The 72,089-nt window shown below is 37.6% G+C and overlaps 3 long non-coding RNA genes across 5 annotated transcripts in view; 2 read left to right on the top strand and 1 right to left on the bottom strand.

Annotated features, from left to right (window-relative positions):
* Positions 1-8,525: 8,525 nt before the first annotated feature.
* LOC103098751 (uncharacterized) lies at positions 8,526-9,981 on the bottom strand. Of its 2 annotated transcripts, XR_001623694.2 has the most exons (3): positions 9,857-9,981; positions 9,606-9,704; positions 8,526-8,966 (listed from the first exon to the last, which is right to left on the bottom strand). It is a non-coding gene; the product is annotated as an uncharacterized LOC103098751 (long non-coding RNA). The 2 variants fall into 2 exon arrangements; XR_470503.3 differs by having other exon boundaries at positions 8,526-9,704.
* A 7,782-nt stretch (positions 9,982-17,763) lies between these two features.
* Positions 17,764-54,471, top strand: LOC130455494 (uncharacterized). 2 transcript variants are annotated; one of them, XR_008913501.1, is made up of 3 exons: positions 17,764-18,232; positions 34,165-34,247; positions 53,848-54,471. It is a non-coding gene; the product is annotated as an uncharacterized LOC130455494 (long non-coding RNA). The 2 variants fall into 2 exon arrangements; XR_008913502.1 differs by lacking the exon at positions 53,848-54,471 and adding an exon at positions 44,664-44,933.
* Positions 54,472-64,634: 10,163 nt separating this feature from the next.
* The window catches only part of LOC103098873 (uncharacterized), a 14,821-nt gene continuing 7,366 nt past the window's right edge, over positions 64,635-72,089 (top strand). The window contains exons 1-2 of the long non-coding RNA XR_470505.2: positions 64,635-64,849; positions 65,591-65,809. This is a non-coding gene — a long non-coding RNA (uncharacterized LOC103098873). The remainder of the gene's footprint in view (positions 64,850-65,590; positions 65,810-72,089) is intronic.

The raw sequence follows: 72,089 nt of genomic DNA, 5'->3' as shown, positions 1-72,089 counted from the left end.
TGTCATGGGTGCCCCTTCACATAAGTGTTATTGTTTTATTACATGGTTTGACAGGTTGAATTAAATTGTTATAATAATAGTGCTATCATTCTCATGTTTTTTTTTCCTCCAGGATCTTATTTCCATTTCTCTTGGTCATTTAAATTGTTCTATTCTGAAGAGGAGATTTTACTCTTTGAAAAAGCATTTAGCCTAACCATAACAGATTTCAAATTATACCTATAAAGAGATAATCATCAAAATGATTTAGCTAAAAAAAGACTTGTGGATCAAAGGAATAGGTTAGGAAATTAATACACAGTAGTTAATGACTATAGTAATTTAGTGTTGGATAAACCCAAAGATCCAAGATATTATAGGAAAAAACTTACAAAAACTTCTGGGTAAATTGAAAAATAATATGGTCTCACACCATACACCAAGATAAAGTCAAAATAGGTACTTGACCTAGAAATAAAGAGTGAAACCATAAAAAATTGGTGGAAAACAAAGAAAAGTTTACCTGTCAGACTCATGGATAAAGGATAGAATCTGTGACAAAGCAATACATAAAAAATGAAATAAATAATTTTAATTACATCAAATTCAAAAGGTTTTGCACAGACAAAAATAGTTAAACTAAAAGTAGAAGGGAAACAATAAATTGGGAAAAAACATTTTATAGCAAATATCTCTGACAAAGGCCTCATTTCTCAAATAAATATATAGAGAAATGAGTCAAATTTATAATTTATAAGAATATAAAGCATTTCAATGATCAAAGGATGTAAAGAGGCAGTTCTCAGAGGAAAAATTTTAAACTATCTATTGTCATATGAAAAAGTACTCCAAATCACTACTGATTAGAGAAATGTAAATTAAAACAACTCTGAGATATCATCTTACACCTATCAAATTGGTAATACTACCAAAAAGAAAAATTAAAATGTTGGAGGGGATGTGGGAAAACTGGGACACTAATAAGACTGTTTGTAGAACTGTAAATTGATATAATCATTATGGAGAACAATCTGGAACCATGCCCAAAGGGCCATAAAACCATATCTTTTAAAGCAACAATTGGGTCTATGTCCCAAAAAGATCAGAGCAGGGGGAAAGGACCGAGTTGTACAAAAATATTTTAGCAGCTCTGAAAATTGAGGGAGTGTCCATCAGTTGGGTAATGGATGAACAAGTTGTATATAGTTGTAATGGAAGAATACTATTGTACCATAAGAAATGATGAACAAAACATAATGACTTGGGGGCAGCTGGGTAGCTCAATGGATTGAGAACCAGGCCTAGAGACAGGAGGTCCTAGGTTCAAATCTGGCCTCAGACACTTCCTAGCTGTGTGACCCTGGGCAAGTCACTTGACCCCCATTGCCTAGCCCTTACCCCTCTTCTGCCTTGGAGCCAATACACAGTATTGACTCCAAGATGGAAGGTAAGAGTTAAAAAAAAACATAATGACTTCAGAAAAATTTGGAAAGAATATGAACTGATGCAAACTGAAGTGAGCAGAATTGGGATATATACAGAGTAATAGAAATATTGTTTGAAGATTAACTTTGAAGAATTAAACTATTATCAGCAAAACAAGGTCTCAAGATAACCCCAAGGGACACATTAATAAAATATAATATCCAAAAACAAAGAAGAAACTATTAGAATCTGTTTGCAGATCAAAGCATACCATCTTCCACTTTATTTCTTCATTAGTTTTTTATTATGTGTAATGTGACTTGTCAGAGCATGGAGAATATGGAAATATATATTGCATGAAAGCATTGGTATAACCTGTATTATAATAGGTCAAGTTTACCACCTCATAAGGAGGGGAAGGAAAGAGAGAATCTGAATCACAAAATGTCAGAAAATAAATGTAAAAAAAAAGTTTTATATATAATTGGCACTTCTCTTACCTTAAATACCTTAGTTGAGGAGCCTCTATTACAGAAGTTAAAATGGAGGGGGAATACACAGATGCTAATATAACTGTGAATGTGAATGGGATGAAGTCATAACCCATAAAGTGGAAGCAGATCTCAGAATGGATTAAAAACCAGAATCCTACCATATGTTGTTGTCTACAAAAAACACACTTGAGGCAGGTAGACACACACAGAGTCTAAAGGTAAGTTGGAGCAGAATCTATTGGGCTGCAACTGAGACAAAAAAGGCAGGAGTAGCAATCATGATCTCAGACAAAGCTAAAGTAAAAATAGATTTGAATAAGGAAGGTAATTATATCTGGATAAAAGGCAGTACACATAATAATGAATAAATATCAGTATTCAACATATATTCATCATCAAATGGTATAGCATCCAGATTTTTAAAGGAGAAACTAAAGGAGCTTAAAAAGAGAAATAGATAATAAAATAATACATGCAGGGACCTCAGCCTTTTCCTATTAGAACAAGATAAATTGAACCAAAAAACAAATAAGAATAAAGGAAATGAAAGAGATAATAGAAAAAATAGGTATCTGGAGAAAACTGAATATGGATAAAAAGGAATATACTTTTTGTTTTCAACAGGACGTGATACATATACAAAGTATGACCATGTATTAGAGCATAAAAACATTGCAAATAAATGTACAAAAGCAGAAATAATAAATGCAATTTTTTCAGATCATAAATGCAATAAAATCATAGATTAATAAGGGGCTCATGTAGAGGCAAATTTAAAATGAATTGACAACTAAATAATCTAATTCTTCCAAACTGATGCATCAAAGAACAAATCATAGGAACATTAACTGATTCCACTAAAGAGAAAATGACAATGAGGAGAGAAAATATATCCAAATATATGGGATACAGTCAAAGCAGTACTCAGTAGAAAATTTCTATCCCTGAGTGCCTATATAAACAAAATAGAGAGGGAGAAGATGTGAATTTTAAAAATACTCCACCCTATTCAGACTGTACTTTAGAAGATCTGATATAGCTATTTCCTGATTAGTAACAATGGAGATACTTGGTCTAACAGAATCAAATCTTGGGAACTACATTGCTCCACCCTACTTAGTTTAACAAGGTCAGGAATGTCTGCACCATACTCAAGGATTAAGTATCTGAGAAAATGGCCTTCAACAGACATGTGCAGAAATGTATTTCCATATTGTTGGTGTTTGCATTAGGATGTTCATTTAGAGTCTATATCCTCAACCATATCCCCTCAAGCCATGTAATCAAGCAGTGGTTTTTCTTCTGTGTTTCTACTCCCACAGTTCTTTCTCTGCATGTGGATAGTGTTCTTTCTCCTAAGTTCCTCAGAATTGTTCTGGATCACTGCATTGCTACTAGTAGAGAAGTCCATTACATTCTATTGGACCACAGTGTATCAATTTCTGTGTACAATGTTCTCCTGGTTCTGCTCCTTTCGCTCTGTATCAGTTCCTGGAGGTCATTCCAGTTCACATAGAATTTCTCCAGTTTATTATTTCTTTGAGCACAATAGTATTCCATCACCAACAGATACCACAATTTGTTTAGCCATTCCCCAATTGAAGGGCATCCCTTCATTTTCCAGTTTTTTGCCACCACAAAGAGTGCAGCTATGAATATTTTTGCACATATCTTTTCCCTTATTATCTCTTTGGGGTATAAACCCAGCAGTGCTATGGCTGGATCAAAGGGCAGACAGTCTTTTATCACCCATGACTTCAAGAATTTCCTCCCTTGCTTCTATAAATTCCTCATAAACTTGATTATCACTCATATTCACATTACAATTCTCTAGCCATGATACTAACTGAGGATCTGATCTTGTTTCCTCAATAAATTTGTTATGTTCCCTTTTAGTTAGAATATTTTTCATCAAAAGAGTGAAATCATTGTAATCTAGGTCAAAAAGGTCAATTGACCATCTCATTTCTTTTATAACTCGATTTTGGTTCATCAGTGAATGCTTGTGTTCATTTTTTGATAGATTCAAGGTCTTCAGGGGAAAATATTTTATAGGTCTTTACCTTATGTGTCCCATTTTGGTAACCACAGGTAGATCCCTAAAGTGGACAGAGGGTTGCCTTCCCTGTAGCTTCTTCTTGTTGTAATCTGCTTAATTGTTTCATGATCTGAGTGTTTGTATTATTCCCACAACCATGTTCCATATTTGTGGTGTTATTATATTTTATATATTGCTCCATCTGGTCCAGTTGGTATTTCATATGCACCACCATTAAGCTATTATTTACTTTTTTTAAAACTTTTACCTTCCATCTTGGAGTCAATACTGTGTATTGGCTCCAAGGCAGAAGAGTGGTAAGGGCTAGGCAATGGGGTGACTTGCCCAGGGTCACACAACTAGGAAGTGTCTGAGGCCAGATTTGAACCTAGGACCTCCCATCTCTAGGCCTGGTTCTCAATCCACTGAGATACCCAGCTTCCCCCCCTCATTAAGCTATTATTAAAAAAAAAGATAAAGTACTGGTTAATCTAATAAATAATCTAATAAAAAAGAAAGAAGAAAATCAAATTAACTGTATCAAAGGTGAAAAGGGAGATCATCATCACCTCTAATGAACAGAAAATTATGGCAATTAGTTTTGATCAAATATATGACAATAAATATGACAATCTGGTGAAATGAGTGAATATTTACAAAAATATAAATTGCCCCAATTAACAAAAGAGGAAATAGAATACTCAGAAAAAGAGATTGAGCCATCAAGGAACTCACTAAGAAAAAATCCCCAGTGTCAGATGGATTAACAAGTGAATTCTGTCAAAAATATTTAAAGAACTAATCCCAATACCATACACACTATTTGACAAAAAAGCAAAGAAGGAATCTTATCAAATTCCTTTCATGACACAAATATGGTACTTATTCCTAAGTCAGGAAGACTAAAAACAGAGAAAGAAAACTACATCTCCTTAATAAATTATATATCATAGATGCAAAACTCTTAAATAAAACACTAGCAAAAAAAACTACAACAAGTTATCACAAAGATTATTCACTATGACCAGGTGGGATTTATACAGAGAATGCAAGAATGGTTTAATATTAGGAAAACCAATCTGCATAATTGACCATATCAATAACCAAACCAATAGAAATCACATTATCTCAATAGATGCAGAAAAAGCCTTTCACAAAATACAATACCCATTCCTAATGAAAACACTAGAAAATATAGAAATTGCTAGTCCTTTCCTCAGGAATAAACAGTATATATTCATTAAAACCATCACAGCAAATATCATCTGAAATAGAAGCCTTCATAATGAGTGAAGCAAGAATGGTCATTTTTACCTTTATTATTTAATTAATATTGTACTAGAAATGCTAGTGGTAGCAATTAGAGAAGAAAAAAATTTAAAGGGTTAATATTGAGGAACTAAATTATCACTATTTGCAGATGATATATGATGCATATGATGGTATACTTAGAGCCAGTGGAAATAAATTAATAACTTTAGCAAAGTTGTAGGATATAACATAAACCCACATAAATCATCAGCTTTTCTATATAGTTCCAACAAAACTTGGCAGCAAGAATAAGAGAAACTCCATTTAAAATCACTCTAGACAATATAAAATATTTCAAAATATACTTGCCAAGACAAACACAGGAATTATATGAACACAACTACAAAACACTTTTCATACAATTAAAATGAATTTAAACAATCAGAAAAACATTAATTGTTCCTGGGTAGGAAAAACATTAATTGCTCCTGAGGTAGTATAATAAAAATGACAATTCTGCCTAAATTAATTCCTTGTTTCAGTGTCATGCCCTTTCAAACTACCAAGAAATTTTTTTTTCAAATTGGAAAAAAATTATAATAAAGTTCATCTGAAGGAACAACAAAAGATCAAGAATATCAGGGGAATTAGTGAAAAAAAAATGTGAAGGATGGTAGCCCTAGCAGTACTAGATCTTAAACTGTACTAAAAGCAGAGATCATCAAAACAATGTGGTCCTGGCTAAGAGACAGAAGGGCGGATCAATGGAAGAGACTAGAGATAAATGACCTCAAGCAAGCTTAATGTCTGATAAACCCCAAATCCCAGCTTTTAGGACAAAAATTCACTATTTGACAAAAACTGATGGGAAAATTGGAAAACATTATGGGAAAAATTAGGTTTAGATCAACATTATACCAAGCTAAATTCAAAATGGATAAATGACTTAAATATTAAGAAGGAAAGCATAAATAAATTAGGAGAACCTATAGTACCTGTCAGATGGAAAAGGAAGGAATTTAAGACCAAACAAAAAAATAGAGAACATTGTAATATGTAAAATAAATAATTTTGATATTAAGGTTTTTGTACAAACAAAACTAATACAACCCAAAATTGGAAGGGAAGCAACAAACAAGGGGAAAATTTTTATTACAAACTCTCTGACAAATTTCCCAAATATATAAGGAAACTTATAAGTCAAATTTACAAAAAATCAAGCTATTCCCCAATTGACAAATGGTCAAGGGATAAGGAATAGGCAATTGTCAGATGAAGAAATCAAAACTATCAATGACAGGAAAAGTATTCCAAATCTCTCCTGATTAGAAATGCAAGTCAAAACAACTACTCTGAGGTATCAACATCACACCTAGAAGACTGGCCAAAATGATATTAAAAGAAAATAATAAATGTTGGAGGGGTTTTGACAAAATAGAGACACTAATGTAGAATTGTTAACTGATCCAACCATTCTGGAAGGCAATTTGGAATTCTGCCCAAAGGGAATTCAGTTTTATCACTAATGGGTTTGTACCCCCAAAGAGATCATTAAAAACATTTATACAAAAATATAAAGCTGTGCTTTTGTGGTGGCAAAAAATTGGAAAATAAAGGGTATCTATCAATTGGTGCTGACTGAACAAATAGTATATGATGATGATGGAATAAAATTAGTGTTATAAAGGAATTCTGAACTGATTGATTTCCATATGAACTGAAAAGACCTCCCTATGGTCAGTGAAATGAGCAGAACCAGGAAAAAATTGTTCACAGTAACTGAAACATTGTGGGATGATCAAATGTAATAGACTTTGCTACTAGTAGCAATGCCGTTTATCTAGGACAGTTCTGAGGGACTTATGAGAAAGAATGCTATCCCACATCCAGAGAAAGAACTGTGGGAGTAGAAAATGCAGAAGAAAAACATATTTATCACATGGCTCTATGGGTATATTAATTGGGGGTTTTCACTTTATTACAAAAATGAATGTGGAAACTGTGGAAAGGAAAACTGAAGCAAGTTTTAGATTTTCTGCCATTCAGGTGGAACAAACAGCAGTTGGAATGTTAGATAAAAGATAAGAATGACAATTGGTAGGGGGGGGGAAACTTGGAGAGTGACAGTTGGTCTTGGGAACTCTCTTTCCTGGCCCTCAAACTAGAAGGAGCACTCTCCTGTCTCTGAATAGAAAAGTACCTCTATTCCTGATTTTCCCAACTGTGTGCTTACCTGAATTCCTGTGATTATGTCATCGAACAAAAGAATTTAAGGGGAGCAGTTTGAACTGTAAGGCCAGTCTTTAGGGGCATACCTGAAGAGACACAACACAGGCCCAACCAGCTCTGAAAGTCAGAACCTTTTTTTTTCCTGTTGCTCTGTCTATGCTAAATACTTTGAACTTAAGAATAGATATATAGCATAGACATAACCCTCGAGCCTTTGAGGCCTGGTCTCAGCTCAAAAGCTGAGAGAGACTCAAACCCAATCTAGGGAAATCCCGATTCCCTCTTCCCGGATACCTCCCAAATGCAAAGTGGTTATTAAAATTCATCTTTATTTAATAAACCCAATTGAGGACTATCATTTCAGTAGGAAATAGAGCAGAACCCAAGGTCAGCCATTTCAACCATAAATGGGTCCTTGGCCCAGGGGCCTTGTCCCTCAGGAGGGTCCATGCTTAATTACCTGCTCTATGGTATTCAAGATGGATTCCCCGCATAGGTGGTTCATATCTCAGGAACCCCAATTTTCAAAGACTCAGCAGGGGTATCTGATCTCCTTTTACCTCACCAGCATCCATATCCTTCTATCCCTTCAATTTACAAAACTCCTTATCCCCTGTACTTCTTCAATCCCTACAATTCCCTTTAATTATGGGTATTGATTGGGGGTTTTTACTTTATTACAAATATGAATATGGAAACACATGTTGAGCTATATAATAATACATTATATAACCCAGTGGAATTTCTTCTCAGCTCCAGTAGGGGGGAGGAAAATGGAGAGGTAGAGAAAATCATGAATCATGGATGTGTAACCATGGAAAAATATTCAAATATTTTTAAGAAATCATCTCAACAAGATCTGAATTAGTAATTTTTTTGTTAGTCGGAATTATAATTTTGTGTTCATTAAGAAAGGGAATGAATTTGGTTCATTAATAATCTTAACCAATATACAAGTCATGATGTGGAGGAAGAGTTGCCAAGAACCACCAAGTGTAACTTGCCAAGGGATCCCTCAGGCCAACATTGTCAAGGATCAGGACTTAATCAGGGCTTTTAGGATCAAAGACAAGTATAAAAAGTAATGCTAAAAAAAGGACAATGAGAACTTTGTGTGCCATTTTTCACATTTATAGAAATATACAAAAGTCAAGAATCATTTTGATGCTCAGTGGTGTCCAGAGGAGTGCCTTTTCATCATCTGGGGTAGCCAATTTCTTCTGGATTAGTCCTTGTCAAAAAGTAGTTCATATTGAAGAAATGTTCTGGCGTGGGATTGGGATGTGCCCCCTTTTCCTCATTGCAGACACCTTGTGTCCTTTTAAATGTTGTTTTACTAAAAAAAATTTCATTTTAGTGGTGCAGTCTATTCACTAGTTTAGTTGAAGTTAGAAGTAGTGTGAAAAAGCTTGGACAATCAGGAAAGGATGAAAATGAGAATGAGTATGGGGATAGGGCAGATTAGGAAAATACGGGGTCAACTCAAAAGTGTACTTGTTTTACAAATTCACTTTTCCTTCCTGTTTGTGGAGCACTAGAATTCAGTCATCCTGGAAAAGTAAAGACAATTAATATATATCCCCCTGCCCTCCCACCATGGAAAAGTGAATACCACACCACTAACTAAATATAAAGCACAAATTTCAAACCCATCCATTTCTAACAAAATCAGGCATTCATGGTCTCCACAACAACCAATCAAAAGGGAAGTTCTAATATCCCCATTTTAAATCTAGAATAATGGGGAGCACAGAGGACAAGTAAATATAAAGTCCCTTTGACAGCATACATGGTATTTTAACCCATTACAATATATCCCATTTGCTTTGACTTCTCTGGCTTTATATTAAAGCTTTTGATATGCCAAGCATTTTCCAATGCATAGTCAATTTTATATTAGCCATCATGATTGGCACAAAATAAGCAAATATTTGCTACTAAGACATGTTTTTAAATGACCATGAAAGTCAGTTGTATGGACATTAAAAGGTGCTGTCAACTGGGTGGAAAAAAGTTATTTTAAGTCCATGCCCAATTGACACATGCACCTAATTCCATTAGATTCTGATTACAGCAACTTCACACATCCCTGGGGTAATAAACGACCTTGAAGATCAGTTGTATAGACATTTAAAGTTGCTGTCACTGAATAAAAGTCATTTTGAACTCACTTCCCATTAGATACTCACTTGTGAATCAAATTAGATTCACTTGACTTCACATATCCCAATCCATGCTCAGTCACTCACTTTCTCAGGACCTGCATCACTAAGCCAAGCACACAAAAGCTGGAGAAAGAGAAGCAAGAGAGAGAGAGGAAAAGAGTCTCAATCACCATCATCCTCTAACGCGAGGAACCAATTGTATCAGTAAACCAACACACCCAGAAAAAATTGGGATCTGAAGTGTCACTATCAAAAAGGAAGAAAAAGTTTTGGACCTGTGTTTCCAACAATGTTTCCTTGACCACTCAGCTTTGAGGCTCTCATGGATAAGGCTCATTATTGCAGCTGCTCCTGCTGCTCTTACCTCTCCATCTATCTCAGCTGTGAGCTCTTGGCTATTTATACCCTCCCCCCAAAGCCCCACCCAGGCCTCATGAGGCAATTTCCTTTGTGACATTTCATTTTGGTCTCCATGGTGACACTTTCTACTAGTAGTCCTTACTCCTGCATCATAAAGGACAAATTCAAATTTGACCTTATTAGGGTCCAATGCAATTTCCTTATGCCATATTAGGCAGAAAACGGAGATGTCAGACTATAAACTAATGAAGTAGACTTCACCTCTCCAGCCAGCGAATTCACCAATTCCTAGTGAAATTCAAGATTTTTTATTCAAGGGATTTTTGACTTTCAATGTGTATATATAGGGGAAGGGAAAGGACAAGGCAGACCAAAGCTGAGACTGAGTTCAACAAAGAGAGACAAAAGGCAAATGAAAGAATTTTGTTGATCATTCAAAGCCAGCACAATTTCTTCGAGAATAATCTTGCCCAAATTAACCTCCTTTCCATTTTTGAGCACATAAATAGACTATAGATCAGAGAAATGCCATGGGCATACGAAGCATCTGGAATTTGATGAAAATATTTAATAATGTTTGATAAGGTGTCTCATATGACTCATCTTTCTGAGTAAGATATAAAAAATGGAAGAGTGGATTTGGAATGAATAGAGTGACTATAAATAATTGTTAGCAGGTCTATGTCAATGTGGAGCAGATAAAGTATCTTTAGTGAAGTGCCTCATTTGTCTCTTGTTACCTTGCACTTATTCAACATTTTAATTAAGTTTTGTGAAGAAGGTTTAATATGGCAGACATCAAAATTGCAGATTAAATACATGTGGAAGAGATTGCTATTTGTTAAGTGATAGAATTTTCAAGGATCTTGATAGGCTAAATGATTAACTAAATCAATTAAGGTAGAAATTATGATATAATATGTATAAATGAACTGTGCAAGTTCAACACAGGAGGAAACTGTAAATGGTTTTGTCAACGGAGTCTGGTCAACCAAAATAAATGTGGTTGGTCTTAGGTTTCAAAAGATTTATTCTATTTATAATGGGGAAAGGGATTTCTACTTATAACCCTGCCTTGGTCCTACCATCTCTAATGTATTAGACTGTCAGTGACACCTTGTTCAACAAGGATAGTGATTGGAATTAAATCTGGATGCAACTGGCATGACAGCTGTAGTGCAAGTCAAAAGAGGGCTGAACTTAGTTGGAGTTTATAGCACCTGAGTTCAAATTCTGTCTCTGCCACTTACTCTCTGTGTGATATTATGACAAATCACTTAAATGCTCCAGGACTAAATTTCCTCCTATATAGAATAAGGGGATAAGACTAAATTCTTCTACAATCCCTTCCCATCTCGGTATCAAAAATCCTATTAGCATTTCTACATCTTTTTGGAGGGGTTTTGGGTTAAATATACTTGTTCTGCCCTGGCTTCATGAAAGAAAAATCTAGGACAAGGGCAGAGTCAGATTTTAGGCTTGATGTAAACAAAAACTCTCCCAAAGTACTATGAACTTCTTGGGATATAATGGATTCCTGCTGGAGGTGTTCAACATGGAAGGGGGAAACATGTCAAAGATGCTGGGGAAGTGACTACTTGACTCAGGTTTGTGGCAGACAATATGACCTCTGAGTTCCTTTTATAATTGAAAGTGCTAGTATTCTAGAATTCTGTGATTGTGAGAACCTTCAAATTACTGGCTGGCACCAAGGTAGACTAGAAAGTCAAGCCTTGAAGCTAAAAAGAAATAAGGGCAGTGTGTCTAGAATATAAGTTCCTTGAGGACAGAAACTGTTTCATTTTGTCTTGGATTCTGTCCTTACTATTTGCCACATAAGTATTTAATGAATGTTTGTCAATTTATTTAAAGACTAAAATTCAACATCTCTCTGCTTTGATGTTTCAGGCAAGAGAGGAAACAGCCTTTGCAGTATATCAGTGATGGTTATAGGACTCTGTTCTTTCTTCTTTTTGAAAACCATGGATTCCAAAAGATGGAACCCTAGAGAACACATCCTAGGTAGGGAAAAAAATAGCAGTGCCAAGGCTTAAAAACAAGAGTTGGATGGAGGTGCTGCGTGACAAATAGCAAGTAGGTCAGTTTGGCTGGTTCTTTAAAGAAAGAAAGATATATGACAGAAAGCTCATGAGCAAGGGATTTTTTTCATCTTTCCAGAATGCTATGGCATCCATGTAGCATGGCAGAACCATGAATTCAAATCCAATAGGAAAGCTGTTGGGGGAGAGCATTCAGGGAAGAGGAGTCTACAGATTTGAACTCTGGAGATATGAGCAATTTTGGTTTACTAAAGTGCACAGTTTAGATCCTGAGAATTCTCATCCTTTAAGTTCTCTATATCAATCAATTGAACAAACGGGAGAATTGTTAAAAAGAGAAGTGCAAAACGTATTATGTGGCAGTGAATATTGCTAAAATTATCACAGGCTGCCTTCATGGGCAGCACTTAGCACAGTGTCTGTCATATAATGGTGCTTAATAAATGCTTGCAGACTAACAAAATTAATAAGGGAGGCATAGTGTCAAGGATTAGGAATAGTTTGGCTATACTCTTCTGGTTAGAAGATAATTTTAATGTTAAGTTCTGAATATTCAAGATGTTGACATTGATAAAAGTAGATGAATGTGCAAAGGACAAGATGGAGAAGGGCCTTATGAAGATCAATTAAAATAACTGAGGAGGTTTGATCTGAAGGGGAAAAAATAGAGTTAGGAGAGCAAGGAGCAAGAAGAGAATGACTTCAAATATTTGAAAGGCTACCAGGTAGAAGAATTAAGCTTATTCTGCTTAGCCCCAGAGAGTAGAATTAGGAGGAATGGGTGGGAATTACAAAGAGGCAGCTCTTTCTTCCATGAAAAGAAAAAAAAATTACTGACAATGGGAGGAACCAAAAGAACCTCTTCATTGGAAGATAGTGGAAGACCTATTTGCAGGTCTTCAAAAAAAGTTATCTTGTCATTTGTGTCATAGAGGAGACTCAGGAATAAACTGGATTAACTTGTCAAGTTCTCTTTCAATCCTGAAATTCTGTGATTATACTATACAAGGTTTATTGAGTGCCTATAATGGAAAGGGTCTTCTATGCTATGGACAAGAGAATGTAAAGATAAAAATGTTCCTGCCCTAAAGTTTTTACCATTGTAAAATAGGAAGAATTAAGCATGTGCACAATTATAGAACAATATAAGTGAGAGATTATGAGAGCATCTTAGAAAGTAAAACATACTATGGAACCTTGACCTGTGATCTGGAAATCTTCATAGAAGACATTTAAGGAGAAGGAAATCAATTTAAGGGTTGGGGAGATGGTTGAACAAATGCAGTCCTAAAGGATGGGTACCTCAAGTTCAAGAGATGAGGTAAGGTAAGGGCTAGGTTGGCTCTATAAACAAGACATCAAAATGTTTGACACCTGTGTTTAGAAATAATACCCTAGAATCATAAAACATTCTAGCATAATCCATATTGGAAAATTACTTTTGATCAGAATATTTTTAAACTTAACTAGTTTCATATCTAAAAGAAAAAAATCAATACATACCTAGAAAGATAATCTAAGAGGATCTTGATTAATGTTGAGTTCTGAAATAATTTTGCCTAACTACATTGGGCACCAGATAAGGGACCGACCTGCAGTTCCTATATAATTTATATGCGGGTGGTGACCTAAGAAGGAGAATGGAGGTGAGAGGAATATGGATGTGAGATAGATAAGGCAGTCAGAGGAAGAGACGCAGGAATAAAGACTTAGAGACCACAAGTTAAAACACCTGGGGAGTTGAGAGCTCCTCCATAGATACCTCTCTAGTGGAAGCTAACAGAGTGGAGAAATTATAAGTATGAGGAACAAGAGCACATGTGTGGAGCAGAGGACTCCGGGACATTCCCCATGGACCAGGTGGTCAAGAGATTAATGGGAGATGTGCAGGGCAGTTGCGCTTCGTACATCAGTCAGACATGAGGAACATAATAGGCTATAAGAGGCAAGAGGTAGAGCAAGCACTGTGAGAGCAAGAGGTGTAAGAGAAGAGAAGACTCGTACATGTTCCCCAGCCTTTATTGGGGACCTTAGGAATGTCAAGTGGGAAGTGATTAATGAATACGTGACATGATATAGGTTTTGACATCGGTAGAATTGAGAATGATGGAATCAAATAGGAAGAGATTAATCGAACCCCCAGGACACTGTGGCTGTCAACGCCCAGCCCAGGAAGTTGCTCGTCCTTTGTGCTAGTCTTTTGGACTGTCCCTTGTAACCTGACCATGAGTCTTGGTGTATGAATACATCAATCATACTTCCAAAATGCTAAGATGCCTGGTATGCTACATAGTACTAGATAAGGTAATTGATATCAAAGGAGACAATGTTGAGCAATTGCATTGATCTGAATAAAAATATTTGGCTAAAAATGAAACAGCTCATTTCCAGGGAAATATGCCCATAAAAGCTGAAATAATGTAAGCAAAAGCTGGGGATGGATTGCTAACATGGTAGCAAAGGAAAGTAATGAGTGCTGGAGGGGATGTGGCCAAGTCAGGACACAAATGAATTGCTGGTGGAGTTGTGAATTGATCCAACCATTCTGGAGGGCAATTTGGAACTATGCCCAAAGGGCAACAAAAGAATATCTGCCCTTTGATCCAGCCATAGCACTGCTGGGTTTGTACCCCAAAGAGATAATAAGGAAAAAGACCTGTACAAGAATATTCATAGCAGCGCTCTTTGTGGTGGCCAAAAATTGGAAAATGAGGGGATGCCCATCAATTGGGGAATGGCTGAGCAAATTGTGGTATATGTTGGTGATGGAATACTATTGTGCTCAAAAGAATAATAAAGTGGAGGAATTCCATGGAAACTGGAACAACCTACAGGAAGTGATGCAGAGTGAGAGGAGCAGAACCAGGAAAACATTGTACACAGAGACTGATACACTATGGCACAATCGAATGTAGTGGTCTTCTCTACTAGCAGCAATGCAATGATACAGAACAATCCAGAGGGACTTATGAGAAAGAACGCTATCCACATTCAGAGGGAAAACTGTGGGAGTAAAAACACCAAAGAAAAACAAACAACTGCTTGATTACATGGGTCGAGGGGGATATGATTGGGGATGTAAACTCTAAAGGATCATCCTAGTGCAAACACCAACAACATGGAAATAGGTTTTGATCAAGGACACAAGTAATACCCAGTAGAATTGTGTGCTAGCTATGGGATGGAGTGGGGGGAGGGGAGGGAAAGAACATGATTCATGTAACCAAGGAAAAATGGTCTAAATTGACTAATTAAATAACATTTTCAAAATGAAAAAAAAAAAGCTGGGGATCGAAGTGCTCTAACATTTATTGTGCTAGGTCAATAGTAACTAGGTTAACAACAGTAACAACAGGTATTACCTTGGGCCTTTGATCCTTACCTTTTTCAATCTATAGGTTAGCTTTTTCTGCCAAAACCAATTGACCTTTGGGAAAATCATCAATTAATGATCATAAATCTGAGTTGCATAATCAAGGAAATTATAGGATTGTTCTCTGAACTTCAGAATATTATGTAAAAACTAGGGTTTCTTCAAATGTCATTGTAGGAGACCATTGGGGCTTTGAGACCACATCTAATCAGCAGCTAAGAGCATAGTACCTGGCACAAAGGAAACTTTTAAAAAATGTTTTCATTAATTTTTTGGTTTTTGGCACATTAAAATTCCCAGGTATCTCATCTTTTCCGCTTACCACAGAAGGCATCACCAGACAAATATATATATACATATATGTAAATTGTCTTCATGGAGATGGACAGTCACAACCTATCTTTAGATAGTATTTCTGAAACTGTATACAATATTCTGATTCTATCCATTTTTCCCTTATAATTTCAAGTAGATCCTTCCAAATTTTTTTTTAAATTAATCTACTTGGGGACAGCTAAGTGGCTCAGTGGATTGAAAGTCAGGCCTAAATATAGGAGATCCTGGATTCAAATCTTGCCTCAGATGTTTCCTAGATGTGTGATCCTGGGCAAGTTTAGTGTCCATTGCCTAGCCTTTATACTCTTCTGCCTTGGAACAAATGCACAATATTAATCAGTATATGCCCAGGATCACACAGCTAGTAAATGTCTGAAGCCAGATTTGAACTCTGGAAAAGGAGTCTTCCTGACTTCTGGGCTCCTAGTATTCTATCCACTGTGCTACCCTGTTTTGTTTACTGAGGTTAAAAACCCAGAAAGATTTCTGACTTGTGTCAAATTGTGTTACTCAGAGATACTACCTTATATACCAGTGTGTAATTTTCAGAGTAGTATTTGGCTTGTAACCCCAATTTTCAAGACCTCTTAATATTACTACTCCTTGGAGTAATGCTGCCCCCTACCCTCACCATAAAACTTTTAGTTTTCCTGTCCTGTTTTCAAAAGCCTTGAGAAGAATTTGTGTCCTAGGAAGAAAGCCAAACTGTAAGATAAGCTCAAGGAGGTAAGGTACAGGGAGTTTCAAAGGCTGAGAATCCCATGGTAGGGGTTTTTCTTGATCATGGGGGTGTTTAGGGGTAATTGTGAAAATCACAAGCTCAAGACTGTGAACTTCACAGCCCTCTCCCCCTCTCTGTGGGACTGGACAGTGGGGAAGAAGAGAATATGGTCAGGATTATTATAAAAAACTGTGATTGCACCTAGAAGAGAGGACATTTTTGCCCCAAGCAAGCCACTTGTAGAATCTCTTTTCCTTCCCTTCGCATCCTCCTTTCACCCTCTCCCTCCCTGCTGTTCACTGTTTTCTCCAAATAAAGCAACTTTTCTCTGCCAGAATCTTATCAAGTCTCCTCTCTGCTCATTAGAGTGATTTCTGGGGGGTATGAGCCTCCTCAGAATTCCACTCCACACACCAACAAGTTCCAATCACTGGAGAATTTGCTTTAAAAATGTACAGAATTACCACTTGATAAAATTGCTTCCATCATGGTCCTTGTCCTAGCCATGGTTCACAGGGGAGCAGTTACAATATTCCTGAAAGTCTCCAGTGATCCTTAAAATATAGGATATATATATTATATATAGGAGATATAGATATATATAGGATAAATATATTCGAAGGCAGAGAGAAGGACATTGAGACACTTAGCTAATGTGTTTGAGGGACAATGCAAATATAGATGAACCTGGTGGCAGCAGCATACACACACACACACACACACACACACACACACACACACAACACCATTATAGATCCTGGAGTCCCTTCCATATCAGACAAGTGAATTGGCCTTTTGGACTTTATCCATTGGATGGTGAAAAAGAACCAATGTTTGGTTTCCTAAGCTGATAGACTGTAACATCATTGAGTGTAAGGCTGTTTATTTCTCCAGGACATTTCCTAGCACATAGTATACATAATATAATATAAAATTATGCTTAATATAGTAGCTATTGAACTTAATTGAATGGATGAGAATCCAGTTGTTTTCAGCAGATTGATCTTTCAATGCAATAAAACAGGGAGAGACTGGTAAAGCAAGTGGATAGCTGTGTAACCTGGGGTAAATTATTTAACCCTTCCTTGCCTTAATTTCTTCATCTATAAAATTGAAAGATAATAATAATACCTATCTCACAGAGTTATTGAGAGAACAAAATGGCATCACATATATAGAGCTTTGTAAACTTCACAGGGTTATGTAAAACTATGATGATGATAATGATGATGGTGGTGGTGATGATGATGATGATGGTGATGATGATGGTGATGATGACAATGACTATTACACTGACCCAGGCATGAGACAACAAAGGCTTTGACAAGGTTAATTAATGTTAGTGAGAATGTAAGTTTTGGTTGGAGGGTAAAATCATGAAGGCTTGGTAACTATATATGATGATATTGAGGAAGGAAAAGAATGACAAAATCTTGAAGTCACTGCAACCTCAGAAGCCTTGTAGAACAACATGATATGGACCCACAACTTGCTCTTCTTAAACTTTGAAGAATGAAAGAGAAGTCCCACTGCTTCTCAGGAAGCCCATCTCACTTTCACAGAGTTTTCATGGGAAGAAAAATTTTCCTTACATAGAACCGAATCTTTCTCTGCAACCTCCACCTCTAGTAGACATCCTGGTTTTCCCCCCAAGAGCCAAGAAAAAGTCATCTATATTCCTTTTATATCACAGTCCTTCACGATGACTGAAGTTCTGAGTGAGTTATCGGAAAAGTGGTGGGACCTTATTTTCCACCAAGGGAAAAAAAAAAAGAAATTAGGAGAGAGGAAGCTGTTTTAGGTAAGAAAAGCATGTTTCCAGTTGACATTGGATGTATGAATAGAAATGTTCAATGTTCAATTAGAATTTGGAAAATAAAAATTTGATACTAGTTATCTGAATATCAATCAACAAAAAATTATGCTAGGGACACTAATTCCAAAGTAAAAATGTCTGTGCCCTCGAAGAACTGATATTCTATTTAAAGGGTATTATATAGACTTATACCAAACACACACACACACACAAAGCATATAATGATTGGGGTGGGGGAGGCACTAACAACAGAGAATCAGTAAAGGCCTCTTAAAAGAGTTGCGCCTGAACTGAACCTGAACAAGAACTGAAGATTCCAATGAGCAGAAAATTTGGATATAGAATATTCAATGCAAAGCACAAGGGAAGGAGATGGAATGTTTTTGTGCTGAAATATGATATTTTCAGAGAGGAATAATGTATAATTCAGTCCAGAATGAGAAGCTGGAACCAGATTGTGAGCTTTAAATATGGAGAAGTTTACATTTTATCCTGAGGATACTGGGGAGACACTGAAATTTCTTGAGCATAGGAGTGACCTCAGTCACTTAGGGTATATCAATTTATCAATTCTATGGAGCATGAATAGAATTTCATACAAGTAATCACTATCAAAAATAGTGCTCTTTTCTTAAAAGTTCAAAATTTTAAATATGGATATCTAATAAATTACATTGCCTCAGTTCTGCTTTTAATGTGTCATCATAGAAGAAAAGGAAGTAAACAAAGACCTTTTTCCAAAGAAGTGTTAACTTTTGTTATTTTATCATAAAAAAAGTATTCATGAAGAGCCTTTAAAGAAATCTGTTGTTCTTTTCTGGCAGTAAATAATTATTTAGCATATAGTATTTGGTGCATTCCAAGTGAGGGAGCTGTTTCTTTTAAAGTAGCTGCCAAAAAAGCAATAACTAAAAGAGACAACAAAAAGCTTTCCAAAAGCTTTTATCTCAGCATCCTGTTGAAATGTCAAAATTATAAGATCCTGTTTGTGAATTCTTGAATTTGAAAAGTGCACAAAATAAACTTTCTGGACACCTCCAAAATGATGCACTATTACCTCTGCAGGAGTCTAGAACAGTAGAATTTAGATCATTTTCTAAGCATTTTCAATTGCTTTCAAGCCAGAAGAGTTGCCATTTTATCTTTAAAAGTTTCATTCTCTGAACCCCTTTTGCCCATCTATTTCCAAAGTAGTTGCAATTCTTACTCATTTTTCTCACTGTGGGTTATTTCATGCCCTGAAAAATTAGCTGCTAGACTCATAGTTCAGATTACCACTTAAAAATCTGTCTCAGTCATCCAGAAGAAGCACTACATGTTGAGTCACCATGTTCTCTGGCAGAGGATTTGGTCCCCATGACAATCAAATATGTTCTCAGTGTTTCCTTCAGGCTTGTAATTGAATGCAGGCATGGTATCCCCACTGTTCTCCATGGGGCTTAAATTATTCCCAACTGAAGATATATTCTTGGGGTTTTTATATGAAATTTGGGGTTTATGGTGCTTTGTTAGATGATCAGCAGTAGGGCAGTCTAAGACTGATATCTCCTTGTTTGAGGATACTACTGAGTTCCAAGATGCCATGGTGTTTATATTTGGATGCCTTCATTTTATACAAGATGCAGAAGAAATCTGTTTGAATATAGGCTCGATCTAGAACAGCATAATCAAGTTTAAATTCCCACTTCTAATTCTAATGGCTGTCCTTACCAGTGAACCCTGGATGTATGTGAATCAAGGACTCACATTGAGGACCAGCTAGACTTTGGTGCCCAGGAATACTCTGAACAATGGTTCATTGTTCTTATGGCAAAATTCAATTTCAATAAAAACCGATCACTTAATAACTGAATCTCAAAAACAGTAAGGACCTGTTCCCTTTACTCTCCAACTCTTCTCCTACCAGTACCCATACCCAATATGATTTGAGTTGAGAGTTCTCATATATATGGATATTTTCTACCTGTCAGGAGTAAGAAGATGTTGACTGAAACAGCTATGCTTTTGCTGTTGGAAGTCAGCCCATCAGGTGGGCAGCTCTCTTAAGAAACAGCTGAGAAACAAAATCTACTAAGCCTTTTCTCTTTCTCTGTGTATGTCTCTCTCTGTGTGTCTCTGTCTCTGATTCTGTCTGTCTATCTGTCTGTCTGCCTCTCTCCCTCCCTCCCTCCCTCTCTCTCTCTCGTCTCTCTCTCTCTCTCTCTCTCTCTCTCTCTCTCCTCTCTCTCTCTCTCTCTCTCTCTCTCTCTCTCCTCTCTCTCTCTCTCTCTCTCACCCTCCTTCTCTCTCTCTCTCTCCTCTCCCTCTCTCTCTCACTCCTCTCTCCTCCTCTCTCTTCTCTCTCTCTCTCTCTCTCTCTCTCTCTCTCTCTCTCTCTCTCTCTCTCTCTCTCTCCTCATCTCTCTCTCTCTCCTCTCTCTCTCTCTCTCTTTCTCTCTCTCTCTCACTCTCTCTCTGTCTCTCTTCTCTCTCTCTCTCTCTCTCTCTCTCTCTCTCTCTCTCTCTCTCTCTCTCTCTCTCTCTCTCTCTCTCTCTCTCTCTCTCTCATACACACACACACACACTCACACTCACCAATTACTACTATTCCTAGTTCCTTTCCTCTGAGATTACTTTCTATTTACACCACATTTCCTGTATAGACAATTTTTTCATCTACCTCCCTGCTATCTAAATATAGACTGTGAGCTCCTGGAAGGCAGGGACAGTATTTTTCCCTTTTTTATATCCCTAGCACTTAGTCCAGTTCCTGGTACAATGTAAACATTTCATAAATATTTGTCAACTGAGAGACCCAAAACAATCTAGAACTGTGATTTCATTAGTGTAAAAACCTCTGGGTGACTAATTCTCCCTATCAATGCATACTGTCATTTTTTTCTATAACTTATGATCTTAGGGAATTGTTTAGGGCCCTGAGCGATTGACTTGACCAGGGTCATGTTGCCTTTGTAGCAGGAGTGAGACTTGAACCCAAGACTTCTTGATTTGGAGACTAGCCAGAAACTTAGTAAAAATCTTTCCCAACAGCTCTCCCTCAATGTGAAAGGCCACATAATCTTGCTCTTCTTCTTCAGATTCAGCAATAGCATGGGGTAGTGTCAGAATCCTATGATCTGATTACCAGGGTCCATGGACTTCTTAAAATAAGAAAAGAAAGTTTGGGAAAGTGTTATCAAGCTATGCCATTGTTGTAGCTGCCACTGACCTTGTGACACATAGTCATCCCCAAATGGTCTTTTAGGGTTCTCTAAGCCCATGACATCAGGAAGCTTTCAATGTGAAGCAGCATACAAGTATTCCATTGATACATATACATTACAGGGGAATAGTGACAGCTCCATTGAAATGCCAGGCATCGTCCCTCTTAAAATACACACACACAGATAGATAGATAGATAGATAGATAGATAGATAGATAGATAGATAGATAGATAGATAGATAGATAGACAGACCAATAGATAGATAGATAGATAGATAGATAGATAGATAGATAGATAGATAGATAGATAGATAGATAGATAGATAGATCCTGGTCCAAAACTACAATCTCTCCTTCCATATAATATAGTGACCTCTGTAGACACAACGTAAAGACCAATTTAGGAACACCAGCCCAGAGATGTTGGATAGCCTTGGTGTTGTTTGCTAATCACCAGTAACTTCAGAGTCAGAGAGAGACTGATATCCTTTTTAGCTCTATTTGCTGGCTTCCTGTGCTGTATTTCAACCACCTTGCCTCCTCATTTTGCTAACAGATGGACATTAATTTCATGGATGTAAAACTTGCTCACAAATGGCATTGAAGGGATGCTACCAAAAACCCTGCTGGGATATAAAACTTTCAAGGAGGGTGTGCTATCCTGGATGAATAGCTTACTTCTAAATGTTTCCAAAAAGAGCAGAGCCCTTGCCCTGCCAATAAGGACCTCCTTAAATTTCAAGAAGACAGCTCTCAACCTTTGAGTCCATTACAAACCATTTTCTCAATAAGTGGAAACCAAAGTAAAGGGGATATTTAAAACTGGAATTAGGGTATGTGGATTTTAAAAAATGAAAACACTATAGATTGTGAATGTCTCCCTCTGGAAACATGACTGTCAAAACAAATATTATAATAAATTTGTATTGACTATGATGTCATTTTTTTAACCCTTTCCTTCCATCTTGAAATCAATACTGTGTATTGGTTACAAGGCAAAAGAGCAGTAAGTATTAGGCAATGGAGACTAAGTGATTTGCCCAAGGTTACATGGCTAGGAAGTGGCTGAGGTCAAATTTGAACCCAGGGCATCCCATCTGTAGACCTGGCTTTCAATTCACTGAGCCACCAAGCTGCCCCACCACCCATATTATCATTATCAATGCCAAATCCTTCCTTCTGGGTTCCCAAGATAGGATCAGTCCTAGAGCTGGGAAACCTTTCAGTAGCTTGGAATATATAGTGAACTACTGTTTGGAAGTTTGACATCATTTAAAACTGCTTGCATTCACATGCTAGACGAAGGGGAGGGGGAGAAGAGGAGAGTGACAGTCCTTGCTCACAAAGAACTTAATTCTAGTGAATGTAAATATACTGATTTAAAAAAGACCTTTTCCAAATTTTTTCATCCCTCCTCAAATTTCCCATGGCTCCCCCATCCCCACCCTCTAAGCCAAGAATCTTACCTCATGTTTTACTGAAAATATTGAGGCTCCCCACCAAGAGCTCCTTCTCATTTTTCTCCCCTCCTCCTCATCTCTTATCACTCAAGTGCCTTCCACCACTATTTCTTTCTTCATTCCTATCTCACATTAAGAAGTGGCCTTTTAAAATTTTTATTTTAATAACAAATATTCACATAATTTTTCCAAATTTATATGATTCATGTTCTTCCTCCCTTCTTCCCTCTCCCCTCCTGAAGTTAACAAGCAATTCAATCTGAGTTGTACATATATTATCACTCAAGACCTATTTCCATATTATACATTTTTGTAAGTGAATCATATTATAAAACCAAATCTCCAAATCATATGCCCAAATAAAGAAGTGATAAATCACATTTTTTCTTCTGCATTTCAGCTTCAACAGTTCTTTCTCAAGAGGTGAAGAGCATTCTTGTTCATAACTCCCTCAGAATTGTCCTGGATCATTGTACCACTGTTAGTAGCAAAGTATCACAATTTATTATTTCACAATATTTCAGTTGCTGTATATAATGTTCTCCTGGTTCTGCTTATTTTACTCTACATGAGTTCATGTAGGTCTTTCTAGTTCTTTCTGAAATCAGCCTGGTCATCATTCCTTATAGTACAATAGTATACCATCACCATCATAAATCATAATTTGTTCAGCCATTCCCCAATTGAGGGATATCCCTTTAATTTCTAATTCTTTGCCACCACAAAAAGGGCAGCTGTAAATATTTTTGTATTAATAAGTCCTTTCCCATATTTTTCTCTTTGTAATACAGACCTAGTGGTGGTATTGCTGGATCAAAATGTATGCATTCTTTTATAGCCCATTGGATATAATTCCTAATTGCTCTCCAGAGTGGTTGAATCAATTCAGAACCCCACCAGCAGTGTATTAGTATCCCAATTTTGCCACATCCCCTCCAACATTTATTTTTCCTTTACTGTCATATTGATCCAACCAAACCCTCTATCATCACAAGTGATCTCATTCTAACGGATTGCCCACTCTGTGTACCCACTCTCACTAATCTTCAATCTCTCATTGTCTACTGGCTGCTTTCCTATTGCCTAAAAACACATCTTTGTCTTCTCATCTTCAAAAAAATCCTTATTTGGTCCAGCCATCACAACTATGCATCTTTATCTCTCCTCCCTTTTGTGGATAAACCCTTTGAGAAGGCTGTCAGCTACTGATGCCTTCTCTTCCTCTCCTCTTACGGTCTTCTTAACTCCCCACAATATGGTTTACAATCTCATCATTCAAATTAAACTGCTCTCTCCAAAATTACCAATGATCTATTAATTACCAAACCTGATGACCTTTTTCTTCATCCTTTTTTGGCCTCTTTGCAGCCTTTGGCACTATACATCATTTTCTTCTTGGTATTCTCTTCTCTCAGGTTTCTTTGACACTGCTGTCTCCTGGCCCTCATCTTACCTGTCTGACTAACACTTCTCAATCTCCTTTGTTGGGTCTTCATCTGGGTCATGTTCACTAATGGTGGATATCTTCAAAAGCTTTGTCCTGGACCCTCTTCTCGCACCTGGCAATCTCATCAGCTTCAATGGATTCAGTGGTCATCTCTATGTTAATGATTTCCACATCTTATCTAGCCCTAATCTTTCCATGGAACATTTAAAATATGAGTCCCATGAACATCTTACACTCAATATGTCCCAAATTAAACTCATTGACTCCCTCATCCCACCCCACCCCACCCTTCCCTCTTCCTAATTTAAAAACTATATTGAAAAGGGATCCATAGACTTGACCACATTGCCAAAGAGGTCCATGACACTAAAATGTTAAGAAGCTCTGCTCTAGGGGCAGCTAAGTGGCTCAGTAGATTAAGAGCAAAACCTACATATGGGAAGTCCTAGGTTCAAATTTGTCCTCAGACAGTTTCCTATCTGTGTGACCCTGGGCAATCCACTTAACCTCCATTGCTTAGCCCTTACCACAGTTCTGCCTTGGAACCAATACCCAGTACTGATTCTAAGATGGAAAGTAAAGGTTTAAAAAAGAGAGAGAAAACAGTTCTATTCTAGTCCTCTCAGTGTACAGATAAGAAAATTGAAGGATGGAATAGTGAAGTTACTTGCCCATTGTTGCACAGAGAGTCTATATTGGTTCTGGGACATGAACCTAGATTCATTGATGTCAAGTCTAGGATGATTTCCTTCATGTTTGGGACTAGAATTTGAAACATATTGAAAGTATTCTGACCTGCTAAGCAGTACTAAACTGGCATTTATTGTGTATTTAACTATAATATTCTAAGACAGTTAAGTGGCACAGTGGAGAGAGGGTTGGACCCAGAGTCAGAAAGACTCATTTTTTTTTAGCTCAAATCTGGTCTCAGACATGTAATAATTGTGTGACCCTGGGCAAGTCATTTAACCCTGTTTATTGCTGTTTCCTCATATAAAAAATGATCTGGAGATGAAAATGGCAAATCACACCAGTATCTTTGTCAAGAAAACCTCAAATGGAGTCACCAAAGAGTCAGTTATGACTAAAAAAATGAACAACAACAAATACCATAGAAGAAACATGAAATAACCCAATAATACAATCAGAGCAGTATACCATTTTGTTCTGCATCCTATTTCTCTTACCTTCTTAGCTTTCACAAATCGCAGAATTTCACAGTTGGAACGTAGCTCCACTGGTTCACTATCAGGCTCAAACAGACCATTTGGCCTCTTCCTACCTTTCCGGTCTTCCAGATCTTTCCAAGATCCAGCAACACCCATCCTTTTGCTATCTCTCCCACACAATACTCAGTCCTGATACTGATCATTTTACTAGCTGTCCACATGTCTGAAGTGCTCATTCCCTCCAATTCTGCCTCTTAGCTCCCCTTGCTTTTATCAAGATGAAGCTTAAATTCCACCTTCTGAAAAAGATATTTCCCACTTTTGCCCTCTCTGCTGAGAATCTCTTGCCTACTATATAATACACATACACACACACACACACACACACACACACACACACACACACACATACACACACACACATCTCTGGAACATAGTAAGTGCATAATAGAGAGATATATGTTAATAAACTGCACCCACCATCTTCTCCAAGGATCTGTAACCCATGAGCCAATCTCACCCTTTTGGCCCCACCATTTCTAAATGACCCTTGAACTAAGAATATTTTTTAAGAATTTTAAATATACTCAAATATTAAAATATAAAAAATCATTCTTATTTTACTAGCCAACTCTAGTCTATCTCATACTTGGGGCAGGGGGGTAAAAAGGAATCTCCAGTGCTATCTACTTGACAATTGGTCATCCAATCTTTGCTTGAACCAGTGAGGGGGAACCCATCACTTCCTGAAGTAGATGATTCCACTTGTAGATAGCTAGCTTTAATTTTTAGGAAGTTTTTCCTGAAACTAATTCCACATATTGCTCCTAGTTATACCCTCTGGGATTAAACAGAACAAGTCTAATCTCTCCTCCATGTGACATCCCTTTAAATTCTGGAAGACAGCTATTCTGCCCACTCTCCACCCCCCAGTCTTCTCTTTAGGATAGCCATCTGTAGTGATTTATCCCCACATGGTATGAAGTCAGGATCCTTAACCACCCTGCCTGTCCTCCTCCAGACAGTCCTAGTTTGACAGTGTCCCTTCTAAAATGTGACATCCATATCTGAATAAGTTTCTCTAGATGTGTTCTGGTGGGGACAGAAAACAAATAGATGACTATTTCATAATTCCTAGAAGGTATGCTTTTCTTAATGCAGGTCAGTGTCACATATTTTTGCCTACCATAACATATTGCTTACTCAAATTGAGTTTGCAGTCCACTACAGCCCCCAGATCTTTTTCAGACATACTGCTACCCCACCAGCTTCTCCACCTTAGACTTGAGAAGCTGATATTTGAAAGCCAAATGGAACACTTTGCTTTTCTCTCTATTAAATGTCAGTTTCTTAGATTCATTCCAATATTCTAGCCTGTCAAGATTTTTTGCATCCTCTTTTTTTACACCTCTCATTCAATGTGCTAGTCATCATCCCCAGGTAGTTAGTTCTACTAGTTCCCTTTTGTCACTATTCTATTCCTTTACCAAAAATGTTATTTTAATTTTTCTCCTTCTGTTTTTCCACTTTCTCTATTCCCCAAACCCCATCAATATGAAAGTCATTGTTAAGAGATTAGAAGCTGATGAAATATGATGTTCTAATCAGAAAATACAATTGACTATTGAAAGTTACCAATTATTGAGGAGAAAGTAGAAGGTAAAAAAAAAGCCTAATGGTTTGGGAAATGATTAGATAACAAGCAGCCAGATGATAAAGGAATCAGTGATGGACTCAGGAAGACCCAAGATCCACCTGGGTCTCAGACTCTTAGTAGCTGTATAACCCTAAGCAAGTCACTTAACCTCTCTAATCCTCAATCTCCTCATTCGTAAAATGAGGATAATAGCACCTACTTCACAGGATTATTTTGAGAATTAAGTGAGATAACATGTAAAGTTGCTCTGCAAACTCAAAAATAGTTTTTTTAGTGGAAACCTTTCATAATTTATTACATCCCTAAAAATGTTCTCTGGTCAAACCCAATTCACATTTTGTCAATTTCTTGATTTTGATTTTGCAGGAGCACAGATTCTCCAACTCAGAGACTTCCTCAAATGTTATCTAGATCCATCTCCACCCCCAGAAACAATATCTCTGACAAGAGATATTAGCCTTCATGACATGACCACCCAAGTCAATCAATTCTCTTTTTCTGCAGCTCAAATTGGTAGACAATTTTCTCTTACATAGGATCTGTCTTCTTTTCCACTCGCTGCTCCTTGTTCTGCCTACTAAGGACCAAGCAAAACAAGTCTAATCACTGTTCCACACATGTTTAATATGTGTAACGTTAACTCTGATATGTACTCCTCCATAAGTCTCTTCTCCAGAGAGAAACATCCCTCATTCTTTCTAGTGACCACTGTGTAGCCTCTAGTCTCCTTACTATCTTCACATCTAGACCCTACCATGAAGGAGTTTCCTTCCTAGAAAGATTAAGAGCTTTCTAACTGGAATTCCTTTTCAGCCATATTCTATTTTATTTAATCTCTTTGAGGTCAGAAACCATCTTTGCTTTTCTTTATTTCTCTAGCATTTCAGCACAATGCCTGGTACATAGTGAGTACATAATAAATGCTTTCTGACTGATTTTAGACCCTGAAATGCTCTTCTATTCTCTCTTCCCTTCTTCACCATGTCTTAATAACACCTATAAAATCTGCAACTAGTCAATGCAAATGATAAGGGAAGATATTATTACCTAGTTGTAAAAAGGTAGGCTTAGCACAATGTTAAGCACTATAAATTCATACCCAATATCTCAATTCATAATATAATGGTTTAAAACCTTCTTATTTTCCACTTTGAAAACCTCTAAGAGTAGGATCACTGCTCCGACATCTATCCATTGTTTCATTTAAGCATGATCTACTAGAAGCCAATCACAAAGCAATCTTAACTAGACACATCCCCTGTGTCAGCTAAGACATATTGGTTAAACTCATGGGCATATGTGCCATTTTATTCTTATTCATATGCATTTCCCACGTCAACAGTGATTATTGGTTGTTGGTAGGCATTAGGCAAATAAATCATTTTAGCCACACCATATGCTTTCCTGGGCATACATGTTCTGATAATTTTTGTGTTTAGTCAGGGGGTAGGAGAGAACAAGGAAGGTCTGGTTAGGAGGCTCCAGAATCAGTGGTATGACCAAACAAAAAAGATCTGACAGATCCTAAAAGATAACATGAGTGATGAGACTCCAGAGGTCAGATTGAACTGAAATGTTTAGGTTTGTGCCATCCAGGCAGCTAAGATCCAAAGGGGCCATTGACCTAGGTAGTCAACATGTTGAGAGCTGGAAAGAGCATCACTGCAAAAGATACTGCAGTTTGGGGCAGCTAAGTAACATCATGAATGAAGCACCAGGCCTGGAGACAAGAGAATCTAGCTTCACATCTGGCCTCAGACACTTCTTAGCTTTGTGATCCTGGGCAAGCCCCTTAACCCCAAATGCCTGGCCCTTGCCACTCTTCTGTCTTTGAAATGACACCAAGACAGACAGTAAGGATTTAAAATTTAAAAAGGCATTGAAGGTCCGTTGGGATGTTGTAACAAGAGACTCCTTACTTCAGCTCTCTTTTATGCTATCTAGAGAGGCAAGTAGGTGGTACAGTGGGTAGAGTTGTGCCTGCACAACGTGGAGTCTGACCAACCTAAATATGAATTCTTTCTCAGATACTTAGCAGCTGTGTGACTTTGGACAAGTCATTTAACATCTCAACCTCAGTTTCCACATCAGTACATAGGACCCACCTTTCAGGATTATTATGAAAATCAAATGAAATAACACAAATGAAACAACAGCCTTCTGTAAACTTTAAAGTGCTATATCAATACTGGCTATGACTATATGAGTAGGGAAGGTGGAGTAACTATGTGCTTCAAGTAAAAGGGGGCAACAAAATCCTGCAGAGATGACTTAACTCCTGATTAAAGTAGGTACAGATGGTCTTCCAGGAGGCACCAATAATGTGCATATTTCTCCCCCACCCCAGTTTTGGGCTCCGAATTAATGTAATGAGTTTGCTGAGCTTGGTAGAAGTATAGACTTGCTGCACAGTCTCCAAGACTCAAACTCTCTTGATTCACAGTCCTTCCAACCAATAAGGAAGTCCAAAGACCCTTTCTTGGATCTTCTTTGAACTGAGTATTTTGTTAGATCTGGCATTATTCTTACTCCTGAACTATTATTTTGGGTGAGAAGGCAAGGAAGGATAGCAAAAAGATGTGGACTAGGGAGAACTATCCCTGTGTGCTTTGAGGATGAGATGATCATACAAGACAAATTTTAAGGAAATTTGAGAGGTCACTTCATTACATACAGTACAAGAAGATCTGCATGATGAAGAAAACCTGTAGATCTGACAAAGATTGACCAAGGGACAGGGACTATCCTTGTGCCAAAGAGACAGCCAGATCTTGTCCCACATAGAAAACACAAGTTGTACTATGCATACATATTTAATTCTGCAAGGGCCAATATTTCATTAATGTGAAAACTCCTTTCATCAACATAGACCCTTACTCTTCCATAATTCAGCAGAGTTCTAACTGAAATACTTGATCTTCTTTCTATGACCAGTCTTGTGTTTAATTTCGTAGACTTCAGCACCATGCTTCCCTCAGATGTAGTGTCACCCTGGAATATTCCACCACTATGCTGGTCTCCTCTTATTGGTCAATTTCCCCCATGCCTCCATTTTTGGAAAGGACTCAAAATGGCCATCTTCCAGAAGTTGGCTGTGCTTTTGACTTTCTGGAATTCAACACCATTCCCCTACTTTCAGCTTTCAGCTTTTTTATATGTTGTCGCCTTACATTAACATGTAAGCTACATGAAGGCAGAGTTTTTTAGTTATAATTATAGCCCCAGTGCTTAGTACAGTGACCAACATATACCAATAAATTAATATATTTGTTGCCTACCTGATTAACTATTTTCCTTGGGATGAATGGATGGATGACATGGACAATGTATACATGTGAGGAAAGACAAGTAACAAGTGAGAAAATAAGTATATAGGATGGACCTGAACAATTTAAAATGGTCAGTTTTTAAATTTTTGATACTGTAGTTCTGGCACATGCCCTTTATAAAGGAGGTCAATTCAAATCAACTCAATAAGTAATTAATGTGCACCTCCAAGGTGCTGTGCTAGACCCTGGAGATGCAAAACCAAAAACAAAACTATCTGATCTCAAAGAGCTCATCATGTACAGCATGTCCAAAATTCATAAAGAATAAATACAAAGTCATTTGGAGGAGGAGAGGGAAGAGGGTACTAACATCTGAAGGGATCAAAAGAGAGCTCCAAGGGGACATGGCTTTTGAGCTGTGTTTTCAAGAGAGCCAGGGACATTCCAATGCAGAGATGAGAGAGAGAATATTCTAGGCATGGTGGACAGACAAAAGCATGGTGGTGGAAGATAGAATATTACATACAGGAAACAGTAAGTAGGCCATTTTGGCTAGAATATAGTGTATGAGAGTTTAGGGTGGGGAGGCAATGTGCAAAAAGCATGAAACAAGAGTGGAATCCAATTATAAAGGTCTTTTAAATGCTAGACAGAAGAGATTGCATTTTATCCTAGAATGAATGGGGAGCCACTTAAGCTTTTTGAGCAAAGGATTGGCCTTGTCAAACCTGTATATTAGGAATACAAATGTGGCAGTTTCCTGCAGAATGGGATGTCATATTTGTGTTGCTTTGTAGCACAATTCAAAGAAAATTACTAAATGATAATATTATGTCATGGTTGTTTTCTAATGAGAACCTTTCATGTATTATGTGTGATTGAAAATATTCCAACAAATGTTATGGGTTTTGATAGAGTTGGGATGAACTGATAGCATTCTGAAGGCCTTAACCTATATGGAGAATAATAAATATTTGTTGGAGTAAGACTGTACACCACAAAGGGCAAGGGTAAAGGAAACAATGATAGAGAACTGCTTTCATTTTTATTGGCCTTGATTGTTTCCTTTGAGCTAGAAGACTAATACTCCCCCTAGACCTAAGAATGAATGACATTCAGGAATCATCAGCCACCCTGAAGCACATTACACCTCTTGTTGATCTGCTGATGGCGCCTTCACTTCCCCCTGGCCTTCTGACTAAGGGCACAGTAGGCATTTTAACACCCCAGTGCACACACATTGAAGAGCCCTGGCTTCTGTTCCGGGTCACCACACTGACAAGCCTGGCCTCTTGCTTTGCTTTCTGAATCCTGCTGGCGGGACTTGTGTCAGCTGGAGAGGACTGCAGGCTGACAGACAAAATGAATGTGTTTAAGGTGAGACTGCTAAATCAGTGTGGCAAGTACCATGGAGAGCGGAGACAATGAAAGCCATAAAAAGAAAGAGGAAAGTAACCCCCCAAAAGGTGCAAGTCACTGATGAAGTTGGAATCTGGGGAAATGTACTTGTCAGAATCATTTCCTTCCTCTTGTTGTTGTATATTTCATTAAAGAATTGGAATGAAACCCTCCAATTTCTGTTAATAAGTCATACATTTGTAATCCATGACAAAGATTTCCCCAGATAAGGAGAGAAGTTTGGAAAAAAAAAGAAAACAGCATCTGGAAACTAAGATTCAGTCTACTCTTAATAGCTCTTGTTCCCTGCCTTATTTTTGCAACTATGGGGACACACATTTGGAAGCATCTTTATTATTTGACACTAAATTTTAGCATCAGGTTTTAGAGTCAGAAGGGACTTCAGAGGTCCTTCCCTCCTTCTCTTCCTTCCTTCTCTTCCTTCCTTCTCTTCCTTCCTTCCCTCCATTCCTCCCTTCCTTCCTTCCTTCCTTCCTTCCTTCCTCCCTCATTTTATAAAATAGAAACTTGAAGCTTAAAATTATTTTCCTAAGGTCACCCAGCCTCTCATTTGAATATCTTTAATGGCTGGGAGCTTATTTCCTAAGGAGGCAGCCCATTTCATTTTTAGAAGAGGTCTAAAGTGAACCATATTACTTTCCTAACAATACTTAAAACAGCAGAGCATTTTGCAAAAGAATCTTTTCTAAGCATTCTCATAAAATTTAATTTTAAAACACCCACATACTGTACTAGAGAATACTTTCCTGGGTATTCTTATTTCATCTGTGGGTTTCAGTGCATATTTCTCTAGAATTCAATAGAAAATCCCAGCATTTTAAGAGCAAGAAGGGAACTTGAGCATTTCACCAAGTATTCTTTAAAAAAAATTCTTACCTTCTGTCTTAGAATTAATACTGTATTTTAATTCCAAGACAAAAAAAGCCAGGCAATGGGGATCAAGTGACCTGCCTAGAGTCACTCAGGTAGGAAGTATCTGAGGTCAGATTTGAAACCAGGACCTCCCATCTCTAGGTCTGGCTCTCAATCCTCTGAGCCACCTACCTGCCCCCACCAAGCATTCTTTAAATGCTATTCTATACAAGGCACTATACTAGGACCTGAGAATACAGACAGAAGGGAGGAAAATAAACATTTCTTGCCCCTGAGGATCTTAACTTCATCCTTCAGTATATAGCAATTTCCTATAGTAGAAAAGATAAATGGATTTGGAGTCACAGAATTTGAGTTCAAATTCCTGCCCTATCATTCTTATGAAAACAAATAAGTTAATGTCTCAGGGAGCTAAAGGTGAATCTTGTTTTCCTGACCTATAAAATGAGAAGCCTGGATGAGATGACCCCTATAGTCCCTCCTACTTCTGCACTCTATGATGCTAGGTTGTTGTGTACTTAATAAGTAGTTGTTATTGTCCGAGCAAAATCTCTATTTCTCAGAAATCTTTCATACCTTTTGAACAGTCTGCAAAATGCCTTCACCAATGAGGCATCTCACTTAAGTTCCAGTCATAGCTACAGGTTTTTTGGTGAGCAGCCTTGGTTTCTGCTTACACTCTAGAAATTTGTAAGCATATTTGCAAACTGTTAGCACATTCCCAAATTCTTCTTTTCTAAGCTTCTGCTGTTAATCATATTCAATTAAACCTTCTTTTTATTTGGGGATCAGAGTCATTTGTTATGCATATTTCTTAACAATGTCTGGGGCTAAAGATAAGTCCAATTTATAACTGAGATCTCCTCCGACTCCATTTAATAAAATCTGTAAGCAATTTATTTAATGAGAAAACAAAGTCACTTTAGCCAAGAGTCAAGCTCCTTGTTTAGATACTTCCCAGGTTTTAGCAAGCTTAGCTAGTGAAGCTATGAAAAACTGCCCCAACCTCCATATTGAAGTGAACAAAATGTATTACTGTGCTCTATAGCAAACCATCTAATGAGGTTCTGCGTCACAGAAATGGGGCTGCCTTTGATGGCATATAACCACTAGGCGGTGGCAAGTCAGAGGTGAAGGTCCAGCAGTTAAGCCAGCCTGGCCCCTGCTTGTGAACCACTCCTATCTGTCTCACAGCAGAAGGGACTGAGTCCCAGAATCTGAAGCAGAAATGGAGCCAAAGTTGGCAAATGCCAAAGCATGTTCAATACCAGGAGTTGGAGGGAAGGATGTCAAGCCAGAGGGAGCAAAAGTCAGAAACATCAAGCCTAGATCAAAACCAGAAAAGGGGGGAAAGGGGAGCATTGGTTAAAGGTCAGGAAATTACCAAGCTAGAATTAATTCTTAACTATTCCAATATTAGCAGGAAAGGACCAAGAGAATCCTTACAGCCAAGAGCAGCCCAGGATTGAAGGCATCAGAGGAATAATCTGGGTGTGAAGTCAGGTAGGTGAGAATACCTGTTTCCTGAAATACAAACCAATTTTTATATAGATGGAGCAGGATATTGTACATGTAGCATCCCCTCTGGATTGGGCTCCCTCAGAGTGATGGTTAATACCTTGTGCTTTGAAGGTAACCATTGTGGCTGCCTATAGTCCTAACATTATCATTCCCTAAGTTCCCACCATGGTACTTCTTCCCCAAAATGCCTTCTCTTTCTTTCCTCTTATACTTGCTTGAAATTCCATAAAAGGCAAAATCTTTCATAATTAGAAGTTATAAGTGTAACTACTGAAGGGAGAGGGAATACTTTGAATTAAATTTATACTATAGTGTTCATGACTATCTAGACTTTCAGTTTAGATGAAAGAGGGACACTGAGATCTTGAAAAGGGGGGAAGAAGGGACCACAGAATAGAGAAAAGGATAGAAAATGGTGAATGGGAAGAGAACCAAAATAAACTTCACAATATTGCCTTTAGATGGCCCAATGTAGACAGCTTAAACAAAAATGATTGCTTTTAGTAACCCAAGATTCTTGTAAATATAATGGAAGAAAACAAAATCAAGGTAAAGAAAGGATCCAAGTGGGCTTTCTGCTATCGAATTTACTGACAAAAAAAAAAGATTGACCTAGCCTAATGGGGGACACTTTGGGCAGAACAAAGAATGTCTGTGTCAGGTGAGAAATACAAATTCAGAGTGGTGCATTTCGAAAGGGGCCGTTCCAAGCTGTTGCAAAGTTGAGAGCAGACTTATGAGGCTCACACACAGTGTTTGAAGCCTGATGGTTGCCATGGTTACTTTTGCATGGGGAGGCTTATTTATAGCCATGCACTATCTTCAGTGAATTCCTCAACAGGCAGAGAAAAATCCAACTGTGGAGGAATCTGAGTACGTTGAAAGCATTCGGGAAGAGAAAAATCCAATTAAATAGACACCACAGAATCACCAAACACTGTGGAGAGCCGTTTTTTTTGACAACTGTTTTGTGAATATTGTTATCTTTTCCCTTCTGAATAGAATAAGATTTTTAAAGGGCCAGCACTTGCCAAAACACAATATTTTAAAACTCCCCCTGCTGGTTGATGCCCAACAGGTGCCAACTGTGGTTTCCAGAAGTGTTGGCAGATAGAAATGATGTTCCTCGCACAAGTGTTTGGGCTCTGGAAGGCACTAGGAAATGATGTCACTGCAACACCAAAGAGCCATATTTATGTCAAAACTGGGCAAAAGAGAAACAAAAATGAATGTTTGGCTGCATATAAAACTTATACTTCTAGTAAGAATGCATTTCAAGAAAATATAATATGCAACTATGAGAACTTGCCATAAAGTATAAATTAGGATGATTTATTCACATTCCAAAAGCCCCTGGAACTTTTGTATGGGAAAAAAAGAAAGGAAACCTCTGTTTCCTCCAACTATAAAATCATAGGGCTTACAGGACACCCCGCAGTCACACAGGACAGTCATGACTGAGACTACGCTAAAATTAAGTTCTCCTGGTTCTCATTCCAGCATTCTTTCCACACTGTCGATAAGTACTGGATGATTCAAGACTTTGGGGGTTGTTGTTGACTCATTCTCAATCCTATCTGACTCTTCATGATCCCATTTGGGATTTTTGCAAAGATGCTAGACTGGTTTGCCATTTCTTTCTCCAGCTCTTTTACAGTTAAAGAAATTGAGGCAAATAGGGTTAAGTGACTTGTTCAGGGTCACATAGCTAATAAGTGACTGAGGTCAGATTCGAATTCAGGAACTTGAGTCTTCCAAACTCCAAATCCAGCACTCTAACCACTATAAAGCAGGGAAATTATTTTTCCACACTCAGGCATAATATACATTTCACAGTCCAAGGGAAGTTACTGTGTCAACCCACAGTAGAGTAGGAAAAGGTTTAGATTTGGAGCCAAAGGACCTGGGTTTGAATCTGCTACTTATGACCAGTGTGATCTTGGGAAAGTTATGTAATCACTTTCCAACCCATAAAATTAGGAGAGGAGTATTTTCTCTCCAACATCCTTTTATTGGGAACTGGGGGTCTGTATTATCAATCTTTGGAACAAAAGTTGCTATTTCTCACTCTAAGTCCTTTTCATGGAAATGCTGAATATGTGGATGCAGAACACCTGTTGGAGATCACTAAAAGATCTTAAAGAATGAGGAAGGTGCTACAAAATTGGAGAAAAGCAACTGTGGTCTGGATTTTCTTTTTTTTTCAACCTTTACCTTCTCCCTTAGAATCAATACTGTGTATTGGAAGAGCAGTAAGGACTAGGCAATGGGGGTGGCATCACTTGCCAAGAGTCACACAGCTAAGTAGTGTCTGGGGCCATATTTGAACCCAGGATCTCTTATCCTGGCTCTCAATCCACTGAGCCACCTAGCTGCCCCTTGGGGTTCCAATTTTCAAAACAGAGAAAAGAATGGTGTGCCAGCAAGCCATAGGCTAGTGGGCTTGATTTTTATTCTGGGCAAAGTCTTATAACCTATTATTCAAATGATGATTTATGGACATTTAGAAAAGGAAGCACTAACCATCAAGCATTATCAAGTCCTACTATGTACCAGGTACTATGTGAAGTGCTAGAAATACAAATATAAAGAATAAAACAAACCCCTTTCAAAGAACTTATATTCAAATGGAGAAGACAGAGACACAAATAGGGATAAAACAAATAAATACATATAGATTAGTGTAAATAAATGCAATTAAATACAATATAATTTGGAAGGGAGAACACCAATAGATGGAGAAATCAAGAAATTTTTCATGTAGAAGATGATTGTTGAGCTGCACCATGTTGAAGAGAGTCTATGAAATAAAGATAAAGAGTGAAATGCATTTCAAGTATGGGAGATGATAATGATGATGTCTATTATAGCTAGCATTTACATAGTTATTCTAGGCTTGCAAAGCTCTTTACAAATATTATCTCATTTTATCCTCACAAAAATCTAGAAAGGGAGATGCTATTATTATCTTCATTTTGCAGATGGGGGAAATAAAGCATATAGAAGTTAAGTGACCTGCTCAGGACAAGGAGGGGTAGAGATGGATCAGGAAATGTCTCCTGGAGTAGATAGAGTTTGAGTTAAGTCATAACAGACAGAAGGGAAAGTAAGAGGCAGAGATGAGGGGATAGACCATTCCACAAGTGTGGGATAGCTAATGCAAAGGTATAATGATTGGAGATAGATTCTTTCTTGAGGTACTTTGAGTAGGACAATGTTGCTAGAATATAGTGCATGGAAAGGAATAAGGTGTAAGAAGGCTAGAAAGGTGAGGAGAACCAGGTTATGAAGATCTTATATACCAAGCTGGAGTTTATCATGGAGACAACAGGGAGTCACTAATGTTAATTGGAGAAATGAGAGGGAAGGAGCATTAAGAAGGAAGGTGATAGAGTTAAACCTATACTTTAAAAAATCATCTTGGCAATTGAGTAAAGGATGGATTAGAGTGGGGAGAAACTTGAGGCAGGGATACCAGTTATTACAACAAACCAGTAGGGTTGTGGTTGTATGAGCAAAGACAAGGGAACATTTGAGAGATGTTGTGAAGGTAAAGCAATATGACCTAGCAACTGATTAAATATAGAAGTTGAGTAAGAGTTATGAATCAAGAATGACAGTGAGGGTAGGACTCTAGGTGATTGGGAATATGTAGGACTAGGAACCATTTAGGAGCTGAGGGAGCAGTATAGTAACCAAATTAGGCTGGTTTGGTATGGGGAGAGGAGAGTTCTAGGTGGTTTCCTTACTGTCTTTGCATATTTATATGTAACAGGTCATCCAACTTCCTGGGAAAGGCCAAGAGAGTGGATAGCATCTGAATGCATCATATAATATCCAAATCTGTTATCATGCTACTTCACAAGTTTAGAACAAAGGTAGTATTATAAGTTGGTGATGATTTGTGTCTTAAGGCTAGCTCATCTTACCCAATATAAGTTGAGATCCATCCCCTTTGATAGGAAAAGAGCCTTGCTAGAGGAACAAAGGCATCATAATATACAATTTTAAAGGTAGGAATTACTAGATATATTTTATTACATTTAGATTGAGCTGAGTTTTCAAATGCAATAAATATCAAAATTATTGAAATCTAGGTAGCTACTGAGAACATAGTTGCAAGGCACAACACTGAATAACTAGACATTTGTATATATAATGCATTCAATAAATTAAAATAATCTGTCACAGAAAACAGAATGACTGATTAAAAAAAGCATTAATAAGTAGGAAAGCACAAATAATACTCTTGTGGAAAAAGCCAATTCTTCATTTATACACACTGTCATCAGTGTACCAATGAAAGGTGATTTAAAAACACTGGCAGTCTGTGAACAATAGCAGGTCATGACAAAGTGGTAAATGAAAAACAAGCTGTCATGATCTCACACATTTCTCAGCAGCGAGAAGGGGCATAATCATATAGAAACTTCTGCAATTAGCATCATTTTGGAAATTGCACTTAAGTAGTTTCTGTGATCTGAGTGTTTAGATTCATGTAGTTGGATTCCTCAGAGTCTGATTCAATAAAAACCACAGAATCTAATTTAAAGGGGAGGGTTAGAAGGAAGAAAAGGAGGAGGAGGAGGAGAAATCCCTCCCCCCCCAAAAAAAAGCCATAGAGCTATCTTCTCAAAGAAGTTATACATTCTTAATGTGCCACTAAAACTTACAGAAGTTCATTTCCCTTTATTTTGCAACTGGGAATCATGATATAATGTGCACAAAACAATCATATTGGTCACATAATGAAGGCATCAAGGGAAGCCAGGTCTCTTGAATGCTATTACATTATCCTGATTGCTATTGCTTACTCATGGATTCATAGAATGCTAGAGTTGAAGAAAATCTGAGGGATTTTCTTCCAGTCTTTGATTCTCTGGGGATCAAGTATGAGGCTTAGAGCAAAATGAGCATTTTCAACAATATAAGCCCCTGGAGGGCAAGAACTCTCTTTTGCCTCTTTTTATATATACCCCCAGCACTTAGTACAGTGCCTGGCACATTGTAGAAGTTTAATCATTGTTTCTTGATTGATTGAATATGACAAAATCACTGAATCTCAGTGTTTGAAATGCACTTCAGAAACCATCTTGTCCGATTTGTACTGTGCCTTCTATGATATACTTAATGAGTGATTATTAGACAAGATTTGAAAACCTCTAATTGGAAGGATTTTTTGGATAAAGATTTTTTTAATTTTTATTTTTTAAATATTTTTTCATATTTACATGATTTATTTTCTTTCTCTCTCTCTCCCCCTCCAGAGCCAACAAGCAATTCCACTGGGTTGTACAAATGTTATCACTTGATACCTATTTCCATATTATTTTTGCTATAGGACAATCATTTAAAGCCTAAATCCCAAATCACATTTCCATATATACATGTGATAAGTGATGCCATATGTTTTGCTTTTGCATTTCTACTCCCATAGTTCTTTCTCTCAATGTGTTTAGTATTCTTTCCCATAGGTCTCTCGGGAGTGTCCTGACTTGTTGCATTACTACTAGTAGCAAAGTCCATTACATTGGATTGTTCCACAATGTCTTACTTTCTGTGTACCTTGTTTTCCTGGTTCTGATCATTTCACTCTGCATCAAGTCATTGAGGTTCTCCCAGTTCATATAGAAATCCTCCAGATCATCATTCCTTACAGCACAATAGTATTCAATCACTATCATATACCACAATTTGTTCAGCCATTACCCAATCAAGGGACAACCCTAGAAGGAATATTTTTGATAGATTTAAGTGTTAGAAAATTTTTTCTTAAATTGAGCTGAAACCTGTTTCTCTACAATTTCCACCCATTATTTCCTAATTCTGGCCCCTAGGGTCAAATGTCTTTTTTTTCTTCTACATGATGACCCTTTGAATATATAAAGACAGCTGTCATGTTTCTCAAAGATTTCCCCTTGCTGAACTAAACAATCCCAAATCTTCCTTTTGATCCTCACATGGCATGATGTGAGGCCATTCTCCATTTGGGCCATCTTTCATAAGATACTCTCCAACTAATCAATGTCTAGATTAGGCACTCAGAAATTAACACAATACTCAAGATGCATGATATGACTACCTTCATTCCCCTTGTTCCAAGCACTATTCCTCTCTAACTATAGTTAAAGTTATATTACCTTTTGGGGCTGCCCTATCTCATTGTTGACTCATATTGATTTTGTAGTCTCCTTCTTCTCCCAACATTCAGATTTTTTCAGACAACCAGCCTATTCAGCCTTGCTAACCTCATCTTGTACTTGCAAAATCGATTTTTTTCTTATTAGACTTAAACCAGAGTTCTATAGTAAATAAATAAACCCTCTTGTAATGGGTCTACCATTCAACATATTAGCTATTAGCATTTGAAAAATTTAATAATCATGCCATTTACATATTTACAGGTCAAGGACAGATAGATCCCTGGTCTATTCTACTAGAGACCTTGCCTCAAGTTGACACAAACTCGTCAATGATGATTCTTTGAGTCTATAGGCTTTGAACTAGTTCATATAATTAGAAATCTATATAACCACATTATTGCCTAGCCGATAATTCTCTGTCTTTCCTTCAAGGGTATAATGTAAAAAATTCATTTATTATTTTTGCTAAAATATAGCATTCCCCTGATACTCTAATCTTATAACCCTACCAAAAAAAGAAATGATGTTATACTAGCATAACTTATTTTTGATGATGATATTTTGTATCTTTGTGATCATCACTACCTTTTCAATAATTATCCTTTTGAAAAGCTATTCTAGAAAAATACATCAGAAAAAAGTTCAAGTCACAAAGTTAACAGATCCTGGTCTCTTCTTTTTCTTGAAAGTTGAGATAATTGGTCTTCTCCAGTCCTACATTACTCTCCTAGTCAGCATCATCTTTCTTGTGGACCACAGCTCAGTAGTCTTCTCTGCCAGGTTATATATCTTGATATATAGTTTATTTCCATCTATTAACTTGATCTCATTAAGGACAGCTAATTCCTCTATTATTTGTCTTTCACTTCCAGATTAGTTATTTTTTATCCATCTTTTCAGTTCCAAAACATTCTTTTTTATAAAGAAGGCTGAAGCAATATAGAAGTTGTCATTCAGTCTTTTCTTCTTTAGTTATTATCATTATCACTCCTGCACGTTCTTTGACCTTTTTCTTTACCTCATATAAGCAAAAAACACAACATCAACAAAACAGAACATTTTTGTTGCCTTTGGCATTCCTTGCCAGCCTCAACTTATTGTGAGTTTATCAATTCTGACACTTTATAATCTTTTTCTTTCTAATTAAGATGTTAACAAATTTATTTCTTCATTCTCTTACCTGCTTCCCAGATGGAAAAAATGGAAAAGAAAAAGAAAACCTTTGTAAAAATATGCAAAGCCAACCAAAGCAAACTCCGATATTGGCTATATCCAAAAATGTGTATCACATTCTGCATATTATTCTTAAAGGATATCACAGCATGTTTATATTATTTTTTATTTGTCTGCCCTTGTTTTCATAATTTGTCTTTGTCTTTCAGAAATCTAAGTCAGTTGATGAGTCCCTTGTGCACTCACATCACTCATTTAGATGGCATGAAGCTCTCTTCCTTTTCTCTTTGTATCCTCCAAATTCCATTCTTAAGTGATTGCTGTCTCTTGGGCTGACTTCCCTTACAGAATTTTTAGATTATGAGATCCCACCTGTTGTTTCACAGAACTCTATGAATTTGTACTTTTCAAATCTAGATTGCATGTTAAAATATGCCTAATTGTCTTCCCCTTCTTGATCACAAAGTCTAAAATAAGATAATCATTTCCCTTGAGTTTCCTTTCATTTCATTCACTAATGTTTCATTCTAGACTTCTAATTTGTTTACTTTATGCCTTGTGTATTTCCTTTCTTCAATTTAGTGGGCTATAGTACACTCCCACAATAAGAACACTTCTATTTTACCCTCAATTACTCTTCACTCAAATCTATCCCACCATTTCCCCATTTCATTTCCTGGATTTCATCACATGAATATGTCTCTTTTAATATACAAGACCAGTCTTCCTTCCTTTGAGCTCTTTTATTCCTTTTGAATATTATGTATTCTTCCACAGCCATCTTTCAACCATTTGTGCCATCCTGCTAATGCCCAGTTTTGTGATAACTATGAAGTCAAATTTGCTTCCTTGCCTTATGACTTCTTATTTACTTTAATTGATGCACAGACTTCTGAGTCCATAGAATTGATTTCTGACTCCTTTCAGTGGTTTTGTCCCTTGTGAATTATCTTGCATCTAACTCTAATTCTATTTTTTTTCCTCTACTATCACTTCTCTCAGTGGTACCTGGCTGGATAGATATATGTAAGGTAATTTTCTCCCTTCCTTTTCCTTTTCAATTTAAAGACATTTTTTTAGATTTGTAAGATTCTAGAAAAATATATCATTACCAGCCCTTATTAGGTATATACACCATTCCTTTGGCCATCTTCCCATAATTTTAAGCTGTGGTCCAGAAATATGAGGCTTGTTTTCATCATCTTCTTAACTTGCTCTCTATATAGCAAATCTGTCTCATTCTTCCCAAAGACTTTCTTGATTTTTTGTTAAGGTGAAAACACCATCTGTGTTTCTAAGTTCTTCAGTTTCTTACCTAAAATCCTTAGGATGGCTTCTAAGTTCCCTCTAACACTACTCAAAGGTAATAAATGCCTGGCACATGATAGGTACTTAATAAACATTTAAAGAATTGAATTATTCTCTTTGACATATAGTGAAATGAAAGAATTCTGAAATTGGTATCAAAGGACTTGAGTTAAAATCTTGATTTTATTGCTTATTTTCTGTGTGACAACAGGCAAGTCATTTAACCTCATTTGAAAAAAGTAGGAGTTGGACTACATGATGTCTAAGGTCCCTTCTGGTTCTATATCTAAAAACCTACAAGGAAATTTTTGTCATATACTTCTTTTATGTCACCAAAAGACAGCAGATATTTCCACTGCTAATTTCAGGTCAAAAAATGGCCTCCCCATTAAGGAGTCACCCCTAATTGTAATTGACTTTTTTCCCTGATTATTACTCGATAATCTGATGACACTTTTGATTCTCTACATAATCATTCATTAGAGCACAAGCCCCTGCTTCATCCCCCCAGAATCTCATTCCATTCTCCCTTCTTCAGTGAGTGTCTTTTATTTGTTGTATAACACTAAATTAATGGTCTTTCTTTCCTTGCTCATCTGTTTCACATTCTCCCACCCACCAACCTATTGATTCAGGTCAAGATTCCCTTCTCCATCAAATCCTCTTCTTGGATTTCACATTGAAATTTTCCTTCCTACTTCTCAAGGACCACTTCATTCTCTCTGATAATCTGCAGAATGAAGAGGTATCCCTTGAGCTCTTTTATATTCTCTTCAAGGAGTAAAACCAGCCTGCACTTGGATCATGAATAGCAATTACTTAGTAATAGCAGGAAAAGAAGCATCACAGCCTCTGAGGATGTTACCACAAAATTCATACCATAATAGGGAGGAGGGTGGGGGAGTGTACCTATAATCTTTATTGGCAAGGAAGCTAAAGTTGATGGATTTCTTGAGCTCAAAAGTACTGAGCTACAATGACCTAATTGTTCCACTTTAAATCCAGAAGTAGTATGACAAATCCATGGGTGCAGGGGACTACCAAGGTGTCTAAGGATGAGTGAATCAGCCCAGGTCAGAAAGGGAGCAGGTCAAGACTCCCATCAGCTAATCATTAATGATATAAGATTCATAAATAGTCGCTGCACTTCCAGCTTAGCCAAGATATGGAGATTCAGTCTCAACAACTAAGCAACAACAAAAACTCATTACTTTCCATACTTACTTTACTAGAAATGAGTTCTCTAGTTGTCTATTTTTTGCATCTCTTGTGGACAATTTCAGTTGCAAGCAGCAGTTGTAGGCAACAGTAGTGGGAAGAAGTCTTTGATAGTGACCTGCCATCCTCAGCTTGTTCATTTCTCTAGGTTCCACAATTTAAAAGAATTTAAACTTTTTTTTGCTATGCTTCTTCAAACAATCTCTACCAAAATGGGCTTAATCATATTTTAATTGCCTCCTTCTTAGACTTTCTTGTCCTGGCTCTGCCCTTAATCCTTTGTGTGATTTTTAGTGAGTCATTTAACCTCTCTACCCTTCAGATTCTTCATCTACAAAAAAGGGATAATTATAACTCTTCCACCTACATCATAGGGGTGTTAGAGGCCTCAATTAAGAAAAGGCATGTAAAAGTATTGAGAAAACTATAAATTATTTTGCAAATATGAGTTGATGTTAGAGAGAGATTTTTTTTTCCTTCACTGTGTAATGTTTTTCTCTTTTTTGTACCTGAACCAGTAAGGAAAACTCTTCAGAGGGAATTTATTTCTTCCTAGGTATGGTGAATACATTTACATCTCTATCAATGAATGAAATGTCATGGGATAATAGATTTAGATCTGGAAGGCATTTCTAGAAGTTATCTAGAAGGTGAGTGGATTATTTGCCAAAGAAGACTGTGACTATAAATGACTAAGGTTGCATTTGAACCCACATCCCGTGATTCCAGATCAAGGTTTTTTCCACTGCACTCCACACAAAGTGCCTAATTTTGAATGCATACATTAGTAGATTGGGCTTTCTGCAAATGTGGATACTGGAGGTGACAGAGCACGTGATCCAGTCAGTTGCGTTTATTTATTTTATGTTATGCCCACTCCTACCCAGATAAGGTGGTAGAGGAACAGTCCTATGCTCCCTACTGAATGCATGGAAGATGGAACTCCTGACTGGCTAAGAGAATGATGAACATGACATTATGTACTAACATAATTGATTTCAGTTTGATTTCAGACACTTCAAAAGAGTACATGGGGGAGGGGGTGGAGAAAATGAAAGAGAAAGGGAAGAAGGAGGGATGAAAGGAAGAAAGAGGAGGAAAGGAGAGAAGAGAGACAGAGACAGAGAAAGGAGAGAAAGAGAGAGATACAACGATAGAGAGGAAAGAGAAAGAGAAGAGTGACAGACAGAGAGAGGAGACAGAGACAAAGAGAAGATAGAGACAGAGACAGACAGATAGAGAGAGAGAGGAGAGAGAGTAAGAAAGAAGAGACAGACAGACAGACAGAGACAGAGAGAAGAGAGAGACAGAGAGAGGAGAGAGACAGAGACAGAGAGAGGAGAGAAACAGAGAGAGGAGAGAGCAACAGAGATAGGAGAGAGAGAGAGAGAAAGAGGAAGAGAGAGAAACTATTGAACAATAGAGTGGAACCCTAAATCTACAGACATGTAAGGGAAACATTTCCCCCCAGTCCTGTTCCTCTACTTTCATTGCCTACATCAATAGTGAGGACATCCCTTCTTACCCTGATAGAGTTGAAGTGCTTCGTCTTATTCTCAGCTAAAAACCTCCCTTAATGTTGTGTATCTTCGAGCTATTCCAATCCAAGTAACTTCCCAGCCTTCTATTTACTATTTTGCTACTTCCTATTGGTGATGGTATTTTATGTAACTAGCATTTAGTTCATAGGAGCTAAGGTCTTAAGTGTAAGCTAAGGACTCTCTTCTCCCCTTTAGAGCAATCAAGTGAGCAGCTTTCATCCTGAACCTGTCATATGCCTAAACTAGAGATAACTTGATGGATGACAAATGGAAATGGCTAATCTCTCAAGGGTTGGAGCAGAGGTGACCCAGCCTAGGCAGTCCTGGATCCTGCCTACCCCTCCCCAAAACTAGGCAGATGGTGATGTATAATCCTCCTATTCTCTGCAAAGGTGCCCAGATCTTAGACTGTAACTAGCCATGCAACCCATGAAATGTGTCTATATATATTTAGACAGCACCTACCCACATATACATGTATAAATATCTTACATCTAAAAAAAAGCTTTTGTTAAAATTTCATACATCACAGCTAATTTACTAATGACCAACTCTTGCATTTCTTTTTAAAAGAACACAGTACAGAGCAAGCTCTGCAAAAATGTGAACAAAAAACTATTTTCCTGACTAGAATCATAAAATCATAGAACATCAGAGCTAGGAGAGGCCTTGAAGATTATCTAATGTCACTTTTTCACTTCATAGATGAGCAAACTTCTGGAGAAAGCAAAGTGACTTCTAGCTCTATAAAATAACAAAGTAGGGAGTGGTCACCAAAACTAGGTCCTGACTTCCAATCCAGTATTCTTCCCATGCACATAGCCATGTTCTGAAGGTTATGAAACACCATTTAATCACACCGTTTGTAATTCTACTTTAAAGAGCAACTTTTAATTCTTTTCCCTTGACTTAAAGGGCTTTTGTACCATCCAAGGCAGCCATTTCAGCCTGATTTACAGTCTAGCCTGGTTCTTCCACTCATGGGATTTTAAGGAATATGGCGAATTAAATGGCCTTAAATGCCCTGCTTATAACTTACCTTAGAGATAGATAAGTAGAACAATAGAGAGAGATAAATGATAGATAATACACAATAATAGCTTAGATAAATAATGGATAGATAAATGATAGAGATAAATAGATTGATAGAAAAATGATGGATAGATGAAAAGAGAGATAGATGATAAAATATTTACTAGAGCTTTCTAAGTGCCAGTCACTACAAGGATGCAAATGCAAACAAACAAGGTAGTTCACTTCCAAAAACCTTACATTATAAGGGGGAAAGACTAGGTAGAGGACAGTTGGAATGATGGGGGATTTGAGCTACCCTGCAGCATGGTTTGGAGCCAGTCCATAAAGTAGTATGTAAAGAGAAGGTGTCAAGCTGCCTTTGGAGTATTCCCAATGAGCCATGAGGTTCCCTCTGATTCTATCCTCCCACATCTTCTTCTTTGCATGATGAGAAATAGCTTTTTTGCAAGGCATTCATTTGTTCCTTTCCACGCAGCTCAGTTTAAGCTGGGAGAAGGAAGACTACTTCCACTCTTTCTGCTCTCTTGTTTGTGCATCCCCAACAACTCACAGAATTACTGAATCACAGAGTTGGAAGGGCTCATCTGGTCCAGCCCACACATAAAGAGGCATCTGCTTGGCAACATCCCTGACTGACAAACCATCATCCAGGAATCATTTTAAGACTTCACAGGTAGGAAATTCAATCCCTGGTGGTAGTCAGGAAGACCTGAGTTCAGATACTTAAGGACTGATGGGACACTTGGGCAAGTCACTTAACCTCTGTTGCCTCAGTTTCCCCATCTGTAAAATAGAGATAATAATAAGCACCTATCTCCCAAGGTCATTGTGAGGATAAATTGAGATAGTATTTGTCAAGTGTTTAACACAGAGCTTGGCACATAATAAGTGTCATATAAATGTTAATTATTATCCTTAGCTATATTACCTCCCAAAGTAACCCATTCTGTATTCAGTCAGTTCTAATTGCTACAAAGTTTTCCTTAGATGGACTCTAATTCTACCTCTCTACAACTTCTACCCAATGCCCCTAGCTCAGCGGTTCTCAACCTCTCAATTTGTAGCAATGAGAATACATAATGCATATCAGGTATTTACATTTCGAATCATAACTGTAGCAAAATTACAGTTTTGAAGTAGCCACCAAAATAATTTTTTTGGTTTGGAGTCACTGCAACATGAGGAACTGTATTGCAGGGTCATGGCATTAGAACGGTTGAGAATCACTGCCCTAGTTTTTCCATGGTAACCAAACAAATGGGGCAGCTGGGTGGCACAATGGATGGAGCACTAGGCATAAAATTTAGAAAGCTCCTTTTCCTAAGTTTAAATCTGGCCTAAGACACTTCCAAGTGTATGATCCTAAGCAAGCCATTTAATATTGTTTGCCTCCGTTCCTTCATCTGTAAAATAAATTGAAGAAGAAAATGGCAAACCATTCCAACTACCTTTACCAAGAAAACTCCAAATGGGGTCATAAAGAGTCAGACACAATTGAAAAATGACTGAACAACAATAAACAAACAAAAGAAATCTACTCCCTCTTCCAAAGCATTTCAAATATTTGAAAAAGGCTATCATGTCTATCCAAATATTCTCTTCACCCACCTGCACATCCCTAGGTCTTTCAATCCATTGTAAGCAAAAGTACCTCTTGTCCTGTCACCATCCAGGTCACCCTGCTGTAGACACACTAATTTGTCAATATTTCCAACTGTTATAATTTTCCTTTTTGGTCATCTTTAGCACTCTGAAGAGTATAAAGTGGAATCTCAGAATTACTTTAATTTGAATATCTCTAATTAGTAGTAATTTGGAATATTTTTCTCTATGACTACAAATAGTCCAGGTTCCCTCCTTGAGAACTGTCTGTTCTTATTCTGAGACCCCTTATCAATGGGAAACTAGCCAAATAAGTTGTGGCTTATGAATGTGATGGAGCATTACCATGATGTAAGAAATGAGAAAATTATTTCCAAAAGATTTAGGATGAACTGATGCAGAATGAAAAAATCAACCATAGAAGAGCAATTTAAACAATAACCTCAATATTACACAAGTGAGCAATTTTGAACTCTGTAAGAACTAAGATTGGTCTGATGATGGTTCATGAAATGAAGGACAAAGTAAAACATATTTTCCATTACAAGGGATACAGGTGGTGGTGATAGACAATAATCATTTACAAGGCATCTCCTATATGCTAAGCACTTTACAAATATTATCTCATTTAATTTTCACAACAACCCTATGAAATAGGTGCTATAATTATCCTCACCTTACCCCAGAAACTGAGTCAGAGGTTAAGTGATCTACTCCCAGTCACACAGCTAGCAAATGTCGGAGACTGGACTTGAACTCAGATCTCCCTGACTCCTGACCATCCAAATGATGGATTTAGGGCACAAAATTTACCTATATGTGTTTCTATCTACATATATTATATATATGTATATATATACATATATGTTTGTTTGTTTATACACACTTTTTATGAGGTACCATTGGAAGAATTTGTTTTGCTCTACTATTTGTTCCAAGAAATTTGTGGGGGTTTTCTTTTCTGTTCAGTAATGTGGAAACTGTAAAGGTCTATTTATCAGAAAATAGATATCTGATCATTTAAAAAAATAACATGGGAGTCCCTTCAGATGGGAAGGACTTTCCAATGAAATCACTGTTATCAGTTCCACTTAACTGTAGAAATGGGAATCCTCTAGAAAGGTAATATAAAAACAAAACAAATCAACACAACTGAAAATAACCCTAAACATATTACTTAACTAAAAAGTATCAAGTGCAAGTTAATGTGGTCCAACAGAGTCAGAATATTTGGATTTAAATCAAAGGTCTGTGGATTTATTTTTATGATGATAGTATTTTGAAAGCATTCATTTTCTTTGTAATTCTAGGTATTTTGTTTCTATTAAGAAGCAAATAGGTGGGACAATGAATAGAGCAGAGCAGGAGCTGGAGTCAGGAGTGCATATTGTTATGGGAGGGTTAGAAGGAAAGGTTAAACAAGCTATATATATATATATTATATATATTTATTTATATATAAGTTTATTTAACTAAAAGGATGAGGGAAGAGAATGGTATCAGGGACTACCTTACTTCTAACCCCACCAGAAATATTAAAACCCTAAACTTTCTAAATTATCCTAAACTAACTAATTAAAAGAGTAATTAAAGTTAGAAAGGGACTTGTAGGGGCAAAGACAACAGGGCCCAGAGAAATCTCACAACCAAGAGTACTTCTCCAAGAGTGGTTGCCATTTCCTTCTCCAGATCATTTTTACAGATGAAGAAATTAAGGCCAACAGAGTTAAGTAACTTGATCAAGGTCACACAACTAGTAACTGTCTGAGACTGGATTTGAACTCTGAAGAGAGGAGTCTTTCTGACCTATGTAATTCTGAGCAAAATCATTGCTGGGAAACTTTGATTCTAATAGAATAATAATTTGTATCTTCCCCCTTCCATAGTATTTATATAAGGAAAATCCTTTATAAATCTTAAAATATGGAGTTATTCTTTCCAGTTGTTTTCTTAGAAATGACAGTTTTATTGATTTAATTAATTCTGTCACTGTGAAGATAGTTTTCACTAAAGCCAATGATTCTTGAAAATAGCACAGTTAATGCACAAAGGGCGATAAAAGAATGTCTACCCTTTGATCCAGCCATAGCACTGCTGGGTCTGTACCCCAAAGAGATAATGGACAAAAAGACTTGTACAAAAATATTCATAGCTGCGCTCTTTGTGGTGGCCAAAAACTGGAAAACAAGGGGATGCCCATCAATTGGGGAATGGCTGAACAAACTGTGGTATATGTTGGTGATGGAATACTATTGTGCAAAAAGGAATAATGAAGTGGGGGAATTCCATGGAGACTGGAACAACCTCCAGGAAGTGATGCAGAGTGAAAGGAGCAGAACCAGGAGAACATTGTACACAGAGACTAGTATACTGTGGTATAATCAAATGTAATGGCTGATGGCAAGAGAGTGGGAAGCTCAGGTGGGGAGGAGTCCTAGACTGTGATATGCTCAAGCCAATTGTTAAATTCTCAGTGTCAGTATGTCCATCCTAGAAATAAAAAAAATGCTACACATCAAGGCTTGACTAAATGTTGTGGTTTAAAAAAACCCTTAACTTTCTAAGTATAACAATAATAATAATAGTGATTAAGAATATTGTCCTAGAGTTCTAAGTTCTCCCACTTTCTATGAAATGCCCTTGGACCACCCTTTCCCACATACCATAGGACATGCACCGAGAGCTCCATTTGATGAGAAAACTCATTTAGGATTGCCTTGAAAAGAATAACATCAGGGGAAACTAGATGCCAGGACAAGAGACAGAAGGTCCTGAGTTCAAATATGGCCCCAGAAACTTCCTAGATGTGTGACCCTGAGCAAATCATTTAACCCCCATTGCCTAGCCCTTGTAGCTCTTCTGCCTTGGAACAAATACACAGTGTTGATTCTAAGATGGAAGGTAAGGATTTTAAAAAAAACATTGATAATTGATGCTAGTCTAAGAAATAGATAAAACCATGTCCTAGCAGAGAAGAGCACTTGGGACGTGGAATCCTAGAACTGACAAGGCTTGAAATGCAGTCATGTCTTCATTTCTCACCGGGCTGCACCTAGGACTTCTCTCCCTAAGAAGTTTCTCTGCCTCTTTCTCTCTCTCCTATCTCTCCTCTCTGTCTTACTTGGTCTTTATCTCTTTCTCTCTAAGGTTTGTCTCTTCCTAAGAAATCACTTCCTAGAAGATCACTCCAGCCCTGGAATTCATATCTCAGAAATACCTTCCTCCCTTTAATTGGGAATGCTCATCTCAGAATTTCTACTTAAGGAAGGCATCTGGACCTTCTTTTTCATTTTTCATCTTTTGATTTCTCATCAGGCTACATTCCTGCCTTGTCCCCTGTGCCTAGTACTTTCATCCTGCTCACTCCTTTTCAACTGCCTTTCATATGTTATCTCTCATCAGAATGTAAGCTTTTTGAGAGCAAGAACCATCTTTCTTTGTGTTTGTATTTGTATTCCCAATCCTTAACATAGTACCTGGCACAGAGTAAATGCTAATTGACTAATTGATTGACTAGTATGGCCTTTGGATGAGTTGGGAGGCTAGAGTTAAAGGCTCACATTCATTTAGCAATTTAAGGTATACAGCAAACCTTACAGATATATCATTCCTTCTTCACAACTCTGTGAAGTAAATACTATTATAATGACCATTTGAGAGAGGGGAAAACTGAGGCAGGCACAGGTTAAATAACTTGCCTGACATCACCTTGATAATAAATCTCTAAGGATTTTGACCTACCTGAAACCAAGTCCAGGTCCTGTTCCAAAATATATCTCATAGCTCAAGAGGAAAAGACAGTATAATGTAGAGGAAGGTACCATGGATTTGGAACCAGAAAACATAAGCATGAATCCTGGCTTTGCCAAAAGGAATTAGGTGGCCTAAGATAAGTTGCTTTCCTTCCCAACCTCATCCTCCTTCATCCCTGTCTCTGTTTCTGTCTATCTCTGTCTTTGTAAAAATTAAATCTATATCTTTAATAATAAAAAATTATATTTTAGGTTTATTAAATGATAAAGGAATAAAGAGGATACAATATAAAAACCATGTGCCCATGGCTGGTTAGTCATTTTCAAATTTTCCCCACCTTACCACCATCACTTCTGATTCTACATCATGCAAGGAGAGAGAGAGAGAGAGAGAGAGAGAGAGAGAGAGAGAGAGAGAGAGAGAGAGAGAGAGATTGAGAGAGTACATGGGAGGTGTGTTACTGCCAGTTAAATACCAATAAGCGATCTCACTAACTTGGAGACCCAGGAGAGATTATAGGGAATTCTGGGAAATACCAAGGACTTCTGGGGAATTAAGTCTAGGGTTCAAAATCTCCATTTATACATCTTGTTTCTGTACCTCTGTCTCTCTCCCATCTCTTCCCTCTGTCCTGCTGTCTTTATCTTTTTTCTCCCTGCCTCTGTCTCACTCTGTGTCTCTCTCTGTCTTGCTCTGCCTCAATTCAGTTCTTTTCTAAACAAAAAGTTTGAATCCTGTCTCTGTCAAAAGCAATTATATGTCCCTTTACCTTTCACCTTCATCCTCTGTCATCTCTCTGTCTCTGTTTCTATCTCTCTGTCCCTATCTCTCTCTCTCCTCTCTCTGTGTGTCTCTGAGTCGGTCTGTCCCTCTGCACCTCTCTGGCTCTCTCTCTTCCTCCCCATGCCCCCAACATCAGTTTCCTCATCTACAAAAAGAGAGCTTTGGACTAAATAATCTCTGAAGTCCAGCTCTAAAAATCCTGTCATTATTCTACATTCTGATGTTTCCTTTAAAACCAGATTCTGTATTTAAAGAGAATAAATGTTCATTCAGTTCAATTCAATATGTGAATTGCCCAGAACCCACACCAACTCATGAAATAGATTTTCTCTTGTAGAGACCAGCTGCTCTGGGAGCTGGTGGTTTCTGAAATGGGATCATTTATAGCAAATCTGTCAAGATTTTATGATTACTGCTTGAAAGAAATATGATACAGAAGAAAAATACAGAGGTTCCTACAATCACATCAGAATTTGCATTTCAAGTGTAATTAGCATGAAACATTTTGTGGATAGATGTTGATGAATGACACAAAGTAATAAATTGCACTCTCTTGTGTTGCAGTGGCTCCAAGAACGGACAGGAGAAAAATCAAATACTTAGAAAACTATAACATAGCTTTACCATATTCACTATTTCAGTGGTTCCTTAATTGCATTCATCAAGAATTTCTTTGGTAGTTGACTAAATTGTGTGATTCTCCTTGCATATCCATCCTGAATTCTTTTGCATTTTCCTTCCACTAACAGCTAAAACTGACTTTAGTTTCTACTCCAATTTACCATTTTTCTCAGTTCTAATAATTTGGAAATTTCTATAATCCTTTCCCCATCACACATTTTGATGTAATAATCTTTACTTCATATTTGAGGACTCTCCTAAGTTGGGAAGCCATACTCATTGGAGCCAAAAAAAAATTGTCTTGATTGTTTTGGAATTCTGTGAGTCCTTTTTGCATTTCTGCATGGCAAAATAAAGACTGTCCTATATGAATTATTCATTGTTATCCTTTATGTGTTTTCACAGAAGTCAAGGACTTTTTACCTGAATCTTTGAAGAACTTATTTGATTTAATAAATGGAACTCTGAGATTTTCAGGGAAACTCAGGTAAGAATAAAATAAGCCCAAATGAGTGAATTTAGAGAACCTTTGCTCAAATCCATTATAAACCCAGAATTTGGGGTTCCTGGTCACAGATTACCTCATATTTACAGATGTCAGAGAGAAATCAAATAGACTCAGCCCCTATTTTGCTTTTTCCAACAAATATCTATAGTCAAAGATAAAAAATGATAATAAAAAGATGATAAAGAAAATGATGCTAATAAATAAAATGAAGATAAACTACACAGGTAGCTCCTTTAAGTCAATTTATTTTTTCAGCTCTAAATGAATCATCTAGAGAACTGGTGGAATTCACAGATATAATCCCCAAGCAACTGTCAGTATGTTTCCGAATTCTTGGAGAGTAAGACAGGTGTCAGAATATTACAGATGGGCCAATAGCCCAATTTTCAAGACCATTGAAAAGTTAGATGCCAAGAACTAATGAATGGTTGATTTGATATCAAGCCTGCCAAAATTCTAGAACAGATTACTGGACAAATGGTTTTGAGCATTTAAATAATAATAAAGGAGCCATCATGGGTTCACTAAGAACAAATCATGTTAATCTAGTCTTATATCACATGTATAGGCCTAATGGATTGATAGATCAAAGAATGGTGTTATAAATAATATATCTCAACATAAGCAAAATACTTGGCAAATTACCACTTCCTTATGATCTCCCTAGGAACTTCAGCACTCTGAAATGAAAAGAGGAGTCAGGAGACAGTGGTTCTTGTTCAAGTGCTGTCACTCTGTTTTGACCAGAGATGTGCCAGGAAATATTTATCAATCAGATCTCTGGGAGAGAGGATATATATATATATATATTTATGTATACAGATATATATAAAATACATTTTAAAGTGTAATCTACATTAATATAATTCCTATTGCTTTTTTTAACCCTTACCTTCCATCTAAGAATTAATATTGTGTATTGATTCCAAGGCAGAAGAGGGGTAAGGACTAAGCAATGGGGATTAAGAGACTTGCCCAGGGTCCCACACCCACAGCTAGGAAGTGTCTGAGGTCAGATTTGACCCCAGGACCTCCAGTCTCTAGGTCTGGCTCTCAACACACTGAGCCACTCAGCTGTCCCTTCTCCATTATTTCATAAATCTAGACAGTCAACAAAACAATAAATCAAGCTATGATTTGTAGCATCTGTCCATTGCTGGGTATAAATGCTCATATTGAAAAGTTAACAATCTGTTCCAACATACTCCTGATTCTGAAGTTGAATATTTGTAAGGTGAAATGAGTGAATCCTCCTCTCTGGCACTTATTTCATTCATCTGCAAAATGAGTGGGGTTGGACTAGATTATCTCTACGGTCCCTTCTAAGCTCTCACTTGCCATGAATCTATTTTTAAGCTTCTAATTCTGAAAATAATATTGTCTTCCTCTACTCCTATGGCTTAGTTGAAAAAAAATTTAAGGGTACAAGACCATTCATTCTCTTTGCCCAGCTAGTACACATTGTCTTTCATAATAACTGTAACCTCTGTGAGCAGGGTCTTACACACACGTGCCAGCAGGCTTTTGTTCAAACCAAACAGCTTCTTCTCTGATTGATGGACCACAAAATGTTCTGCCATACCAGTCTCCCAGCTCCTGCCACAAGCCTGACATTACTCCAAACTGTGCCTCCTTCTGTCCCTATGACGTTATTTCTGGGTAAGAGGCTTTATTGGCAGATATTTTTCTTTCAGTCTGCCACACAGCCAATCAGTCTCCTGATAGCTTTTACTTTTGTCCCATGAGTGTGCCAGGGCACCTGGGCTAACTAACGCCAAGCCCAGGCTCGAGTCCCACAGAAAGCTGCCTGCCTGCCTTTCCCCTTTCATGTTATTTATGTTGGTTGGACATGATCTGACGTTGCCCTAGGGTAAACTTTCTTGGAAACTAGTACATGCCATTCCCAGCAAAGTTCAATTAATGCTCACACTCAAGCCACATCATTTAAAAAGCATCTAGTTTTAGCCAAAACTGGATTCCTCAGAGGTACCAGTCAGTGCCAACATGCCAAGTGACATTGATTTGATTCTGTTTATCCCAAGTCTTTGTCCGGAAGCATATTTGTGGAGGAAGCCCAGCAGTAACAGAAATCCACGATGAGCTTGCAGTTAAGTTCTCAAGGCAATGTCTAGAACCTGTCCTGAGGCAAGATAATTTATAGCCTCCATTTCCCATCTCATTCTCATCCCATCATGCTTTTCTCTGCCCTTTCTCCTAAGCCATCCATCATTCGTTCCATGTCTTTGATATGAGCTGCCAAGGTAGCACCAACCTAGAGTCATTTGAGGAGAGGAATGGAAAAGTATGCCATTAAGTTAGATATAAGTGGATGAAGCCAGTCGCATCTGAGGTTCCGCACCCCAACTCCCCACTTCCATTTTTGACTGCAGTCTCAAGGTTTGTGGCTTTTTAAATGAAGGAGGGAGAATCCCCAAAGCGTGGCTTCCCACAGAATTAGAAATGCACCTTAACAACAGCATCTGGCAGCCTCCTGAAGCATATGTCAAGTTTAGCTACATAAGTGGATTGAATGAATCTCATTCCATTGCAGTTGGTGATAGGGAATGGTTTGAGAAAACTTAATTTGGATGAATTCAAAACAACAACAATAATAATGTCATCTCCCGGATTGCTACCAAAGAAATGTACAGCTACTAACTATAGGCTTTGCAGTGTCTAGTCCCTGCAGGGGCTTCTGTCTGACATCTGAGAGGTAGAATGGAACTCTGCCTGGATAGTCTCTTACCCCTGCCAAGGTTCAAGGAAATTACGGAAAAACTTCCTAACAATTGGAGCTATCCAGGCAAAGGAGCTGCCTTAAAAACTGGCACTTTTCCTGGCCCTGGAAGTAAATCTCTGAGCATTGTCTGGATGGAAACTTGTCAGAAATGTCCTAGAAGGGATTCTTGTTCATCACTTGGAAGTAACTATTATTATTAATATTTATTTCTATACTCACAAAACTCTATAAGGTAGATGGTATTGTTACTGTTATTGTTATTCCCATTTATTAAATGAGGAAATTGGGACTCATGACGACTATGTGTCTTGCCCCAAATCAGACATCTACTAAGTCTGAGGCTGAATTCAAACTGAGGTCTTCCTAATGCCAGGCCCACCTCTCTATCCATTCATTATACCACCTGAGTAGTTTAGGAGATTCCTTCCAGCTCTTGAGAATTAAAGACTTCTCCGGAGATCCAAACATTAACTGAGAGGCAACAGTCTCATAATATTTTATCTATTCACTAGAGCCTTCATGGCAATGTGATGTTGTTCCCCTGTCTCCCTTTGAGGAAATATAGATAATTTGGCAACTTTATCCCATCCATGGCCTGAATACACTCAGCAACCTGGGCAGAATAATGTGATGGGCAACATTATTGTGCAGTCATTTTAAAAGAATTCTAGCCAAGAGAAAATGGTGGCTGGCAGAGTGGTTTTCCAATTGCGCTCTAAAAAACTGGGGCATTGAGCCATCAGACCTGGGTCCTAGCTGGATGTGGGGGAGGGAAATGGATCAAATAGAGGTAGGGGCAGCATTAGAGGACTATAATAGATCTTGACTCTTGGAGACCACAGATGTAAAGAGAGGACTCACACCTAGAGGTAGCAATATATACAATCAAGGTTTGAAGTAGTCATGTAAGCTGTGGAAAACTGCAGGTGACAAAGCGTAATCTTTTGAGCCAGAGAACTGAAGGCTGGCATCAGTTCACATGAAAGCAAGAGTTTGGGTCCTAGCAGGCTCACAACTGAGCTAGTCAGACAGCTCAGTGTAAGAGGTGGCTCTGCAGGCACATAGAATCTTACAAGCACAGATCCACCTGGAGGCAATTTTACCCTAAGGGGGTGGACAAGAGTTGACTTACACTTTACAGCCTGGGAAACTTAGTAGAAGACCTCTGTTAATAACAGATTCCAGCCTCCCACCATGAATTGGCAAGAAGCTAGGTGACTCAGTGGATAAATCACTGAGCCAGGAAGACCTGGGTTCAAATCTAGCTTCAGATACTTCCTAGATATGTGAACAAATCACTTAATCTTAATTTCCTCATCTTTAAAATGAGGGTAATAATATCTCTTGTTCTAAGATTTGTTGTAAGGCTCAGATAAAATTATGTAAAGTCTTTTTAAAGTTTTAAAACATCACATAAATGCCATTATTTTACATATTCAAAGCTGATAAGAAAACTGGAAGGTTGTTATTAGCCCAAAATGGGTGTCAATGATAGAGCCAAAATTCAAACCCACATCCTCTATCCCTAAATTAAACTCTTCTTCCACTGCCTTTCCTCTCTTTGTGTTTTGCAAGCTTCTAATGGTTCCTGGAGGCATCCAGGACACCCAATGGGTATGTCCTGTGTCCACTTTCTTCTGGAAGAATGGAAACTCAGAGTCCTATTCACCTAACCATCCAGGACTCTAGGAATGTCCAAGCAGAGAAATTCCAAAAAAGAAAAGCTATTACCTTCCAACATCAACTGCTTCAATTCCTGGAGCACCCCAATTAGCTATTCCCTTCCCTTTGGGGAATTACTAGGACCCAGAAACCTGGACCCTTTGTGGACATCTTTACAATTCTGAAGAACTCCAATATTCTTTTGTTTATAGAAAAAGTTCATATAGACATCATCAAGATAACTTGTCATCGACACCAGGATATTTCTGCTTAGACCCAACAGAACCTTTTCTGTTTCTTCACTACCCTAATAGCAGCTGGACCAATTCACATTTGTGTAGCAGGGAGATTCCAGTACAGTAATGTATTTGAAGAATGTGAGGTGATGAACTGGATGTCTAATAATAATGACTCCCATTTGTCTTCTTTTAAAGGGTTATAAGGCACTTGCCACCCAACAACACAGCAAGTATCCTGTGCTTTATGCATTGAGTCTAATGTACTGAACAGTGCTAGATTTATGATAAGAAGAGCTGTCCTTGAACCACACCTCAGATGTAATATGATCAGGGTAGAGGTAGCTGAGATAAAGAGTCCAACTTCCATTATTATGGATAACAGACACCCATTATATCAACATAAGAACTTACTAGCTTCGTTGGCCTCTGTATAATATTGCTGGTTCATGTTGAACTTCAAGTCCATACAAAGTTCCAGGGAATTTTTCTGTTTTTAACATGAAATGCTTCTTAGTTATATCTTTTCTATTCTGTACTTTTGAATTTCTTTATCTCTTTTCAATAGCAATTTATTAGATATGGCCCTTTATTTCTTTGGTTCTTTGGGGATCTCAATTTTCTTATCCAACCAATCAGTTTTGACACTTTCATTGCATCAGTTAGAATGTGACTGTTAAGCCTGAATTCACCTACATAATCACTCTTTTTCTCTTAGGTCTCTTGACCTAAAATGACATTAGAAACTTTTGCATCCAGACTGACAGTGGAGAGCCTATGAGTGAGCTTCAGAATTGTTTTGCTATAATAATTGTCTCTCTTCCTGAAGTCATGTAAAATGATGCTTCTTTCCTGAGGTCACTTTATCAGTGCTTCCACAATATGGTCAACAGCTCTACCTCTATGAAGAAAAACTAAAACACCTTGTAGACAGTCACCTTCCCAACCAAGATCTAATCTGGTATTCAACTGGAAAAATCTAGGACCATCCTTAGCACAAAAAAGGAATATATATTTCCTAAAAGAGGCAAGAGTCAAACCTTTGATGTGGCCAACCCCAGAGTCTACAGAAATACAAAAAGGGAAATTTGTCATGCCATTTTATTATGAATGATGATAATGATAATATGAATAACATTATTAATGAGGATGACTAGCATTTGTGTTGCACCTACTATGTGCCAGGCACTGTATTAAGCACTTTACAACTATTATCTTATTTGAGCCCAAAACAATTCTGTGAAGTAGGTCCTATTATCCTAATTTTATAGCTGGGGAAACTGAGGCACACTAAGGTTAATTAACTTGACCAAGATCGCACAGTTAGTATGTGTCTGTGGCTCTATTTTCATTGAAGTCTTCCTGCCTGCAAGCCCATTAATTTAAATACTCCACCATTTAGAAAGCATAAATAGTTGTGGTTGTTGAATCTCCTAAATAGACACCCTATCGACTAACTTATCATGAATTTAAAGAGAGATCTGCTTTGTTCTCATATAGAGAACATGACAGATAATCTACTGTTCTAGGAGATGTCAGTAGAAAGACAAAAATGGAATAGTCCCTAACCTCTAGAAGCTTACATTCTATTTGGTAAGATATATAGGCAAAGTGAGTGTACCAAAGTCTTAGTGTAGAATTAAAAGCTTAACACAGCACTAAGACTTTGGGGACATTCTGTATAAATATATAGAAAAATTATTTTGAGTTGTAAATACAAAATAAATAATTGGCATGAGTATCAAATTTGCAGGTAACATAAAATTGGTTGAGACAGATAATACTAATGACCCTGAATCCCCAAAGATGATCTTTTAACCCATAAAAGATGGTTTAGCATGAATAAAATATTAAATCCTAACAAATCACAACTGCTTAGAATTACAGAAGGAATCCAAGAAGATGGGATTTAATATGGATGAAAATAAAGTCGTATACCTGAATTCAAATAAGTCAGTCACATAAACATAGGATGACATAGAGAGTGGCAGGACAGTTCATATGAGAAAGCTTTGAGACTGTCTACAAACTGAGTCAATTATATGACATGGTAGCTTAAAAAAAGTCAATAAACCCATAAACTACATTAAGAGAGACATAGTGTCTTAAACCATGCTTCTAGGTCTGTCGTGTTCTGTTGTGCCTCTGGAGTGGTCTAAGAATAGGAAAAGCTTCTCTTATAGAAAACTTTGTTGACCTGTAGTATAATAATGGGAAAGCACCCACTCCCCTTGCTATAATTTTGAATACATTAGTATTTTACCTTTTTCAAAATATTCCAGAAATTCCACTTGGCTACCAAGATATGGTGTTGTACACTCTCATCAATCTCATAACTGTACTTCTGTCTCTTATCTGACTTTGTAACACATTCAATTTTTTAATCTCCTAAAATTATAAAAATCATCTCCCTGGCTCGGACACACTAAAATGATATGTCTGTGGTTGAATGTCTCTCTGCTTATAATGGAAAGTAATATTAGAAAATTTTTGTCTGTGGCAGAAAAAATGCAAAATTGAGTCAATTCTTCACCACTGGTATATTGGAAATTCCATGATTCCCAGTCCAAAACCCAGCCATTTTGTGGATTTCATTCTAACCCCTGTGAGGAAAAGGTTAACTTTGTTCCCCAATATTAGCATTAAAAACATTACTTTTTACTTACGAAACTTGTAACTTGTCATCACTGAACACCCCAAAAACATAATAAGCTTGTGAGCCAATGAGATCTAATGAGTCTAATTGTTTAATCAAAGAGACACTCAAAACCTTCAGTGAAAAGTGATGCATCACCATCGCTGCCTCTGAAAAATAGCATGTGATATAAAAATAGATACCTACATATATGTGTGTGTGCTGAAAGATGAAAAAGAATGGATTTCTATGAGTGGACTTAATGAATAATCAGAACCATAAAGCAATTTAGAGGAAAGACTGATCACCAGGTTAGTGATCCACTGACAACTTCTCTATAGTTTTTGCCTTCACGTGTAACATGTTGCCATGGAAACATCTTTACCAGAGAAATTGGGAAACTCCAGCTATAGAACCAAAGAATATGACCAATCAATAGCAGTGAAATAAATCATGAAATTAATACCATGGAACTGAAATAAGAAAAGTATCTCTGAAGTGACCCCATCACCTAATCCCAGTCACAATGTCCTAGAAGCACTGGGGTAAATCAGAGAAAGCAATCTCATCATAAAAAAATAAATCAGAACCTCCAAAATATGAGGGCCAGATTAATTTACAAGATACTTTCCTGACTATGCCCAAAGGGTGACAAAAGAATATCTACCCTTTGACCCAGCCATAGCACTGCTGGGTCTGTACCCCAAAGAGATAATGGACACAAAGACTTGTACAAAAATATTCATAGCTGCGCTCTTTGTGGTGGCCCAAAACTGGAAAACGAGGGGATGCCCATCAATTGGGGAATGGCTGAACAAACTGTGGTATATGTTGGTGATGGAATACTATTGTGCTCAAAGGAATAATAAAGTGGAGAAGTTCCATGGAGACTGGAACAACCTCCAGGAAGTGATGCAGAGCGAGAGGAGCAGAACCAGGAGAACATTGTACACAGAGACTAATACACTGTGGTATAATCGAACGTAATGGACTTCTCCATTAGGGGCGGTGTAATGTCCCTGAACAACTTTCAGGGATCCAGGAGAAAAAAAACACCATTCATAAGCAAAGGATAAACTATGGGAGTGGAAACACCGAGAAAAAGCAACTGCCTGAATACAGAGGTTGAGGGGACATGACAGAGGATAGACTTTAAATGAACACTCTAATGCAAATACTATCAACAAAGCAATGGGTTCAAATCAAGAAAACATCTAATGCCCAGTGGACTTACGCGTCGGCTATGGGGGGTGGGGGGGAGGAAAAGAAAATGATCTATGTCTTTAACGAATAATGCTTGGAAATGATCAAATAAAATATATTTAAAAAAAAAAACACCAAAAAAAAAAAAAACAAGATACTTTCCTGAAATCCTCTTGAATTGTGTTTCATTCTTGAGGGACAAGTTGCCATGCCCTCCACCCCCTTTCTTCCCTTGTTCTCAAAGGCTCATAGTCTTTGTCCCTTGGGGGGAAATTTTCTGCTGTAAATTACATGTTTATGAAGCATTTGTTATGAAAATTCCTATGTCAATCCATTATTTCATCCTCATAGAGCATTCCTTCTGACCACCCAGAAAGAGTCTGTTCTTGACTTATGAGGCAAACCCTTGGGATCAGCAGAGACACATAGAGGTTAAAAGACTCTCCAGGTATTACAGACTTGTAATGACAGAGACTGGGTTTTAATCTGAGCTTTCCTGACTCTAAGCCCAGCATTCTATCCATTATTCAATTATCCATTATCCACACTTTTGTTTTTGGATCAATATTTTTCCTCCCTCTAAATCCACTGGACTCAGGCAAAGTATTCAAGAATGGAGTAGAAGTTAGAAGATCTGAATTCTAGTTCTGATACTACTGATAAGACTTAGAGAATGTTACACAGCTGAGCACAGCTGTGTGGGATCCATTTCTGGAGCTAAAATTCTTCATCTGTAAAATAAAAAGACCAGATTAAATGGCTTTGGCATTCTCTTCCAGTTTGAAATCAATATTCCAGTGATATTGTGGTTTCATGACCAGACAACCTCTAAGCTCCCTTCCATTTCCTTTTTCTTTGAAAGTCATATCTGCTAGATAATCCTCTAATATCTAGGTATTCCCAGATGTTCAGGGGTCTGAGAGTAATCATTATTGTTAAATGTAGTTATAGTATAGACACCATCACATTTACCTTCTGTCTCCTGATAATGGCCTATGGCACAGGCTACGGAGTTCAGAGATGCTTAAAATCTCCCATAGTACAAAGCAAAATGGTACCACTGATTTAAGAGACATATTAAAAACTTGGACTTTACAGCACGAAGGACCACTCACAAGAGAGTGTGTAAATATGAGGATCACTGATCAAATACAATGTTCCCTTTGGAAGTTGTGGTCAAGAAAAGAGGAAAAAGAAAGGGAGAATGAAAATGAAAAATATCTGGTAGCAGGATCCATCACTGACTGAACTTAGTTTCAGTGAAATTCTATTAATGTCCTATACCTCACTTCCTACACCTTTAAATGAAGGTAATGCTTAGAAGCAAAAACTTTGGTGTTTGTCAAATTTAGGGTAAGGCACACAGCAAAAAATAAAATTAGATAATGCATATATGTATATACACATGTGTGTGTAGAAAGATAGATATGCATGTATTAGATAGCCTCTAGGACATAAAATCTAATATTATTATGACACATAATCAAGGTTAGGTAAATTATAAAAATTATCTTTAGCCATGTCCCTTGTCTGCCATTTTATCCCAAAATTTTTGCTTTCATGGTTGGCAAGATGGAAATCATTCTTATAACTTTCCAAGTGACCTTCAAACTAATTTCAACAGGCACAAGGAGGATTGAAAAGATGACGATGGACTTCCACAGAGCACTTCAGAAATTCAGGACAAAGTTTTCCTACACATGAGTAAATAATTCCAAGTTGAAACAGAGGGTACCAAAAGCCCTACCAAGAGGAATTTCTCTTAGCCATCCTCACTGTCTGGCTTGGAATGGCTCATAGCCAGCTACTCCCTCAGCACTCTGGGGATCAATGCGCCTTCAAGATCCTCACCCTCCTCCTGTTTAGAGCCAATGATTTCCTTCTGCCCTCTAGCTTTTCATGTGCATCGTCTCAGTACATTCTCCTTAGGGTCACTAATGCACTGTGGAGGACAGCTAGTGCTATATCAGAAGAAAGAATAGTACAGGGGAAGTGAGCCAAGCAGAATGGGATGCTCCACAGACATAGCTCTGTCCTATAGGGCAAGAAAGAGAAAGCCAACTGGTCCTGAAGTGGCCAGGTGTGGAGGTATTCTTGGAGCAAACAGAACCACAGGAGATGTCTACATAGACCACCACTGGCAATTTTTCATTTGTATATGCAAAGCACAGATCCCATTTAGATTTCAAAAAGGTCATAGGATCACGAGATCATAAATCTAGAACTGAGACTTGATGCATGCATATAATATATACTCTCCTCCTCCTCTCTGTCTCTTAAAATTCCCAGCTCCCTTCAAAGCTCAGCTTAAGTTGGGTGAAAGAAGGACATCAAAGATGTGTGAGCAGCCCTGAAAACAGCTTGGCACGCCCTCCTACCAGAGATGCTATTCCTCCCTGAATACCCCGTAAATGATAATAATGGTAATAACCAATATTTATATAGCACTCTTAGGATGTTAGGTACTATACAAAGCATACACTTTGCAATTACAATGTCATTTGACAAATTGAATATAGATGTGTGAATGTGTTATAGACATATATAAAATAATGATAGGAAAAGTTGAAACAAGTAGCCTTTGTATCACACATTAAGATTTACAAAAAGCTTTACAAATGTCATTTTATCCTCATATAACAACCTTGGGTGTGATTATCATCCATATTTTACAGTGGAGGAAACTGAGGCAACAGACATTAAAGTGTCATTCAGCTAGTGTCTGATGTTAAATCTGAATTCTGATCTTCCTGATGCTATGTCTTATACTGTACCCATTGCACCACCTAATTGTATAATTCTTCCCCTAATAGAGTTTCAGATTTGTTTTCATATCACCTGCACCTAGCACAGTGCCTGGCACTAAAAAGATGCTTAAGTACATGTTTTATTGTTTCACTTCAGAGGACATCTGCTTCAACCTCCTCATGTTACAGATTAAGAAACTATGGATTAAGTAACTTGCCATGGTTACTCCAGTGACAAGTGGCGAGCCTAGAATTTGAAGCAAATGTCTTGAATCTGCCCCTAGAAGTAATTTTCCCACTTTTTAAGCCTCCTGAATCTTGGCATTGCAAAGAAATTGGGCATTGACTGACCTGGCTTAGCTTTTTAAATTGCACTTGATGAACCATTGATTTGTGCCTGACTCCTTCTCCCTCCAGGAAAGGATCACGCTGTCTACATCCAGGTATTGCCATTACCAGTTGGCACCAGCTCTGCCCTGAGTCCATTTTGAAAGTCATATTTTCAAAAACTTCATCAAGAATCTCATCCTATTTACTTGGGCAGGAAGGCCTATTACTCCTATCCTACAGGTTATAGGAGAGTCAACTGGTACAAGTTTGAGATCAGTAATCAAATCCAGCCACCAACTTGCAAAGGTTTGTTTTCTGTCTGTTAGCAATGCATTTGAATGTGACTTTGACCATTGTGAGGCTAGAGAACAAGTCTAGATGCCTTCCAGTTCTTATAAGGTTTATAAAATAAGGAATAATTCCTATAATGATGGCTCAATCAAAATGTGTTGGGTTGGCTTAGAACTTGGAGAACTTTCAAGCAAAAACGGGATGACCACTTGTTGATACTATCGTAAAGTGAATCTACGTTGAACTAAATGACCTTTGAGGTCATCTTCTAGCTCTGAGAGTCTGTGATTCTTTCTGGTGGCTGCCAGGATGGCCTGTGATAGAAGAAAGAAATAAAAATTTGGAGAAGCAGCAAAGGTAGAATATGTAGTTTGTTTGTTTTTTAATCATTCTGTAAAAGAAGACTTGAAGGGCCCAGCTGAATTAGATCTCCACAGTAACTGGTACGGTGCACCCCTCATCCCAACTGTAATCAGTGAGCCTCAGATGCCTAGTTCCAGCATATGGTTTATTCACTCTGCCTGGCCATTAGTCTATAGTGGACCAAAACATGAACATAAACTTTGATTGCATAGAAGGTAGCCTCACAGTGAGAAATTAATGGTGGGAGATGAATTATGTGCCTCAGTCAGAGATAAGGTGGTTGGGCAGACTATGGAAGTTGGAGTTGATGCTAGGAAAAAAAAAATAGTTGCCCTGAACTGCTTGACTGCGGAGCTTTCCAGAGAGGTGGAGTATCTAAGACCACCCCAGAAGTGGATCCTGACCCCAGGAAAGGGATCCGGGGGGATCAAAGACATGATCACAGGTAACCAAAGCTGTGGCAGCCCTTTCAGGGTCCCCAGTGGAGTATGAGGCATGGATATCGACTCTACGTGATCAGACGGACTCAAGTATGCTATGCCACTCATGGGAACCTTGAAAAGCTGTGAGTGACCAGATGAAGTTTTCTGTATGTCCTTATTACCAGTTACCAGCACATCTTAACAAAACATAACACTTACACCTTACCCCCCAGAGAGGCACACAGAATCCAAAGCATCCACACCAGAGTCTGTCAGAGATGGATTATCTCCCTGAAGAGGGAGTTCACAGGGGATGTCTGATAGGTCTGAGGGAAAGAATCCTAACTACTCTGACTACCCAGTGGAATCTTATATCTCTGGCTGGGACAAACGTGTAACAAAATTCTTAAGCCTGATCTTTGCTTTCATGAGGGAAGAGATGGACCCTTCCAACTAAGGGCCCTCAAGGTCAGGGACATGAGATAAGGAGGCAAAGCAGTATGATATGGGGAAAAGAGCAACTAGGCATGCTGGATGGAAAGAAATAAGAAGCTAACACTGCATTATTTTATTATATTTATATCAAAATACAATTTTATTTTATTTATACCAAGCAGTTGGGTTCAAGATATCTTACTTGAAGCCTACTACCTATGAGAAAGAAAGAAAGAAAGAAAGAAAGAAAGAAAGAAAGAAAGAAAGAAAGAAAGAAAGAAAGAAAGAAAGAAAGAAAGAAAGAAAGAAAGAAAGAAAGAAAGAAAGAAAGAAAGAAAGAAAGAAAGAAAGAAAGAAAGAAAGAAAGAAAGAAAGAAAGAAAGAAAGGAAGGAAGGAAGAAAGGAAGGAAGGAAGGAAGGAAGGAAGGAAGGAAGGAAGGAAGGAAGGAAGGAAGGAAGGAAGGAAGGAAGGGAGGAAGGAAGGAAGGAAGGAAGGGAGGAAGGGAGGAAGGGAGGAAGGAAGGAAGGAAGGAAGGGAGGAAGGAAGGAAGGAAGGAAGGAAGGAAGGAAGGAAGGAAGGAAGGAAGGAAGGAAGGAAGGAAGGAAGGAAGGGAGGAAGGAAGGAAGGAAGGAAGGGAGGAAGGAAGGAAAAAGAAAGAGAAAGAGAGAAACAAAGAGAGAAAGAAAGACACTGATATATCTGTTCATACTGGGTTTATGCCTGAGACCTAGCAGATCTCAATGTCAATTCTGCTCTTGAATTGGCACTCATGAAAGTAGAGCTGACTGGTATTTTCTGCTCAATAGATGGTACTTGACATGGTGGTGTTATGTTTTAGAAAAGTGCAGCTTGATTACCTCATTCCTTCTGTGCTTTGGATTGTCTATAGGAGAAGAGAACATATGGATAAAATATGTTAGATGATATTTGGTCTGGTCCTGTGTGGTATTGTGCTACTCTGGGGCTCATAATCATCATCATCATCAGCAGCAGCAGCAGCAGCAGCAGCAGCAGCAGCAGCAGAAGGGACAATGGTAACTTGAATCCCAAACTCTTGCATCCATGATTGGATCACTCCTCTGTTTAGGCAGAGCCTCTCTCTTGAAGGCTTGATTCAACTGGCCAAAACTTAGAATTGCATTTTAGCTATAGTCAGATACTGGTTGGAACTAAAAGGATCTAGAATCTGGCTGTTTCAAATAGTCTAGGCAGCACTGGAGCTCCACGTGAGTCAGGGAAAATCTCAAGTCATTCTCAGGAAGTGTTATAACCTCAGGCAGAGGTTATAAATGTTATAATATATGATAGTACTCAAAATAGTATGGGCTAGCTCTGTGACCCTGGGCAAGTCACTTAGCCTGTTTGCCTCAGTTTTTTCATATGCAAAATGAGTAGAAGAAGGAAATGGCAAACTACTCTATGCTTGCCAAGAAAACCCCAAATGGACTCATGAAGAGTCAGACACAGCTAAAAAATGACTAAGCAAAACAATGATGGGGCTATATAGCTTAACTACTATAGACAGTCTCACATAGCTCCAATAATTTACAAAGAGTCAGTTTCAATGGAACCCTGGCCATAACAATTTATGCCTGAGAGAAAAGCAAGGGGCCAAATGAGACAGCAAAGTGCTGTGGAGAGTATAATTGTTTTAGAGTCAGAAGATGTGAATTTGAATTCTGGATCTGCCACTACCTTAGGCAATTATTTAGCCTCTTCAGCTTTCTGTTTTTTCATCTGTAAAGTGGGACGACTAGCCTATGTCCTTTCCATCTTTAATTCTATGATTCTTTACTTCTAAATGCAGTCTGACAAAGAAGAATTACCAGAAAATTGGAGCCAAGAATGATTCAGATAGATAGTGGCCCAACTACACAGTAACAATGAGATGTCACAACTGTTGCCTGAATTTCCATGTTTGGGAACCAAGAGCCCATCTTATGACTGGCATACAGATATCATATAACCATTGTAGTAATAGAGAATGCAAAAATATCTTCAGCTGAGTAAATGCTTATTTAGACATACTCTTATTTTCTTTTAAAATTTGTAATCAATTTCTCTCCAAAATTTAACAGATATTAAGTATTTTTTTTACATTTAAGATAGATGAAGGTTCTAGTAAGGTTTAAAAATAATAATACTTGTATATATTTATATAGAGATTTATACTTTATGAAATTATTTCACATATTTATTTGTCTGGTATTTCTGTGTTTACTCTGCTTATCTTTTTATTTGTATATACTTTATATTCTGAATGTAACCCCAGTCCCAAAGCCTATTAGTATGAAGCCCTCTCCTCCCTGGGAGAGATTTCTGAGGGATGGGACAGATTTGGCTAGAGAAGAACTTGAGAGCTTTTCAGGAGTCTTTAAGCATCTTCAGGTGCTGTTGTCATTTCAGGCACTTCTGCTTCCCACTCCAAAAGAGTAGATGGAAGAAACCAATCTCACTTCAAGACGCTAACAGAAAAGATTCTTGGAAGTTGCCATCATGAGAGGAGCTGGCAGACTCCATCATACCCCTATCCATAGCTTGCTATACTAGAGACTTCATGGGACTTCCTTTGTGTGAGAGAGATCTGAGACTCTCTCATGGTTGAACTGATTTACTTTGTTCCCAATAGGAAAATTCCTTTTCTGTGTATTTTCAGTATATATTCTCCTATGTATAATTTCTCTGATTTCTGTTTTGCTAATGAATTGGTTCATTGTGTTTCTTTGATAATTGTTACTTCCTTTGCATGTGTTTTCATCATGGAACTGCTATTTAGTAGGAAGAGTGTTAAAGCCGGAATTCTGTGCCCTCCAGTTAAGAAACAGTGATCAGAAGTTAGCCATATCACTTAGACTAACCATATTTAAGAAAGCAGATAGATATAAATCAAGCCTGGTACCCCCACTATCTGAGGAGAGTAGAGAGGCTAAACCGTCTGGCCCCAAACTCCTGTTTCCTCTCCTGTCAAGAATTCGAGTCCCCTTGGAGAAGGGTAGGGAAAGGAAAGACAAGACTTTTCTATTTCCTTTAAAGATGTGCAACACCCCCATCCTACATATGAAGCACTGCCTTCACAGTACATGTATAATTGTTTATTTATTTTATTTACCACATTTTACTTTGCTTGATTCTCCATACACTATGTACACGCTAACTCCTCAAATAGAATGTAATCTCCTGGAGAGAACAGATTGCTTCACTTTTTGTACATGTATTCCCCAGTGGCTAGCATTGAATAGATGTTAATGCTTATTGATTGGTTGACATACTTCAACTCTCTGAAAGATTATTCTTATTATGATACAGTCATAATATATAGAGATAATTTCACATGGAAATTCTGGGTGTGCTTTATTTTGAGTTAACAGAGGAAATATAGCATGTTTACCCTAAGTTTTGCACAAGAAATGCATAGGAAAGAAAGGGCAAGTAGAACTCTAGGTATAAGAGTAAAGGCAAACAAAGAGAGGAGAAGGACTCCAGTAGGGATCTGGCTTACATAGTAGAGATACCATTAAATATATCTAGAGTTTGACTTAAAAGAGAACAAAAATTGTACCCAGTTTCCTCATCAAGTATAGGAATAAGACATCAAAGATGTCCTACAAGGTTACAAGGGCTTCAGCCAGAGGAACACTCATATTAGGAACTGTAAGTGACTGATTTACATGCATCTTTGGGGTCTGTGGATGTTCATTGATGGATTCTTTCTTTTCTTTATCTCAATACAGCATAGTATAACAAAGAACCTGGACCTAAGATTTTATTGATACAAAGAATCCCCTCATAAAGAAACATTCTCTACTAACATAGGTGAAAAACTCTAGCAGAACATATATTCTTAGAAAGTTGCCTACAGTATTGAGAGGATAAATGACTTGCCCAGGGTTACATAGTCAATATTTGGGGTGAAGTGAGGCAGGATTTGATCCCAGGTCTTCTTGGTTCCAAGGCCAACACTATTACTAAGCCATGTAATCTTTCAATAAGAATGGGTAGGGGGCAGCTGGGTAGCTCAGGGTATTGAAAGCCAGGCCCAGAGATGGGAGGTCCTGGGTTCAAATTTGGCCTCAGACACTTCCCAGCTGTGTGACCCTGGGCAAGTCACTTAACCCGCATTGCCTAGCCCTTACTGCTTTTCTGCCTTGGAACCAATACATAGTATTGATTCCAAGACGGAAGATAAGGGTTTTAAAAAAATAAATAAGAATGGGTAGTTAGTACCAATATGTGCATTACTAGTGTATAAGGCATATATTTTCCCCAGATTTCCTAGGTAGGGACTCTGAACCAAGTGAGTGGAAAAATCTCCCAAACTTTTTCAGATCCACAACAACAGAGTTATATCAGATCATGTGATAACCCATCATATATCACTAGCTGATCAACTGGATTTTATCATTGTCTCCAGAAATTCAGAAACACACACACACAAGCTTTAAAAAATTTTTTGATATTTTATTTTCTCAATTACATGTAATAATAATAATAATTTTCAACATATGTTTTCTGAAATTGTAAAATCCAAATTATCTCCCTTCCTCCTTTTCCTTTCCCCTCTAGGAGATGGCAAGTAATGTGATCTGCCATTTTACATAGATTATCATACAAAACATACTTCCATATAGGTCATAGTTATTAGAGAATATTCATATAAAACCAAAACCCAAATATAAAAGCATAAATAAATTAATGTGGAAAATTGTATGCTTTGATCTTCATTTGATTCCAACAGTTCTTTCTCTGGAAGTGGATAGCATTCTTTGTCATAAGTTCTTCAGACTGTCCTGGATCAATGAACTGCTGAGAGTAGCTAAGGCTTTCACAGCTCATCATCCCACAATATTGCTGTTACTTTTTACAGTGTTCTCCTGGTTCTGCTTATTTTACTCTGCATCAGTTCATGTAGGCCTTTCTAGCTTTTTATGAAATAATACTGCTCATTTCTTATACTACAACAATATTCCATCACTATCATATACCACAATTTGTTCAGCCATTCCCCAATTGACAGACATCCCCTCAACTTTCAGTTCTTTTCCATCACACACACACCCACAAAAAAAAACCTGTT

The sequence above is a fragment of the Monodelphis domestica genome, chromosome 7, assembly GCF_027887165.1.
Source record: "Monodelphis domestica isolate mMonDom1 chromosome 7, mMonDom1.pri, whole genome shotgun sequence".
Classification (NCBI taxonomy): domain Eukaryota; kingdom Metazoa; phylum Chordata; class Mammalia; order Didelphimorphia; family Didelphidae; genus Monodelphis; species Monodelphis domestica.
This window is presented reverse-complemented; position numbering and strand designations above follow the sequence as displayed.